The sequence below is a fragment of the Oncorhynchus masou genome, unplaced genomic scaffold, assembly GCF_036934945.1.
Source record: "Oncorhynchus masou masou isolate Uvic2021 unplaced genomic scaffold, UVic_Omas_1.1 unplaced_scaffold_1476, whole genome shotgun sequence".
NCBI lineage: Eukaryota > Metazoa > Chordata > Actinopteri > Salmoniformes > Salmonidae > Oncorhynchus > Oncorhynchus masou.
The window spans coordinates 33,147-89,372 of NW_027004755.1; the positions used below are offsets into that span (position 1 = coordinate 33,147).

At 45.1% G+C, this 56,226-nt stretch overlaps 1 protein-coding gene across 1 annotated transcript; it reads left to right on the forward strand.

Annotated features, from left to right (window-relative positions):
* Nucleotides 1-46,400: 46,400 nt before the first annotated feature.
* LOC135530982 (AP-5 complex subunit zeta-1-like) lies at nucleotides 46,401-51,635 on the forward strand. The gene is made up of 4 exons (XM_064959148.1): nucleotides 46,401-46,511; nucleotides 49,305-49,442; nucleotides 50,163-50,346; nucleotides 51,543-51,635. Exons 1-4 carry the CDS (start codon nucleotides 46,471-46,473, stop codon nucleotides 51,633-51,635), a joined length of 456 nt encoding a protein of 151 aa, XP_064815220.1. The 5' UTR covers nucleotides 46,401-46,470.
* The last annotated feature ends 4,591 nt before the right edge of the window (nucleotides 51,636-56,226 follow it).

Consider the following 56,226-nt stretch of genomic DNA (forward strand, 5'->3'; position numbering starts at 1 on the left):
TAGTAACAGATGGTGGTTATAGTAACAGATGGTGGTTATAGTAACAGATGATGGTTATAGTAACAGATGATGGTTATAGTAACAGAATGGTTATAGTAACAGATGATGGTTATAGTAACAGAATGGTTATAGTAACAGAATGGTTATAGTAACAGATGATGGTTATAGTAACAGATGATGGTTATAGTAACAGATGGTGGTTATAGTAACAGAATGGTTATAGTAACAGATGATGGTTATAGTAACAGATGATGGTTATAGTAACAGAATGGTTATAGTAACAGATGATGGTTATAGTAACAGAATGGTTATAGTAACAGATGATGGTTATAGTAACAGATGATGGTTATAGTAACAGAATGGTTATAGTAACAGATGATGGTTATAGTAACAGAATGGTTATAGTAACAGAATGGTTATAGTAACAGATGATGGTTATAGTAACAGATTATGGTTATAGTAACAGATGGTGGTTATAGTAACAGATGGTGGTGATAGTAACAGATGATGGTTATAGTAACAGATGATGGTTATAGTAACAAAATGGTTATAGTAACAGATGATGGTTATAGTAACAGAATGGTTATAGTAACAGAATGGTTATAGTAACAGATGGTGGTTATAGTAACAGATGATGGTTATATTAACAGATGATGGTTATAGTAACAGATGGTGGTTATAGTAACAGAATGGTAATAGTAACAGATGATGGTTATAGTAACAGATGGTGGTTATAGTAGCAGAATGATTATAGTAACAGATGATGGTTATATTAACAGATGATGGTTATAGTAACAGATGGTGGTTATAGTAACAGAATGGTAATAGTAACAGATGATGGTTATAGTAACAGATGGTGGTTATAGTAGCAGAATGATTATAGTAACAGATAATGGTTATAGTAACAGATGGTGGTTATAGTAACAGAATGGTTATAGTAACAGATGATGGTTATAGTAACAGATGGTGGTTATAGTAACAGATGATGGTTATAGTAACAGAATGGTTATAGTTACAGATGGTGGTTATAGTAACAGAATGGTTATAGTAACAGATGATGGTTATAGTAACAGATGGTGGTTATAGTAACAGATGATGGTTATAGTAACAGAATGGTTATAGTAACAGATGATGGTTATAGTAACAGAATGGTTATAGTAACAGATGATGGTTATAGTAACAGAATGGTTATAGTAACAGAATGGTTATAGTAACAGATGGTGGTTATAGTAACAGATGGTGGTTATAGTAACAGATGGTGGTTATAGTAACAGATGATGGTTATAGTAACAGATGATGGTTATAGTAACAGATGATGGTTATAGTAACAGAATGGTTATAGTAACAGATGATGGTTATAGTAACAGAATGGTTATAGTAACAGAATGGTTATAGTAACAGAATGGTTATAGTAACAGATGATGGTTATAGTAACAGAATGGTTATAGTAACAGATGATGGTTATAGTAACAGATGGTGGTTATAGTAACAGATGATGGTTATAGTAACAGATGATGGTTATAGTAACAGATGGTGTTTATAGTAACAGAATGGTGGTTATAGTAACAGATGATGGTTATAGTAACAGATGGTGGTTATAGTAACAGATGATGGTTATAGTAACAGATGGTGGTTATAGTAACAGAATGGTTATAGTAACAGATTGGTTATAGTAACAGATGGTGGTTATAGTAACAGATGATGGTTATAGTAACAGAATGGTTATAGTAACAGATGGTGGTTATAGTAACAGATGATTTATAGTAACAGAATGGTTATAGTAACAGAATGGTTATAGTAACAGATGGTGGTTATAGTAACAGATTGGTTATAGTAACAGATAATGGTTATAGTAACAGAATGGTTATAGTAACAGATGATGGTTATAGTAACAGATGATGGTTATAGTAACAGAATGGTTATAGTAACAGATGGTGGTTATAGTAACAGATGATGGTTATAGTAACAGAATGGTTATAGTAACAGATGATGGTTATAGTAACAGATGATGGTTATAGTAACAGATGATGGTTATAGTAACAGATGGTGGTTATAGTAACAGAATGGTTATAGTAACAGATGGTGGTTATAGTAACAGATGGTGGTTATAGTAACAGAATGGTTATAGTAACAGATGATGGTTATAGTAACAGATGATGGTTATAGTAACAGATGATGGTTATAGTAACAGAATGGTTATAGTAACAGATGATGGTTATAGTAACAGAATGGTTATAGTAACAGAATGGTTATAGTAACAGATGGTGGTTATAGTAACAGATGATGGTTATAGTAACAGATGATGGTTATAGTAACAGATGGTGGTTATAGTAACAGATGATGGTTATAGTAACAGAATGGTTATAGTAACAGATGATGGTTATAGTAACAGATGATGGTTATAGTAACAGATGATGGTTATAGTAACAGAATGGTTATAGTAACAGATGGTGGTTATAGTAACAGAATGGTTATAGTAACAGATGGTGGTTATAGTAACAGATGATGGTTATAGTAACAGATGATGGTTATAGTAACAGATGATGGTTATAGTAACAGATGATGGTTATAGTAACAGAATGGTTATAGTAACAGATGATGTTTATAGTAACAGATGATGGTTATAGTAACAGATGATGGTTATAGTAACAGATGATGGTTATAGTAACAGATGATGGTTATAGTAACAGATGATGGTTATAGTAACAGATGATGGTTATAGTAACAGATGATGGTTATAGTAACAGATGATGTTTATAGTAACAGAATGGTTATAGTAACAGAATGATTATAGTGACAGATGATTATATAACAGAATGGTTATAGTAACAGATGATGGTTATAGTAACAGAATGATTATAGTAACAGATGGTGGTTATAGTAACTGAATGGTTATAGTAACAGATGATGTGTTTACCAACAGATAGTGGAGATAGTAACTTGAATGGGCTTTAGTCACCAGCTTGTAAAGGTCAGGATAATAGAACTCAAGACTCTCCAGAAAAACCACATAACCTCGCTCTCCTTTACCATGAAGAATGTCTAACAGAACAGATGACACACATAGTAACAGAATGGTTATAGTGACAGACAGACAGACAGACAGACAGACAGACAGACACGACAGTGCAGACACACACAGCACACACACACATGTCTGTCACACACACACATATGCACGTCACACACACGCACACACACACACCCACACCCCCCCACACCAGCAGACAGACACACACACAACTCACACACACCAGACAAACACACAACCTGCACACACATGCACACACACGTCTAACACACGACACGCACACACACACACACACACACACACACACACACACACACACACGCACACACACGCGCACACACACACCCACGCACCGACACACACACGCGCACATACACACACACAGACACACACACACGCACATACAGATATACACGCACACACACACACCCTCACACACACACACACCCGCCCGCACACACAGATATACACACAGACACACGCACGCATGCACACACACACACACACATGCACACACACACACACACACACACACACACGTCCAGGAGAGAAAGTAGATTTAATTTATTGTTATGCCTTTTAATGTGTAATCTGATTGATAACACAGACACACCCTCTTCCTTTATAGACACACACCCCTGCTTTATAGACACAACCCCTGCTCCATAGACACACCCTCCTGCTTTATAGCCACACCTCCTGCTTCATATACACACCCTCCTGCTTTATAGCCCCACCTCCTGCTTTACAAACACACAAACACACCACGTGCCTACCTGCTTACCTGGTACTTCCTGTATATAGCCATGTTATTACCTGGTACTTCCTGTATATAGCCATGTTATTACCTGGTACTCCCTGACTATAGCCATGTTATTACCTGGTACTTCCTGTATATAGCCATGTTATTACCTGGTACTCCCTGTCTATAGCCATGTTATTACCTGGTACTTCCTGTATATAGCCATGTTATTACCTGGTACTTCCTGTCTATAGCCATGTTATTACCTGGTACTTCCTGTCTATAGCCATGTTATTACCTGGTACTACCTGGTACTTTATGGAATTTATTTATTAATTGTCACGGCTTTCATTGTGGGAAGGAGGAGCGGACCAAACTGCAGCGTAGTTTTGATTCATTTTATTAAATACGGAAACTATACACGATGAAACTAACAAAATAACAAACGTACGAAAACCCGAAAACAGCCCTATCTGGTGCAAAACACAGAGACAGGAACAATCACCCACAAACACACAGTGAAACCCAGGCTACCTAAATATGGTTCCCAGTCAGAGACAATGACTAACACCTGCCCCTGATTGAGAACCATATCAGGCCAAACACAGAAATAGACAAACAAGACATCCAACATAGAATGCCCACTCAGATCACACCCTGACCAATCAAAACATAGAAACATACAAAGTAAACTATGGCCAGGGCGTGACAGTACCCACCCCCCCAAGGTGCGGACTCCGACCGCAAAACCTGAACCTATCGGGGAGGGTCTGGGTGGGCATCTGTCCGCAGTGGCGGCTCTGGTGCTGGACGTGGCCCCCACTTCACAGCAGTCTTCCCCCACCTTGTCCTCTTCCGTGACCTCCCAGCCACGGCAACCCTACTTAACAACACGGGACAGAGGGGCAGCTCGGGACAGAGGGGCAACTCGGGACAGAGGGGCAACTCGGGACAGAGGGGCTCTTCAGACTCCGGCAACAGCGCCGGACAGGCGGGAGACTCCGGCAGCAGCACTGGACAGGCGGGAGACTCCGGCAGCAGCGCCGGACAGGCGGGAGACTCCGGCAGCAGCGCCGGACAGGCGGGGGACTCCGGCAGCAGCGCCGGACAGGCGGGAGACTCCAGCAGCAGCGCCGGACAGGCGGGAGACCCCGGCAGCAGCGCCGGACAGGCGGGAGACTCCGGCAGCGCAGGAGAGGAGAAAGGCTCTGGCAGATCCTGGCTGACTGGCGGATCTGGAAGAATCTGGCTGACTGGCGGATCTGGAAGAGTCTGGTAGACTGACGGTTCCGGCAGATCCTGGCTGACTGGCGGATCTTGAAGAGTCTGGCTGACTGGCAGATCTGGAAAAGTCTGGCTGACTGGCGGATCTGGAAGAGTCTGGCTGACTGGCGGATCTGGAAGTGTCTGGCTGACTGGCGGATCTGGAAGTGTCTGGCTGACTGGCAGATCTGGAAGAGTCTGGCTGACTGGCAGATCTGGAAGAGTCTGGTTGACTGGCAGATCTGGAAGAGTCTGGTTGACTGGCAGATCTGGAAGAGTCTGGTTGACTGGCAGATCTGGAAGAGTCTGGCTGACTGGCAGATCTGGAAGAGTCTGGTTGACTGGGGTATCTGGAAGAGGCTGGTTGACTGGCAGATCTGGAAGAGTCTGGCTGACTGGCAGATCTGGAAGAGTCTGGTTGACTGGCAGATCTGGAAGAGTCTGGTTGACTGGCAGATCTGGAAGAGTCTGGCTGACTGGCAGATCTGGAAGAGTCTGGTTGACTGGCAGATCTGGAAGAGTCTGGCGGATTTGGAAGAGTATGGTTGACTGGCAGATCTGGAAGAGTCTGGCTGACTGGCAGATCTGGAAGAGTCTGGTTGACTGGCAGATCTGGAAGAGTCTGGTTGACTGGCGGATCTGGAAGAGTCTGGTTGACTGGCGGATCTGGAAGAGTCTGGCTGACTGGCGGATCCTGGCAGACTGACGGCTCTGGCTGCTCCATGCTGACTGGCAGCTCTGGCTGCTTCATGCTGACTGCCGGCTCTGGCTGCTCCATGCAGATTGGCAGCTCTGGCTGCTTCTTGCAGACTGGCAGCTCTGGCTGCTCCATGCAGACTGGCAGCTCTGGCAGCTCCTTGCAGACTGACAGCTCCTTGCAGACTGACAGCTCCTTGCAGACTGGCAGCTCCTTGCAGACTGGAAGCTCCTTGCACACTGGCAGCTCCTTGCAGACTGGCAGCTCCTTGCAGACTGGCAGCTCCATGCAGACTGGCAGCTCCGGCTGCTAAATGCAGACTGGCAGCTCTGGCTGTTCCATGAAGACTGACATCTATGGCTGCTCCTTGCAGACTGACAGCGCTGGCTGCTCCATGCAGGCTGGCAGCTCTGGCTGCGCTAAACAGGCAGGAGACTCCGGCAACGATGTAGAGGCGGAAGGCTCTGGCAGCGCTAAACAGGCGGGAGACTCCAGCAGCGCAGGAGAGGAGGAAGGCTCTGACTGCGCTGAACAGGCGGGAGACTCCGGCAGCGCAGGAGAGGAGAAAGGCTCGGGCAGCGCTGAACAGGCGGGAGACTCCGGCAGCGCAGGAGAGGAGGATGGCTCCGGCAGCGCTGGAGAGGCGAGGCGCACTGTAGACCTGATGTGTGGTGCTGGCATTGGTGGTACTGGGCCGAGGACACGAACAGGAAGCCTGGTGCGGGGAGCTGCCATCGGATGGCTGGTGTGTGGAGGTGGCACAGGATGGGCTAGACCGTGAAGGCGTACTGGAGATCTTGAGAGCAGTGCTGGCACAGGACATGCAAGGCTAGGGAGGTGAGCCGACAGGCACGCACCTCAGGACGAGTATGGAGCGCTGACCCAGGTGCCATCAAATCCCCGACACGCTCCGTTGGGCGAATTCCATATTTAAAGCACCAACAAAGCAACTCCCTCATTACTCTCTCCTCCAATTTCCCCATTAACTCCTTCACAGTCTCTGTTTCGCTCACCTCCAACACCGGCTCTGGTTCTGGTCTCCTCCTTGGCTCCTCACAATAAACAGGGAGAGTGGGCTCAGGTCTGACTCCTGACTCTGCCACACTCTCCATGGGTTTCCATCCGCTTCGCCGTGCTGCCTCCTCATACCGGCGCCTCTCCGCTTTCCCCGCCTACAGTTCTTCCTTGGGACGGCGATATTCTCCAGGCTGAGCCCAGGGTCCTTCTCCGTCTAATTCGTCCTCCCATGTCCATTCCTTCTTTTGTTGCTCCTGCTGTTGCTTTTGCCTGTTACCACGCCGCTTGGTCCTGTTGTGGTGGGTGATTCTGTCACGGCTTTCGTTGTGGGAAGGAGGAGCGGACCAAAATGCAGCGTAGTTTTGATTCATTTTATTAAATACGGAAACTATACACGATAAACTAACAAAATAACAAACGTACGAAAACCGAAAACAGCCCTATCTGGTGCAAAACACAGAGACAGGAACAATCACCCACAAACACGCAGTGAAACCCAGGCTACCTAAATATGGTTCCCAATCAGAGACAATGACTAACACCTGCCACTGATTGAGAACCATATCAGGCCAAACACAGAAATAGACAAACAAGACATCCAACATAGAATGCCCACTCAGATCACACCCTGACCAATCAAAACATAGAAACATACAAAGTAAACTATTTAACCAGGTAGGCCAGTTGAGAACAAGTTCTCATTTGCAACTGCGACCTGGCCAAGATAAAGCATAGCAGTGTGAACAGACAACACAGAGTTGCACATGGAGTAAACAATTAACAAGTCAATAACACTGTAGAAAAAAAGAGAGTCTATATACATGTAGTGTGCAAAAGGCATGAGGAGGTAGGCGAATAATTACAATTTTGCAGATTAACACTGGAGTTATAAATGATCAGATGGTCATGTACAGGTAGAGATATTGGTGTGCAAAAGAGCAGAAAAGTAAATAAATAAAAACAGTATGGGGATGAGGTAGGTAAAAATGGGTGGGTTATTTACCGATAGACTATGTACAGCTGCAGTGATCGGTTAGCTGCTCAGATAGCAGATGTTTGAAGTTGGTGAGGGAGATAAAAGTCTCCATCTTCAGCGAAAGGTGGCCAAATGAGGTGTTGGCTTTAGGGATGATCAGTGAGATACACCTGCTGGAGCGCGTGCTACGGGTGGGTGTTGCCATCGTGACCAGTGAACTGAGATAAGGCGGAGCTTTAACTAGCATGGACTTGTAGATGACCTGGAGCCAGTGGGTCTGGCGACGAATATGTAGCGAGGGCCAGCCGACTAGAGCATACAGGTCGCAGTGGTGGGTGGTATAAGGTGCTTTAGTGACAAAACAGATGGCACTATGATAAACTGCATCCAGTTTGCTGAGTAGAGTGTTGGAATCTATTTTGTAGATGACATCGCCGAAGTCGAGGATCGGTAGGATAGTCAGTTTTACTAGGGTAAATTTGGCGGCGTGAGTGAAGGAGGCTTTGTTGTGGAATGGAAAGCCGACTCTAGATTTTATTTTCGATTGGGGATGTTTGATATGAGTCTGGAAGGAGAGTTTACAGTCTAGCCAGACACCTACGTACTTATAGATGTCCACATATTCAAGGTCGGAACCATCCAGGGTGGTGATGCTAGTCAGGCGTGCGGGTGCAGGCAGCGAACGGTTGAAAAGCATGCATTTGGTTTTACTAGCGTTTAAGAGCAGTTGGAGGCCACGGAAGGAGTGTTGTATGGCATTGAAGCTCGTTTGGAGGTTAGATAGCACAGTGTCCAAGGGCCAGAAGTATATAGAATGGTGTCGTCTGCGTAGAGGTGGATCAGGGAATCGCCCGCAGCAAGAGCAACATCCTTGATATATACAGAGAAAAGAGTCAGCCCGAGAATTGAACCCTGTGGCACCCCCATAGAGACTGTCAGAGGACAGGACAACATGCCCTCCGATTTGACACACTGAACTCTGTCTGCAAAGTAGTTGGTGAACCAGGCACTGCAGTCATCAGAAAAACCGAGGCTACTGAGTCTGCCGATAAGAATATGGTGACTGACAGAGTCGAAAGCCTTGGCAAGGTCGATGAAGACGGCTGCACAGTACTGTCTTTTATCGATGGCGGTTATGATATCGTTTAGTACCTTGAGCGTGGCTGAGGTGCACCCGTGACCGGCTCGGAAACCAGATTGCACAGCGGAGAGGGTACGGTGGGATTCGAGATGTTCAGTGACCTGTTTGTTGACTTGGCTTTTGAAGACCTTAGATAGGCAGGGCAGGATGGATATAGGTCTGTAACAGTTTGGGTCCAGGGTGTCTCCCCCTTTGAAGAGGGGGATGACTGCGGCAGCTTTCCAATCCTTGGGGATCTCAGGCGATATGAAAGAGAGGTTGAACAGGCTGGTAATAGGGGTTGCGACAATGGCGGCGGATAGTTTCAGAAATAGAGGGTCCAGATTGTCAAGCCCAGCTGATTTGTACGGGTCCAGGTTTGCAGCTCTTTCAGAACATCTGCTATCTGGATTTGGGTAAAGGAGAACCTGGAGAGGCTTGGGCGAGTAGCTGCGGGGGGGTGGAGTTGTTGGCCAAGGTTGGAGTAGCTAGGCGGAAGGCATGGCCAGCCGTTGAGAAATGCTTGTTGAAATGATTGTTGAAGTATAATTACAAGCATTTCATAAGTGTCAAAGGCTTTTATTGACAATTACATGAAGCTGATGCAAAGACTCAATATTTGCAGTGTTGACCCTTTTTTTTCAAGACCTCTGCAATCCGCCCTGGCACGTTGTCAATTAACTTCTGGGCCTGACTGATGGCAGCCCATTCTTGCATAATCAATGCTTGGAGTTTGTCAGAATTTGTGGGGTTTTGTTTGTCCACCCGCCTCTTGAAGATTGACCACAAGTTCTCAATGGGATTAAGGTCTGGGGAGTTTCCTGGCCATGGACCCAAAATATCGATGTTTTGTTCCCCGAGCCACTTAGTTATCACTTTTGCCTTATGGCAAGGTGCTCCATCATGCCGGAAAAGGCATTGTTCGTCACCAAACTGTTCCTGGATGGTTGGGAGAAGTTGCTCTCAGAGGATGTGTTGGTACCATTCTTTATTCATGGCTGTGTTCGTAGGCAAAATTGTGAGTGAGCCCACTTCCTTGGCTGAGAAGCAACCCCACCCATTACTGTTGGCATGACACAGGACTGATGGTAGCTCTCACCTTGTCTTCTCCAGGCAAGCTTTTTTCCGGATGCTCCAAACAATCGGAAAGGGAATTCATTAGAGAAAATGACTTTACCCCAGTCCTCAGCAGTCCAATCCCTGTAACTTTTGCAGAATATCAGTCTGTCCTTGATGTTTTTCCTGGAGAGAAGTGGCTTCTTTGCTGCCCTTCTTGACACCATGCCATCCTCCAAGAGTCTTCGCCTCACTGTGCGTGCAGATGCACTCACACCTGCCTGCTGCCATTCCTGAGCAGGCTCTGTTCTGGTGGTGCCCCGATCCCGCAGCTGAATCATCTTTAGGAGACGGTCCTGGCGCTTGCTGGACTTTCTTGGGCACCCTGAAACCTTCTTCACAACAATTGAACCGCTCTCCTTGAAGTTCTTGATGATCCGATAAATGGTGGGTTTAGGTGCAATCTTACTGGCGGCAATATCCTTGCCTGTGAAGCCCTTTTTGTGCAAAGCAATGAGGATGGTACGTGTTTCCTTGCAAGTAACAATGGTTTACAGAGGAAGAACAATGATTCCAAGCACCACCATTCTTTTAAAGCTTCCAGTCTGTTATTCGAACTCAATCAGCATGACAGAGTGATCTCCAGCCTTGTCCTCGTCAACACGTACACCTGTGTTAACGAGAGAATCACTGACATGATGTTTGCTGGTCCTTTTGTGGCAGGGCTGAAATGCAGTTGAAATGTTTTTGGGGGATTCGGTTCATTTGCATGGCAAAGAGGGACTTTGCAATTAATTGCAATTCATCTGATCAGTCTTCATAACATTCTGGAGTCTATGCAAATTGCCACCATACAAACTGAGGCAGCAGACTTTGTGAAAAATAATATTTGTGTCTTTCTCAAAACTTTTGTCCACGACTGTAGAGACCAGTAGTAGAGAGTTAACCTAGCTGTGAGGTTGACCTTAGAGACCAGTAGTAGAGAGTTAACCTAACTGTGCAGTTGACCTTAGAGACCAGCAGTAGAGAGTTAACCTAGCTGTGCGGTTGACCTTAGAGACCAGCAGTAGAGAGTTAACCTAGCTGTGCAGTTGACCTTAGAGACCAGCAGTAGAGAGTTAACCTAGCTGTGCGGTTGACCTTAGAGACCAGCAGTAGAGAGTTAACCTAGCTGTGCGGTTGACCTTAGAGACCAGTAGTAGAGAGATAACCTAGCTGTGCAGTTGACCTTAGAGACCAGCAGTAGAGAGATAACCTACCTGTGCGGTTGACCTTAGAGACCAGTAGTAGTGAGTTTAAGACCTCATCTTCGTCCTGTTCGTCTAGAACCTTACATTGGCGCAGGTAGGGAGTCAGTTTACCAGGCGAGATGTAGCGACTTAAGATGTAGCGGTTACTCTCCACTGACTCCCACAGAGACTCCGTGTCCTCACCTCCATTCTCCATCTCTACACACACACAGTGACAGATGTTTACTATACCCATCTCTACACACACACAGTGACAGATGTTTACTATACCCATCTCTACACACACACAGTGACAGATGTTTACTATACCCATCTCTACACACACACAGTGAAAGATGTTTACAATACCCATCTCTACACACACACAGTGACAGATGTTTACTATACCCATCTCTACACACACACAGTGACAGATGTTTACTATACCCATCTCTACACACACACAGTGACAGACTATACCCATCTCTACACACACACAGTGACAGATGTTTACTATATCCATCTCTACACACACACAGTGACAGATGTTTACTATATCCATCTCTACACACACACAGTGACAGATGTTTACTATACCCATCTCTACACACACACAGTGAAAGATGTAGGTCTACTATATCCATCTCTACACACACACAGTGGAAGATGTTTACTATACCCATCTCTACACACACACAGTGACAGATGTTTACTATACCCATCTCTACACACACACAGTGACAGGTGTTTACTATACCCATCTCTACACACACACAGTGACAGGTGTTTACTATACCCATCTCTACACACACACAGTGACAGGTGTTTACTATACCCATCTCTACACACACACAGTGACAGATGTTTACTATACCCATCTCTACACACACACAGTGACAGATGTTTACTATACCCATCTCTACACACACACAGTGACAGATGTTTACTATATCCATCTCTACACACACACAGTGACAGATGTTTACTATATCCATCTCTACACACACACAGTGACAGATGTTTACTATACCCATCTCTACACACACACAGTGACAGGTGTTTACTATACCCATCTCTACACACACACAGTGACAGATGTTTACTATACCCATCTCTACACACACACAGTGACAGATGTTTACGATACCCATCTCTACACACACACAGTGACACACAGTGAGGAGACCACGGTCGAGAGGGAATGGGAAGCGGTCGAGACGGCCGGCAGGAGGAGAGTGTTTACTATACCCATCTCTACACACACACAGTGACAGGTGTTTACTATACCCATCTCTACACACACACAGTGACAGGTGTTTACGATACCCATCTCTACACACACACAGTGACAGATGTTTACTATACCCATCTCTACACACACACAGTGACAGATGTTTACTATACCCATCTCTACACACACACAGTGACAGATGTTCACTATACCCATCTCTACACACACACAGTGACAGATGTTTACTATACCCATCTCTACACACACACAGTGACAGATGTTCACTATACCCATCTCTACACACACACAGTGACAGATGTTTACTATACCCATCTCTACACACACACAGTGACAGATGTTTACTATACCCATCTCTACACACACACAGTGACAGATGTTTACTATACCCATCTCTACACACACACAGTGACAGATGTTTATACCCATCTCTATGACAGGTGTTTACTATACCCATCTCTACACACAAGTGGCAGTGACAGGTGTTTACTATACCCATCTCTACACACACACAGTGACAGATACCCATCTCTACACACACACAGTGACAGATGTTTACTATACCCATCTCTACACACACACAGTGACAGATGTTTACTATACCCATCTCTACACACACACAGTGACAGATGTTCACTATACCCATCTCTACACACACACAGTGACAGATGTTTACTATACCCATCTCTACACACACACAGTGACAGATGTTTACTCTCTATGACAGATGTTCACTATCCCCATCTCTACACACACACAGTGAAAGATGTTTACTATACCCATCTCTACACACACACAGTGAAAGATGTTTACTATACCCATCTCTACACACACACAGTGACAGATGTTCACTATACCCATCTCTACACACACACAGTGACAGATGTTCACTATCCCCATCTCTACACACACACAGTGACAGATGTTTACTATACCCATCTCTACACACACACAGTGAAAGATGTTTACTATACCCATCTCTACACACACACACCCACACAGTGAAAGATGTAGGTTTACTATATCCATCTCTACACACACACACACACAGTGAAAGATTTAGGTTTACTATATCCATCTCTCTATATACAGAAGTAAAAATAAATAAAATATTCAAGTACTCTTGGTGTGTTTTCTATTTAGTTGCATTACAACCTGACCTCTAACCCTAACCCTTACAACCTGACCTCTAACCCTGACCTTTAAGTTGATTTATATTAGGATTTCATGTACCGGACATGCACACAATAGTCCAAATTGGTGATGTGAAATTTAAAAAATAACTTGTTTAAAAAAATTCACAAAAACAAAAAACTGAAAAGTGGTGTGTGCATATGTATTCACCCCCTTTGCTATGAATCCTCTAAATAAGATCTGGTGCAACCAATCACTTGGGGTATGTCTCTATCAGTTTTGCACATCGAGAGACTGAAATTTTTTCCCATTCCTCCTTGCAAAACAGCTCGAGCTCAGTGAAGTTGGATGGAGAGCATTTGTGAACAGCAGTTTTCAGTTCTTTCCACAGATTCTCGATTGGATTCAGGTCTGGAGTTTGACTTGGCCATTCTAACACCTGGATATGTTTATTTTTGAACCATTCCATTGTAGATTTTGCTTTATGTTTTGGATCATTGTCTTGTCGGAAGACAAATCTCCGTCCCAGTCTCAGGTCTTTTGCAGACTCCATCAGGTTTTCTTCCAGAATGGTCCTGTATTTGGCTCCATCCATCTTCCCATCAATTTTAACCATCTTCCCTGTCCCTGCTGAAGAAAAGCAGGCCCAAACCATGATGCTGCCACCATCATGTTTGACAGTGGGTATGGTGTGGTCAGGGTGAAGAGCTGTGTTGCTTTTACGCCAAACATAACGTTTTGCATTGTTGCCAAAAAGTTCAATTTTGGTTTCATCTGACCAGAGCACCTTCTTCACATGTTTGGTGTGTCTCCCAGGTGGCTTGTGGTAAACTTTAAACAACACTTTTTAAGGATATCTTTAAGAAATGGCTTTCTTCTTGCCACTCTTACACAAAGGCCAGATTTGTGCAATATACGACTGATTGTTGTCCTATGGACAGAGTCTCCCACCTCAGCTGTAGATCTCTGCAGTTCATCCAGAGTGATCATGGGCCTCTTGGCTGCATCTCTGATCAGTCTTCTCCTTGTATGAGCTGAAAGTTTAGAGGGACGGCCAGGTCTTGGTAGATTTGCAGTGGTCTGATACTCCTTCCATTTCAATATTATCACTTGCACAGTGATCCTTGGGATGTTTAAAGCTTGGGAAATATTTTTGTATCCAAATCCGGCTTTAAACTTCTTCACAACAGTATCTCGGACCTGCCTGGTGTTTTCCTTGTTCTTCATGATGCTCTCTGCGCTTTTAACGGACCTCTGAGACTATCACAGTGCAGGTGCATTTATACGGAGACTTGATTACACACAGGTGGATTGTATTTATCATCATTAGTCATTTAGGTCAACATTGGATCATTCAGAGATCCTCACTGAACTTCTGGAGAGAGTTTGCTGCACTGAAAGTAAAGGGGCTGAATAATTTTGCACGCCCAATTTTTCAGTTTTTGATTTGTTAAAAAAGTTTGAAATATCCAATAAATGTCGTTCCACTTCATGATTGTGTCCCCCTTGTTGTTGATTCTTCACAAAAAAATACAGTTTTATATCTTTATGTTTTAAGCCTGAAATGACCAGGCAAAGAGGGCATTAATCAGAGAGCCACCAAAGAGACCAAAGAAAATCCTGAAAGAGCTGCAAAGCTCCACAGCAGAGATTGGAGTATCAGTCCATAGTACCACTTTAAGCCGTACACTCCACAGAGCTGGGCTTTACAGAAGAGTGTCCAGAAAAAATAAGCAAACATGTTTGGTGTTCGCCAAAAGGCATGTGGGAGACTTCCCAAACATATGGAAGAAGGTACTTTGGTCAGATGAGACTAAAAGTTAACTTTTTGGCCATCAAGGAAAATGCTATGTCTGGCACAAACACAATTCTTCTCATCACCCCCAAGAACACCATCCCCACAGTGAAGCATGGTGGTGGCAGCATCACACTGTGGGGATGTTTTTCATCGGCAGAGAATGGGAAAATGGTCAGAATTGGTCAGTCGTACGGAGAGTTGAGACTGGGACGGAGGTTCACCTTCCAGCAGGACAATGGCCCTAAGCATACTGCTAAAGCAACACTCGAGTGGTTTAAGGGGAAATATTTAAATGTCTTGGAATGGCCTAGTCAAAGCCCAGACCTCTATCCAATTGAGAATCTGTGGTATATAGATATTAAAACAAAAGTGAAATAAACAATAAATAATAAACAATAACACAAAAGTTCCAAAAGAATAAAGACATTTCAAATGTCATATTATGTACAAATGGTTAAAGTACACAAGGGAAAATAAATAAGCATACATATGGGTTGTATATTTTCTTAATATTGGGTCAGTCACAGTGCTCAGTTATTCTGCCATTGTGTACTCTTTGTGTAGGGCCAAATAGCATTCCAGTTTGCTCTGTATTTTGGTCATTTCTTTCCAATGTGTCAAGTAATTATCTTTTTGTTTTCTCCTTATTTGGTTGGGTCTAATTGTGTTGCTGTCCTGGGGCTCTGTGGGGTATGTTTGTGTTTGTGAACAGAGCCCCAGGACCAGCTTGCATAGGGGAATCTCCTCTAGCTTTATCTCTCTGTAGGTGATGGCTTTGTTATGGAAGTTTTGGGAATCGCTTCCTTTTAGGTGGTTATGGAATTTAACGGCTCTTTTCTGGATTTTGATAATTAGTGGGTATCGGCCTAATTCTGCTCTGCATTATTTGGTGTTCTATGTTGTACACAGAGGATGTTTTTGCAGAATTCTGCATGCAGAGACTCAATTTAGTGTTTGTCCCATTTTGTGAAATCTTGGTTGGTGAGCGGACCCTCTCTCTCTCTCATCTCTCCCTCCCTCCCGCTGTCTGTCTCTCTTCCTCATGTCTCTCCCTCTGTCTGTCTCTCTTCCTCATCTTTCCCTCTGTCTGTCTCTCTTCCTCATCTTTCCCTCTGTCTGTCTCTCTTCCTCATGTCTCTCCCTCTGTCTGTCTCTCTTCCTCATGTCTCTCCCTCTGTCTGTCTCTCTTCCTCTTCTTTCCCTCTGTCTGTCTCTCTTCCTCATCTTTCCCTCTGTCTGTCTGTCTTCCTCATGTCTCCCTCTGTCTCTCTTCCTCATGTCCCTCTGTCTCTGTCTTCCTCATCTTTCCCTCTGTCTGTCTGTCTTCCTCATGTCTCTCCCTCTGTCTGTCTCTCTTCCTCATGTTTCCCTCTGTCTCTGTCTTCCTCATCTTTCCCTCTGTCTGTCTCTCTTCCTCATGTCTCTCCCTCTGTCTGTCTCTCTTCCTCATGTCTCTCCTCATCTCTTCCTCATCTGTCTGTCTCTCTTCCTCATGTCTCTCCCTCTGTCTGTCTCTCTTCCTCATGTCTCTCCCTCTGTCTGTCTCTCTTCCTCATCTTTCCCTCTGTCTGTCTATCTTCCTCATGTCTCTCCCTCTGTCTGTCTCTCTTCCTCATGTCTCTCCCTCTGTCTGTCTCTCTTCCTCATGTCTCTCCCTCTGTCTGTCTCTCTTCCTCATGTCTTCCCTCTGTCTGTCTCTCTTCCTCATGTCTCTCCCTCTGTCTGTCTCTCTTCCTCATCTTTCCCTCTGTCTGTCTCTCTTCCTCATCTTTCCCTCTGTCTGTCTCTCTTCCTCATCTTTCCCTCTGTCTGTCTCTCTTCCTCATGTCTCTCCCTCTGTCTGTCTCTCTTCCTCATCTTTCCCTCTGTCTGTCTCTCTTCCTCATGTCTCTCCCTCTGTCTGTCTCTCTTCCTCATGTCTCTCCCTCTGTCTGTCTCTCTTCCTCATCTTTCCCTCTGTCTGTCTCTCTTCCTCATCTCTCTCCCTCTGTCTGTCTCTCTTCCTCATCTTTCCCTCTGTCTGTCTCTCTTCCTCATCTTTCCCTCTGTCTGTCTCTCTTCCTCATGACTCACCCTCTGTTTGTCTCTCTTCCTCATCTCTCCTTCTGTCTGTCTGTCTGTCTGTCTGTCTGTCTGTCTGTCTGTCTGTCTGTCTGTCTGTCTGTCCGTCTGTCCGTCTGTCTGTCTGTCTGTCTGTCTGTCTCCCCCTCTCTCTCTCTCTCTCTCTCTCTCTATACCTCTACATATTTCTCGCTCTCTACCACTATATATATATTTCTCTCTCTCTCCCTCTCTACCTCTACATATTTATCTCTCTCTCTCTACCTCTACATATTTCTCTCTCTCTCTACCTCTACATATTTCTCTCTCTCTCTCTCTACCTCTACATATTTATCTCCCACTCTCTCTCTCTCTCTCTCTCTCTACCTCTACATATTTCTCTCTCTCTCTCTGTACCTCTACATATTTACCCTTTTCTCGTGGCAACAGGTCACAAATCTTGCTGCTGTGATGGCACACTGTGGAATTTCACCCATTAGATATGGGAGTTTATCAAAATTGGATTTGTTTTCGAATTCTTTGTGGATCTGTGTAATCTGAGGGAAATACTGTATGTATCTCTAATATGGTCATACATTGGGCAGGAGTTTAGGAAGTGCAGCTCAGTTTCCACCTCATTTTGTGGGCAGTGAGCACATAGCCTGTCTTCTCTTGAGAGCCATGTCTACCTACGGCGGCCTTTCTCAATAGCAAATCTATGCTCACTGAGTCTGTACATAGTCAAAGCTTTCCTTAATTTTGGGTCAGTCACAGTGGTCAGGTATTCTGCCGCTGTGTACTCTCTGTGTAGGGCCAAATAGCATTCTAGTTTGCTCTGTTTTTTTGTTAATTCTTCCCAAATTGTCAAGTAATTATCTTTTTGTTTTCTCATGATTTGGTTGGGTGTAATTGTGCTGCTGTCCTGGGGCTCTGTAGGGTGTATTTGTGTTTGTGAACAGAGCCCCAGGACCAGCTTGCTTTGGGGACTCTTCTCTTCTTATTCATATCTCTGTAGGTGATGGCTTTGTTATGGAAGGTTTTGGAATCGCTTCCTTTTAGGTGGTTATGGAATTTAACGGCTCTTTTCTGGATTTTGATAATTAGTGGGTATCAGCCTAATTCTGCTCTGCATGCATTATTTGGTGTTCTACGTTGTACGCGGAGGATATTTTTGCAGAATTCTGCGTGCAGAGTCTCAATTTGGTGTTTGTCCCATTTTGTGAAGTCTTGGTTGGTGAGCGGACCCCAGACCTCGCAACCATAAAGGGCAATGGGCTCTATGACTGATTCAAGTATTTTTAGCCAAATCCTAATTGGTATGTTGAAGTTTATGTTCCTTTTGATGGCATAGAATGCCCTTCTTACCTTGTCTCTCAAATTGTTCACAGCTTTGTGGAAGTTACCTGTGGCGCTGATGTTTAGGCCAAGGTATGTATAGTTTTTTGTGTGCTCTAGGGAAACAATGTCTAGATGGAATTTGTATTTGTGGTCCTGGTGACTGGACCTTTTTTCGAACACCATTATTTTGGTCTTACTGAGATTTACTGTCAGGGCCCAGGTCTGACAGAATCTGTGCATAAGATCTAGGTGCTGCTGTAGGCCCTCCTCGGTTGGTGACAGAAGCACCAGGTCATCAGCAAACCGCAGACAAATACAAAGCGAACCCCAGGCTACCTAAATACGGTTCCCAATCAGAGAGAACGAGAATCACCTGACTCTGATTGAGAACCGCCTCAGGCAGCCAAACCTATGCAACACACACCCCTAATCAGCTACAATCCCAATGACTAAAGAACCCCACTAAATACAACAAACAATAAACCCATGTCACACCCTGGCCTGACCAACTAATAAACTAAAACACAACATACTAAGACCAAGGCGTGACATGCTGTCTCTCTCTCTCTCTCTCTCTACCTCTACATATTTCTCTACCTTTCTCTACCTCTACATATTTCTCTCCCCCCCTCTCTCTCTCTCCCTCTCCCTCTACCTCTACATATTTCTCTACCTTTCTCTACCTCTACATATTTCTCTACCTCTCTCTACCTCTCCATATTTCTCTCTCTCTACCTCTACATATTTCTCTCCCTCTCTCTCTCTCTCTCTCTCTCTCTCTCTCTCTCTCTCTCTCTCTCTCTCTCTCTCCCTCTACATATTTCTCTCTCTCCCCCTGTACCTATCCATATTTCTCTCTCTCTCTCTCTACCACTACATATTTCTCTCTCTCTCTCTCGCTCTCATATTTCTCTCTCTCTCCTCTACCTCTACATATTTCTCTCTCTCTCCTGTACCTCTACTATTTCTCTCTCTCTCTCCCCCTGTACCTATCCATATTTCTCTCTCTCTCTCTCTCTCTCTCTCTACCACTACATATTTCTCTCTCTCTCCTCTCTCGCTCTCTCTACCTCTACATATTTCTCTCTCTCTCCTCTCTCGCTCTCTCTCTCTACCTCTACATATTTCTCTCTCTCTCCCTGTACCTCTACATATTTCTCTCTCTCTCTCTCTCTCTACCTCTAGATATGTCTCTCTCTCTCTACCTCACTCTCTACCTCTACATACTTCTCTCCCTCTCTACCTCTACATATTTCTCTCTCTCTCTCTCTACCTCTACATATTTCTCTCTCTACCTCTACATATTTCTCTCTATATCTCTCTCTCTCTCTCTCTCTCTACCTCACAAATATTTCTCTCTCTCTTTTCTCTCTCTACCTCTCTCCCTCTCTCTCTCTACCTCTACATATTTCTCTCTCTCTACCTCTCTCTCTATACTGTGTCTGGTTGGCACTGCTCTACCCTGAACTCTAACCCTAGTGGCTCTATAACCCTGCTTTGTGTCTTCAGCCAGGCAAATCAGCCCTATCTAACACACACACACCAGATAACAGCTCTATGCAAATGTCTGTATGAGTGAGTCAGGAAGGAAAGGAGACGGAAAGAACAGTTGTTTCTGCACACACACAGACTGAGGAGGAGATTTACACTACAACCTGTTACCTACCACACACACACACACTGAGGAGGAGATTTAAACTACAACCTGTTACCTACCACACACACAGACTGAGGAGGAGATTTAACTACAACCTGTTACCTACCACACACACACAGACTGAGGAGGAGATTTAAACTACAACCTGTTACCTACCACACACACACAGACTGAGGAGGAGATTTACACTACAACCTGTTACCTACCACACACACACAGACTGAGGAGGAGATTTACACTACAACCTGTTACCTACCACACACACACAGACTGAGGAGGAGATTTAAACTACAACCTGTTACCTACCACACACACACACACACACACACACACAGACTGAGGAGGAGATTTAAACTACAACCTGTTACCTACCACACACACACAGACTGAGGAGGAGATTTAAACTACAACCTGTTACCTACCACACACACACAGACTGAGGAGGAGATTTACACTACAACCTGTTACCTACCACACACACACAGACTGAGGAGGAGATTTAAACTACAAACTGTTACCTACCACACACACACACACACACACACACACAGACTGAGGAGGAGATTTAAACTACAACCTGTTACCTACCACACACACACAGAGTGAGGAGGAGATTTAAACTACAACTGTTACCTACCACACACACACAGACTGAGGAGGAGATTTAAACTACAACTGTTACCTACCACACACACAGACCTGTTACCTACCACACACACACAGACTGAGGAGGAGATTTAAACTACAACCTGTTACCTACCACACACACACAGACTGAGGAGGAGATTTACCTACCACTGAGGAGGAGATTTAAACTACAACCTGTTACCTACCACACACACACAGACTGAGGAGGAGATTTAAACTACAACCTGTTACCTACCACACACACACAGAGTGAGGAGGAGATTTAAACTACAACCTGTTACCTACCACACACACACAGACTGAGGAGGAGATTTAAACTACAACCTGTTACCTACCACACAACACCTAGACTGAGGAGGAGATTTACCTACTACACACACACAGACTGAGGAACCTGTTACCTACCACACACACACAGACTGAGGAGGAGATTTAAACTACAACCTGTTACCTACCACACACACAGACTGAGGAGGAGATTTACAACTGTTACCTACCACACACTGTTACCTACAACCTGTTACCTACCACACACACAGACTGAGGAGGAGATTTAAACTACAACCTGTTACCTACCACACACACAGACTGAGGAGGAGATTTAAACTACAACCTGTTACCTACCACACACACACAGACTGAGGAGGAGATTTAAACTACAACCTGTTACCTACCACACACACACAGACTGAGGAGGAGATTTAAACTACAACCTGTTAACCTGTTACCTACCACACACACACAGACTGAGGAGGAGATTTAAACTACAACCTGTTACCTACCACACACACACAGACTGAGGAGGAGATTTAAACTACAACCTGTTACCTACCACACACACACAGACTGAGGAGGAGATTTAAACTACAACCTGTTACCTACCACACACACACAGACTGAGGAGGAGATTTAAACTACAACCTGTTACCTACCACACACACACAGACTGAGGAGGAGATTTAAACTACAACCTGTTACCTACCCTACACACACAGACTGAGGAGGAGATTTACACACACACAGACTGAGGAGGAGATTTAAACTACAACCTGTTACCTACCACACACACACAGACTGAGGAGGAGATTTAAACTACAACCTGTTACCTACCACACACACACAGACTGAGGAGGAGATTTAAACTACAACCTGTTACCTACCACACACACACAGACTGAGGAGGAGATTTAAACTACAACCTGTTACCTACCACACACACACAGACTGAGGAGGAGATTTAAACTACAACCTGTTACCTACCACACACACACAGACTGAGGAGGAGATTTAAACTACAACCTGTTACCTACCACACACACAGACTGAGGAGGAGATTTAAACTACAACCTGTTACCTACCACACACACACAGACTGAGGAGGAGATTTAAACTACAACCTGTTACCTACCACACACACACAGACTGAGGAGGAGATTTAAACTACAACCTGTTACCTACCACACACACACAGACTGAGGAGGAGATTTACAACCTGTTACCTACTACAACTGTTACCTACCACACACACACAGACTGAGGAGGAGATTTAAACTACAACCTGTTACCTACCACACACACAGACTGAGGAGGAGATTTACACTACAACCTGTTACCTACCACACACACACAGACTGAGGAGGAGATTTAAACTACAACCTGTTACCTACCACACACACACAGACTGAGGAGGAGATTTAAACCTGTTACCTACCACACACACAGACTGAGGAGGAGATTTACCTACAACCTGTTACCTACCACACACACAGACTGAGGAGGAGATTTACACTACAACCTGTTACCTACCACACACACAGACTGAGGAGGAGATTTAAACAACCTGTTACTACAACCTGTTACCTACCACACACACACAGACTGAGGAGGAGATTTAAACTACAACCTGTTACCTACCACACACACACAGACTGAGGAGGAGATTTAAACTACAACCTGTTACCTACCACACACACACAGACTGAGGAGGAGATTTAAACAACCTACCTAACACACACAGACTGAGGAGGAGATTTACTGTTACTACAACCTGTTACCTACCACACACACACAGACTGAGGAGGAGATTTAAACTACAACCTGTTACCTACCACACACACACAGACTGAGGAGGAGATTTAAACTACAACCTGTTAACCACACACACAGACTGTTACCTACCACACACACACAGACTGAGGAGGAGATTTAAACTACAACCTGTTACCTACCACACACACACAGACTGAGGAGGAGATTTAAACTACGAACCTGTTACCTACCACACACACACAGACTGAGGAGGAGATTTAAACTACAACCTGTTACCTACCACACACACAGACTGAGAGGAGATTTAAACTGACCACACACACACAGACTGAGGAGGAGATTTAAACTACAACCTGTTACCTACCACACACACACAGACTGAGGAGGAGATTTAAACTACAACCTGTTACCTACCACACACACACACTGACTGAGGAGGAGATTTAAACTACAACCTGTTACCTACCACACACACACAGACTGAGGAGGAGATTTACACTACAACCTGTTACCTACCACACACACAGACTGAGGAGGAGATTTAAACTACAACCTGTTACCTACCACACACACAGACTGAGGAGGAGATTTAAACTACAACCTGTTACCTACCACACACACACAGACTGAGGAGGAGATTTAAACTACAACCTGTTACCTACCACACACACACACAGACTGAGGAGGAGATTTAAACTACAACCTGTTACCTACCACACACACACAGACTGAGGAGGAGATTTAAACTACGAACTGTTACCTACCACACACACACAGACTGAGGAGGAGATTTAAACTACAACCTGTTACCTACCACACACACACAGACTGAGGAGGAGATTTAAACTACAACCTGTTACCTACCACACACACACAGACTGAGGAGGAGATTTAAACTACAACCTGTTACCTACCTACACACACACAGACTGAGGAGGAGATTTAAACTACAACTGTTACCTACCACACACACACAGACTGAGGAGGAGATTTACACTACAACCTGTTACCTACACACACACAGACTGAGGAGGAGATTTAAACTACAACCTGTTACCTACCACACACACACAGACTGAGGAGGAGATTTACACTACAACCTGTTACCTACCACACACACACAGACTGAGGAGGAGATTTAAACTACAACCTGTTACCTACCACACACACACAGACTGAGGAGGAGATTTAAACTACAACCTGTTACCTACCACACACACACAGACTGAGGAGGAGATTTAAACTACAACCTGTTACCTACCACACACACACAGACTGAGGAGGAGATTTACACTACAACCTGTTACCTACCACACACACACAGACTGAGGAGGAGATTTAAACTACAACCTGTTACCTACCACACACACACAGACTGAGGAGGAGATTTAAACTACAACCTGTTACCTACCACACACACACAGACTGAGGAGGAGATTTAAACTACAACCTGTTACCTACCACACACACACAGACTGAGGAGGAGATTTACACTACAACCTGTTACCTACCACACACACAGACTGAGGAGGAGATTTAAACTACAACCTGTTACCTACCACACACACAGACTGAGGAGGAGATTTAAACTACAACCTGTTACCTACCACACACACAGACTGAGGAGGAGATTTAAACTACCTACCACACACACACAGAACTGTTACCTACCACACACACAGACTGAGGAGGAGATTTAAACTACAACCTGTTACCTACCACACACACACAGACTGAGGAGGAGATTTAAACTACAACCTGTTACCTACCACACACACACAGACTGAGGAGGAGATTTAAACTACAACCTGTTACCTGTTACCTACACACACACAGACTGAGGAGGAGATTTAAACTACAACCTGTTACCTACCACACACACACAGACTGAGGAGGAGATTTAAACTACAACCTGTTACCTACCACACACACAGACTGAGGAGGAGATTTAAACTACAACCTGTTACCTACCACACACACACAGACTGAGGAGGAGATTTAAACTACAAACTGTTACCTACCACACACACAGACTGAGGAGGAGATTTAAACTACGAACTGTTACCTACCACACACACACAGACTGAGGAGGAGATTTAAACTACAACCTGTTACCTACCACACACACACAGACTGAGGAGGAGATTTAAACTACAACCTGTTACCTACCACACACACACAGACTGAGGAGGAGATTTAACTACAACCTGTTACCTACCACACACACACAGACTGAGGAGGAGATTTAAACTACTGTTACCTAACCTGTTACCTACCACACACACACAGACTGAGGAGGAGATTTAAACTACAACCTGTTACCTACCACACACACACAGACTGAGGAGGAGATTTAAACTACAACCTGTTACCTACCACACACACACAGACTGAGGAGGAGATTTAAACTACAACCTGTTACCTACCACACACACAGACTGAGGAGGAGATTTAAACTACGAACTGTTACCTACCACACACACAGACTGAGGAGGAGATTTAAACTACAAACTGTTACCTACTGTTTACCTACCCTACCACACACACACAGACTGAGGAGGAGATTTAAACTACAACCTGTTACCTACCACACACAGACTGAGGAGGAGATTTAAACTACAACCTGTTACCTACCACACACACACAGACTGAGGAGGAGATTTAAACTACAACCTGTTACCTACCACACACACACAGACTGAGGAGGAGATTTAAACTACAACCTGTTACCTACCACACACACACAGACTGAGGAGGAGATTTAAACTACAACTGTTACCTACCACACACACAGACTGAGGAGGAGATTTAAACTACAAACTGTTACCTACCACCACACACAGACTGAGGAGGAGATTTAAACTACAACTGTTACCTACCACACACACAGGAGGAGATTTAAACTACAACCTGTTAGACTGAGGAGGAGATTTAAACTACAAACTGTTACCTACCACACACACACAGACTGAGGAGGAGATTTAAACTACAACCTGTTACCTACCACACACACACAGACTGAGGAGGAGATTTAAACTACAACCTGTTACCTACCACACACACACAGACTGAGGAGGAGATTTAAACTACAACCTGTTACCTACCACACACACAGACTGAGGAGGAGATTTAAACTACAACCTGTTACCTACCACACACACACAGACTGAGGAGGAGATTTAAACTACAACCTGTTACCTACCACACACACAGACTGAGGAGGAGATTTAAACTACAACCTGTTACCTACCACACACACACAGACTGAGGAGGAGATTTAAACTACAAACCTGTTACCTACCACACACACAGACTGAGGAGGAGATTTAAACTACAACTGTTACCTACCACACACACACAGACTGAGGAGGAGATTTAAACTACTACACACCTGTTACCTACCACCACACACACAGACTGAGGAGGAGATTTAAACTACAACCTGTTACCTACCACACACACACAGACTGAGGAGGAGATTTAAACTACAACCTGTTACCTACCACACACACACAGACTGAGGAGGAGATTTAAACTGTTACAACTGTTACCTACCACACACACAGGAGGAGATTTAAACAGACTGAGGAGGAGATTTAAACTACAAACTGTTACCTACCACTGAGGAGGAGATTACCTGTTACCTACCACACACACAGACTGAGGAGGAGATTTAAACTACAACCTGTTACCTACCACACACACAGACTGAGGAGGAGATTTAAACTACGAACTGTTACCTACCACACACACACAGACTGAGGAGGAGATTTAAACTACAACCTGTTACCTACCACACACAGACTGAGGAGGAGATTTAAACTACAACCTGTTACCTACCACACACACAGACTGAGGAGGAGATTTACACTACAACCTGTTACCTACCACACACACACAGACTGAGGAGGAGATTTAAACTACAACCTGTTACCTACCACACACACACAGACTGAGGAGGAGATTTAAACTACAACCTGTTACCTACCACACACACACAGACTGAGGAGGAGATTTACACTACAACCTGTTACCTACCACACACACAGACTGAGGAGGAGATTTAAACTACAACCTGTTACCTACCACACACACACAGACTGAGGAGGAGATTTAAACTACGAACTGTTACCTACCACACACACACAGACTGAGGAGGAGATTTAAACTACAAACTGTTACCTACCACACACACACAGACTGAGGAGGAGATTTAAACTACAACCTGACCTTTAGGAGATTTAAACTACAACCTGTTACCTACCACACACACAGACTGAGGAGGAGATTTAAACTACGAACTGTTACCTACCACACACACACAGACTGAGGAGGAGATTTAAACTACAACCTGTTACCTACCACACACACACAGACTGAGGAGGAGATTTAAACTACAACCTGTTACCTACCACACACACACAGACTGAGGAGGAGATTTAAACTACGAACTGTTACCTACCACACACACAGACTGAGGAGGAGATTTAAACTACAAACTGTTACCTACCACACACACACAGACTGAGGAGGAGATTTAAACTACAAACTGTTACCTACCACACACACACAGACTGAGGAGGAGATTTAAACTACCTAACCTGTTACCTACAACCTGTTACCTACACACACAGACTGAGGAGGAGATTTAAACTACAACCTGTTACCTACCACACACACACAGACTGAGGAGGAGATTTAAACTACAAACTGTTACCTACCACACACACACTGAGGAGGAGATTTAAACTACACACACACACACACAGACTGAGGAGGAGATTTAAACCTGTTACCTACCACACACACAGACTGAGGAGGAGATTTACTACAAACTGTTACCTACCACACACACACAGACTGAGGAGGAGATTTAAACTACAAACTGTTACCTACCACACACACACAGACTGAGGAGGAGATTTAAACTACAACCTGTTACCTACCACACACACACAGACTGAGGAGGAGATTTAAACTACAACCTGTTACCTACCACACACACAGACTGAGGAGACTGAGAGGAGATTTAAACTACAACCTGTTACCTACCACACACACACAGACTGAGGAGGAGATTTAAACTACAACCTGTTACCTACCACACACACACAGACTGAGGAGGAGATTTACCTACCACACACACAGACTACAACCTGTTACCTACCACACACACACAGACTGAGGAGGAGATTTAAACTACAAACCTGTTACCTACCACACACACACACACTGAGGAGGAGATTTAAACTACAAACTGTTACCTACCACACACACACAGACTGAGGAGGAGATTTAAACTACGTTAACTGTTACCTACCACACACACAGACTGAGGAGGAGATTTAAACTACAACTGTTACCTACCACACACACACAGACTGAGGAGGAGATTTAAACTACAAACTGTTACCTACCACACACACACAGACTGAGGAGGAGATTTAAACTACAAACTGTCACCTACCACACACACACACACACACACACACACACACACACACACACACACACACACACACACACACACACACACACACGGTTACCCACAGACGTTTCCTCTTCTCTTAATTTGTAGTGTGTGACTCAGAAAGTCGCTTCCCACTTCCTCCTTCTACTGCAGATGTCAAGACTCAGTTCAATGTAAAGGGCTTTATTGGCCGAGGAAACATATGTTAAACAAGCAAGTGAAATAAACAATAAAAATGTACAGACTATATACCATGTCTAAATATACAGTGTTGTAATGATATACAAATAGTTAAAGTACTAAAGGGAAAATAAATACGCATAAATATGGGTTGTATTTACAATGGTGTTTGTTCTTTTCTTGTGGCAACAGGTCACACATCTTACTGCTGTGATGGAACAATGGTATTTCACCCAGTAGATATGGGACTTTATCAAAATTGGATTTGTTTTCTAATTTCTCATTTGTGGGTCTGTTTAATCTGAGGGAAATACGTGTCTCTAATATGGCCATATATTTGGCAGGAGGTTAGTTAATGCAGCTGTTTCTATCTCCTTTTGTGGGCAGTGTGGACATAGCCTGTCTTCTCTTGAGACCCAATTCTGCCTTCGGCGGCCTTTCTCAATAGCAAGGCTCTCTCTCCCTCCTTAATTTTGGGTCAAGTTTTCTGCCACAGTGGTCAGGTATTCGGCAGCCTTTCTCAATAGCAGGGCTCTCTCTCTCCCTCTCCTTAATGTTGGGGAAGGTATTTGGCAGCCTTTCTCAATAGCAAGGCTCTATCTCCCTCTCTTTAATGTTGTTTTTTTGCCACTGTGAACTCTCTATTTAGGGCCAAATAGCATTTCAGTTTTTTGGTAAATTCTTTCCAATGTGTTTTCTCATGATTTGGTTGGGTCTAATTGTGATGCTATTGCTGTCCTGGGGCTCTGTAGGTTGTGTTTGTGAACAGAGCCCAAGGACCAGCTTGCTTAGGGGACTCTTCTCCAGGTTCATCTCTCTGTAGGTGATGGCTTTGTTATGGAAGGTTTTGGAATCGCTTCCTTTTAAGTGGTTGTAGAATTGAACGTCTCTTTTCTGGATTTTGATCATTAGCGGGTATCGGCCTAATTCTGCTCTGCATGCCTTGTTTGGTGTTTTACGTTGCATACTGAGGATATTTTGGTGTCAATTTGGTGTTTGTCCCATTTTGTGAATTCTTAGTTGGTGAGCGGACCCCAGACCTCACAACCATAAAGGACAATGGATTCTATAATTGATTCAAATATGTTTAGCCAGATCCAAATTGGGATGTTGAATTTTATGTTCCTTTTGATGGTGTAGAAGGCCCTTCTTGCCTTGTCTCTCAGATCGATCACAGCTTTGTGGAAGTTACCTGTGGCACTGATGTTTAGGCCAAGGTTCATGCAGTTTGTTTTTAGAGCAACGGTGTCTGATGGAATTTGTATTTGTGGTCCTGGACCTTTGTTGGAATACCATTATTATTATTTTACAGTCAGGGCCCAGGTCTGACAGAATCTGTGCAGAAGATCTAGTCAACAAAGCATGAAAAGCCTTTGCTTTGTTTTTGTTTGTTTGTCAATTAGGGTGTGCAGGGTGAATGCGTGGTCTGTTGTGCGGTAAATTGGTAAAAAGCCTATTTGACATTTGCTTAGTACATGGTTTTCACTGAGGAAATGTACGACTCTGCTGTTAATGATAATGCAGAGGATTTTCCTGAAAGGTTGCAGTTTACGCGTATCCATGTAGTTATCGGGGTCAAATTTGGGGTGATCAGTCCTTGGTTCCAAAAATTGAGGAAGATGTTAAAACGTTTAAGTCTCTCTCACCCTCTTGTTATCTCTCTCCCTTTCCCTGTATCTTTCCATCTCTCTCTCTCTCTCACCCTCTTGTTATCTCTCTCCCTTTCCCTGTATCTTTCCATCTCTCTCTCTTTCTCACCCTCTTGTTATCTCTCTCCCTTTCCCTGTATCTTTCATCTCTCTCTCTCTCTTTCTCACCCTCTTGTTATCTCTCTCCCTTTCCCTGTATCTTTCATCTCTCTCTCTCTTTCTCACCCTCTTGTTATCTCTCTCCCTTTCCCTGTATCTTTCCATCTCTCTCTCTCTCTCTCACCCTCTTGTTATCTCTCTCCGTTTCCCTGTATCTTTCCATCTCTCTCTCTCTCTCTCTCTCTCTCTCTCTCTTTCTCACCCTCTTGTTATCTCTCTCCCTTTCCCTGTATCTTTCATCTCTCTCTCTCTTTCTCACCCTCTTGTTATCTCTCTCCCTTTCCCTGTATCTTTCATCTCTCTCTCTCTTTCTCACCCTCTTGTTATCTCTTTCCCTGTATCTTTCCATCTCTCTCTCTCTCTCTCTCTCTCTCTCTTCTCTCTCACCCTCTTGTTATCTCTCTCCCTTTCCCTGTATCTTTCCATCTCTCTCTCTCTCATTCTCACCCTCTGGCTATCTCTCTTCGTTTCCCTGTATCTTTCCATCTCTCTCTCTCTCTCTCTCTCTCTCTCTCTTTCTCACCCTCTTGTTATCTCTCTCCCTTTCCCTGTATCTTTCATCTCTCTCTCTCTTTCTCACCCTCTTGTTATCTCTCTCCCTTTCCCTGTATCTTTCATCTCTCTCTCTCTTTCTCACCCTCTTGTTATCTCTCTCCCTTTCCCTGTATCTTTCATCTCTCTCTCTCTTTCTCACCCTCTTGTTATCTCTCTCCCTTTCCCTGTATCTTTCCATCTCTCTCTCTCTCTCTCTCTCTCTCTCTCTCTCTCTCTCTCTCTCTCTCTCTCTCTCTCTCTCTCTCTCTCACCCTCTTGTTATCTCTCTCCCTTTCCCTGTATCTTTCCATCTCTCTCTCCCTCTCTCTTTCCCTGTATCTTTCCATCTCTCTCTCTCTCTCTCTCTCTCTCTCTCTCTCACCCTCTTGTTATCTCTCTCCATTTCCCTGTATCTTTCCATCTCTCTCTCCCTCTCTCTTTCCCTGTATCTTTCATCTCTCTCTCTCTTTCTCACCCTCTTGTTATCTCTCTCTCTTTCCCTGTATCTTTCCATCTCTCTCTCTCTCTCTTTCTCACCCTCTTGTTATCTCTCTCCCTTTCCCTGTATCTTTCCATCTCTCTCTCTCTCTCTCTCACCCTCTTGTTATCTCTCTCCCTTTCCCTGTATCTTTCCATCTCCCTCTCACTTCTTCATTATGGGGTATTGTGTGTAGATTGATGACATTTGTATTTATTTAAGCAAACTAATGTCATGTCATTTTCACATAATCAATCTATGTACACAAATTAGAGATGATTACCTCCTAGTAGATCGTACTGGTTTTATGGATCTCATCTTCACTTGCTCATGTGGGAAGCTACTTCAGCCAGTAGCTGTGGTTTTGGCAGAGCGAAATGATTGGTCAGGAGTAAAAGTTCCTGCCCCCAGAGCTGCTCAAATCAAATTGTTACTTGCAAATCTCTTTTTACAAATTTACAAAACTTTAAATAACTTTATGAATCTCTTGATAACGTGTCAACAGTAACAGAGCTCAGAGCCCGCGCAGATTCACAATCTGCAAGTGTATTTTTGAGTGTGTGTGTGTGTGTGGTGTGTGTGTGTGTGTGTGTGTGTGTGTGTGTGTGTGTGTGTGTGTGTGTGTGTGTGTGTGTGTGTGTGTGTGTGTGTGTGTGTAGGTGCTCCATGAGGATGATAAAAGCTCTATTGTTCAGTGAAGCCTGGAGGAATATGATATCTGGGTTCTGCAAGTGTATTTTTGAGTGTGTGTGTGTGTGTGTGTGTGTGTGTGTGTGTGTGTGTGTGTGTGTGTGTGTGTGTGTGTGTGTGTGTGTGTGTAGGTGCTCCATGAGGATGATAAAAGCTCTATTGTTCAGTGAAGCCTGGAGGAATATGATATCTGGGTTAAACTGGGAGAGAAGAGAAGAGAGAGAGCGAGACCAGTTTACAGCATGGCTATGTAAGCACCATCTTAGAAGGGAGGAGAAGAGGAGAAGAGAGACAGAAACAGAGAGTACTGTACTCCACTCAGCTAGTACTGTACTCCACTCAGCTAATACTGTACTCCACTCAGCTAATACTGTACTCCACTCAGCTAATACTGTACTCCACTCAGCTAGTACTGTACTCCACTCAGCTAATACTGTACTCCACTCAGCTAATACTGTACTCCACTCAGCTAATACTGTACTCCACTCAGCTAATACTGTACTCCACTCAGCTAATACTGTACTCCACTCAGCTAGTACTGTACTCTCAGCTACTGTACTACTCAGCTACTGTACTCCACTCAGCTAGTACTGTACTCCACTCAGCTAATACTGTACTCTACTCAGCTAATACTGTACTCCACTCAGCTAGTACTGTACTCCACTCAGCTAATACTGTACTCTACTCAGCTAATACTGTACTCCACTCAGCTAGTAGTGTACTCTACTCAGCTAATACTGTACTCCACTCAGCTAGTACTGTACTCTACTCAGCTAATACTGTACTCCACTCAGCTAGTACTGTACTCCACTCAGCTAATACTGTACTCCACTCAGCTAGTACTGTACTCTACTCAGCTAATACTGTACTCTACTCAGCTAGTACAGTACTCTACTCAGCTAATACTGTACTCCACTCAGCTAGTACTGTACTCCACTCAGCTAATACTGTACTCCACTCAGCTAGTACTGTACACTACTCAGCTAATACTGTACTCTACTCAGCTAGTACAGTACTCCACTCAGCTAGTACTGTACTCCACTCAGCTAGTAGTGTACTCTACTCAGCTAATACTGTACTCCACTCAGCTAGTACTGTACTCCACTCAGCTAATACTGTACTCCACTCAGCTAGTAGTGTACTCTACTCAGCTAATACTGTACTCCACTCAGCTAGTACTGTACTCCACTCAGCTAGTACTGTACTCTACTCAGCTAATACTGTACTCTACTCAGCTAATACTGTACTCTACTCAGCTAATACAGTACTCCACTCAGCTAGTACTGTACTTCACTCAGCTAGTACTGTACTCTACTCAGCTAATACTGTACTCCACTCAGCTAGTACTGTACTCTACTCAGCTAATACTGTACTCTACTCAGCTAGTACTGTACTCTACTCAGCTAATACTGTACTCCACTCAGCTAGTACTGTACTCCACTCAGCTAGTACTGTGTTGGAGTGGGGGACACAACACATCCCTGAGGAGAGACTGTGTTGGTGGTGGAGTGGAGACATCCCTGAGGAGAGACTGTGTTGGTGGTGGAGTGGAGACAAAACACATCCCTGAGGAGAGACTGTGTTGGTGGTGGAGTGGAGACAAAACACATCCCTGAGGAGAGACTGTGTTGGTGGTGGAGTGGAGACACAACACATCCCTGAGGAGAGACTGTGTTGGTGGTGGAGTGGAGACAAAACACATCCCTGAGGAGAGACTGTGTTGGTGTTGGAGTGGAGACAAAACACATCCCTGAGGAGAGACTGTGTTGGTGGTGGAGGAGGACTAAACACATCCCTCAGGAGAGACTGTGTTGGTGTTGGAGTGGGGGACAAAACACATCCCTGAGGAGAGACTGTGTTGGTGGTGGAGTGGGGACAAAACACATCCCTGAGGAGAGACTGTGTTGGTGGTGGAGTGGGGACAAAACACATCCCTGAGGAGAGTGTGTGTTGGTGGTGGAGTGGGGACAGACACATCCCTATGTTGGTGGTGGAGTGGGGGACACAACACATCCCTGAGGAGAGACTGTGTTGGTGGTGGAGTGGAGACAAAACACATCCCTGAGGAGAGTGTGTGTTGGTGGTGGAGTGGGGACAGACACATCCCTATGTTGGTGGTGGAGTGGGGGACACAACACATCCCTGAGGAGAGTGTGTGTTGGTGGTGGAGTGGGGACAGACACATCCCTGAGGAGAGACTGTGTTGGTGGTGGAGTGGGGACAGACACATCCCTGAGGAGAGTGTGTGTTGGTGGTGGAGTGGGGACAGACACATCCCTGAGGAGACACTGTGTTGGTGGTGGAGTGGGGACAGACACATCCCTGAGGAGAGACTGTGTTGGTGGTGGAGTGGGGACAAAACACATCCCTGAGGAGAGACTGTGTTGGTGGTGGAGTGGGGGACACAACACATCCCTGAGGAGAGACTGTGTTGGTGGTGGAGTGGGGACAAAACACATCCCTGAGGAGAGTGTGTGTTGGTGGTGGAGTGGGGACAGACACATCCCTATGTTGGTGGTGGAGTGGGGACACAACACATCCCTGAGGAGAGTGTGTGTTGGTGGTGGAGTGGGGACAGACACATCCCTATGTTGGTGGTGGAGTGGGGGACACAACACATCCCTGAGGAGAGTGTGTGTTGGTGGTGCGTATATCCGACACGTGGGGACCTATTTTGACCCACTTTGACCGTTGGCTCAGGAAGTCCAACTGCCACAAAACCAGCCCCGAATGAGTCTCTGAGCCAGAATGTAAGGCTACTGTACTATACTGACTGTATGTACTATATGCTTGGTGGGTGAGGGGGACAAAACACATCCCTGAGGAGACTATACATCCCTATGTTGGTGGTATATACATATACATCCCTGTACTATACAATACTGTACTGTACTGGCTGTAGTGGGGACAGACATATCTTACTGTACTGTACTATACTGACTGTATGTCACATACACATCCTGAGGAGAGTGTGTGCTGGTGGTGCACTATATACTTTCTGGGGACTATACTATACCCACTTTATACCGTTGGCTCAGGAAGTCCAACTGCCATAAATATAGCCCCGAATGAGTCTCTGAGCCAGAATGTATATCCTTACTTTTCTGTACTATACTGACTGTATGTATTATATGCTATACCACATTATACTACTGTATATACTATATACTTACTGTACTATACTATACTGACTGTACTGTACTATGTACTTATACTTACTGTACTGTACAATACTGACTGTATATACTATATTCTTACTTACTGTACTATACTGACTGTATGTACTATATACTTACTGTACTATACTATACTGGCTGTACTGTACTATACTGACTGTATATACTATATGCTATACTACTATACTGACTGTATATACTATATACTTACTGTATACTGTACTATATACTTGCTGTATTATACTATATACTTACTATACTATACTGTATATATACTTACTTTGTACTGTACTATACTGACTGTATGTACTTTATATTACTATACTATACCACACTATACTGACTGTATATACTATATACTTACTGTACTGTACTATACTGACTGTATGTACTATATACTTCTGTACTGTACTATACTGACTGTATATACTATATCTATTCCTGTACTGTACTATACTATACTGACTGTACTATGTACTATATACTTATACTGTACTATACTATACTGACTGTATATACTATATACTTACTATACTACTGACTGTACTGACTGTATATACTAACTATGTACTATATACTACTGTACTATACTGACTGTATGTACTATATACTTCATGTACTATATACTATGTACTGTACTGTACTATATACTATACTGACTGCATGTACTATATACTTTCTGTACTATACTATACTGACTGTATGTACTATATACTTCATGTAATGTACTACACTGTACTGACTGTATGTACTATATACGTACTTTACTATACTGTACTATACTGACTGTATGTACTGTATACTTCCTGTACAATACTATGCTGACTGTATGTACTCTATACTTCCTGTACTGTGCTATACTATACTGGCTGTATGTACTCTATACTTCCTGTACTGTACTATACTGACTGTATGTCCTATATACTTCCCATACTATACTATACTGACTGTGTGTACTGTATGTACTATATACTGTACTATACTATACTATACTGACTGTATGTACTATATACGTACTGTACTATACTGACTGCATGTACTATATACTTCCTGTACTGTACTATATACTGACTGTATGTACTATATACTTCCTGTACTGTACTATACTGACTGTATGTCCTATATACTTCCTGTACTATATTGTACTATACTGACTGTATGTACTATATACTTACTGCACTATACTATACTATACTGACTGTATGTACTATATACTTCCTGTACTGTACTATATTGAACTATACTGATTGTATGTACTATATACTTCCCGTATATACTATACTATACTATACTATACTATACTGACTGTATGCAATATATACTTCCTGTACTATACTCTACTATACTGACTGTATGCAATATATACTTCCTGTACTATACTCTACTACACTGACTGTATGTACTATATACTTCCTATACTGTACTATACTATACTATACTGACTGTATGTACTATATACTTCCTGTACTGTACTATACTGACTGTATGTACTATATACTTCATGTACTATACTGACTGTATGTACTATATACTTCCTGTACTATACTATGCTGACTGTATGTACTATATACTTCCTGTACTATACTATACTGACTGTATGTACTATATACTTCCTGTACTATATTGTACTATACTGACTGTATGTACTGTATACTTCCTATACTATACTATACTGACTGTATGTACTGTATACTTCCTATACAGTACTATACTATACTATACTGACTGTATGTACTATATATTTCCTGTACTATACTATACTGACTGTATGTACTATATACTTCCTGTACTGTACTATACTGACTGTATGCGCTATATACTTCCTGTACTGTACTATACTGACTGTATGTACTATATACTTCCTGTACTGTACTATATACTGACTGTATGTACTGTATACTTCCTGTACTGTACTATACTGACTGGATGTACTATATACTTCCTGTACTATATTGTACTATACTGACTGTATGTACTATATACTTCCTGTACTGTACGACACTGACTGTATGTACTATATACTTCCTGTACTATATTGTACTATACTGACTGTATGTACTATATACTTCCTGTACTGTACTACACTGACTGTATGTACTATATACTTCCTGTACTATATTGTACTATACTGACTGTATGTACTATATACTTCCTGTACTGTACTATACTGACTGTATGTACTATATACTTACTGCACTATACTATACTATACTGACTGTATGTACTATATACTTCCTGTACTATATTGTACTATACTGACTGTATGTACTATATACTTCCTGTACTGTACTACACTGACTGTATGTACTATATACTTCCTGTACTATACTATACTGACTGTATGTACTATATACTTCCTGTACTATATTGTACTATACTGACTGTATGTACTATATACTTCCTGTACTATATTGTACTATACTGACTGTATGTACTATATACATCCTGTACTGTACTACACTGACTGTATGTACTATATACTTCCTGTACTATACTATACTGACTGTATGTACTATATACTTCCTGTACTATATTGTACTATACTGACTGTATGTACTATATACTTCCTGTACTGTACTACACTGACTGTATGTACTATATACTTCCTGTACTATACTATACTGACTGTATGTACTATATACTTCCTGTACTATATTGTACTATACTGACTGTATGTACTATATACTTCCTGTACTGTACTACACTGACTGTATGTACTATATACTTCCTGTACTATACTGTACTATACTGACTGTATGTACTATATACTGTTTCTCTCCTCCAGTTCTCTCTCTCTCTACGGCAGATTGGCATTCACTCTATCTTTCTGTTTCCCTGTAGTCTCTGTTTCTCTCCCCCAGTTCTCTCCTCTCCATAATTTTGGTTTAAACTGAGACACATCACTATTAGATAATTAAACTATTTAAATCTTTACATCTTCACCCAGCTGTTGCTTAGCAGTTGAAAACATAATTGAATGAAAGTTATTTACCTGACAAAGACGACGAACTGACAGTAGAGAGTCGCTGACACCCAGGCATCTAATGCTGCTCTGAGAGAGAGAAAGAGAGAGAGAGAGAGAGAGAGAGAGAGAGAGAGGTTTACTCCATTCTTAACAAACTGATGTTTATCTGAGGACAGATCAGCTGGACTGAGAAGTAAATTTATACTACCAAAATGTCACCTGCCACACACACACACACAGACACAGAAAGAGCGGGGGCGGGGTGAGGGTGAAAATAACAAGTGCATCGTGCTGAGCAGTGGGGTGTGAAAGAGCCAATAACACCCCTTTGAATTGAATTGAGATAGAGATAGAGAGAGAGATATAGAGATATATATATATAGAGAGAGAGAGACAGAGAGAGACAGAGAGACAGAGAGACAGAGGCTCAGTGAGCACAGCCTTGCCATTGAGAAGGGTAGACACAGGAAAACCTGGCTCCCTGTAGAGGAAAGGCTGTGCAACTACTGCACAATAGCAGAACCTGAGATCGAGCTGCATTTCCTGACAAAATGTTTAAAAAATATATATAAAACAATTAGAGTGTCATTTTCCCAAATTTGAAACCCTTATTTAAGGTTTCAAAGACCTCTCTGATGAGGATAGGCTACCCGTCCTGTTGGGGGAGGACGCAGAGAGCTGTGGGTTAGCAGCGCACTACATTGCTGCCTGCCATAAGATGAGGGACAATGTCTGACAGACCAACCAACCTGCACATGTCCTCTACTGTATGCTTATTGTTATTGTTGAATGTAGGGTTATTTTGACCCTTGGTTATTGTTGTTACTGTTGTCCCGTTGACAATTTTGATTCTCATTTTTATTTATTTTCATATTGTAAATATCCGAAATAAGCTTTGACAATATGTACATTGTTACGTCATGCCAATAAAGCGAATTGAATTGAGCGAGAGATAGAGAAATAGAGGGAGGGGGAGAGACAGAGAGAGAGAGAGGGAGGGAGAGAGAATCAATTGTTCTTAAATTTTATTTCCCATATTTGTCACCATTTCCATTTGACAATAAGTTTGTTTTAGTTACAGCTCTCCAAAAAACTCTCCACAGTCTATACAATGGATCTGGAAGGGTCCCGGCGGAGGCTTGTTTGCAGAGCACTCTACCGAGTTCCGTTTTGCATAGACTGTGAAGCCACTGTGGAGAGCCCATAGAGGTAGATAGAGGACTCATCTTTGTATATGAGCCATTATAGAGCACTACAGTGGAGGTGTCAGAATTTACGAAACTCAGTGGAGGCACACTACACCCTGGCGTGACGTTGTGGTAACCATGGAGACTCACCCTGGCCTGATGTTGTGATAACCATGGAGGCCCACCCTGGCCTGATGTTGTGATAACCATGGAGGCTCACCCTGGCGTGACGTTGTGGTAACCATGGAGGCTCACCCTGGCCTGATGTTGTGATAACCATGGAGGCTCACCCTGGCCTGATGTTGTGATAACCATGGAGGCTCACCCTGGCGTGACGTTGTGGTAACCATGGAGGCTCACCCTGGCGTGACGTTGTGGTAACCATGGAGGCTCACCCTGGCCTGATGTTGTGATAACCATGGAGGCCCACCCTGGCCTGATGTTGTGATAACCATGGAGACTCACCCTGGCCTGGCAATTAGATGAACAAAAATTTAAGCTTTCAACCTATATAAGACACTTATATCTACCTAAATGTTTAATATCCATAACGTGTATGATGATTTATTTGAATTGCGCGCCCTCCAGTTTCACAGGACGTTTTTAAATGTATTGCGTATTAAAACTTGCCAAAAGACTCCAGGATTCAGGTATCCATTTCAATAGAACATCACTGCAACAACAACTGTCCAGAGTGCAGAATTACTGAGGAATTGACCAATGCTCAACACCGGTTGATTGTGGCCGGTGTCAAAAAGCTTAATTGAATTGTTCTCAGCAGCACAGTTAGAGTCACCAACGGTCTGGATAACATGAAAACAGCCTAACCAGCTCTACTAAGGAGAGTAAAATGGTCAGAGTTTGGTTGGGGGCTGAAGCCTAAGATGATTCTTATGGCATTGTACACGGTCAGAGTGAACCAGAGTGTCTTGACACAACGAGGGGCCAAACAAGCTGTACAAACTAAACGGAAACAGGACGTCTTATTTAATGAAATGGGCTGCAGTCTGCCGTGAGCCATTCATTCATGTAACGTTATACGGGTAAGAGTCCAGCTACAGGTTCAGATACTATATGTTTCTAATGTTGTCAGAAAGTTGTTTTCATTGCAAGTTAAAGCTTATTGTTAGCTTGCTAGCTGACGTTAGATGGCTGGCTAGCTGACGTTAGATAGCTGGCTGGCTAGGCGTTAGATGGCTGGCTGGCTAGCGTTAGATGGCTGGCTGGCTAGCTGACGTTAGATGGCTGGCTGGCTAGCTGACATTAGATGGCTGGCTGGCTAGCTGACGTTAGATGGCTGGCTTGCTAGCTGATGTTAGATGGCTGGCTGGCTAGCTGATGTTAGATGGCTGGCTGGCTAGCTGACGTTAGATGGCTGGCTGGCTGACGTTAGATGGCTGGCTGGCTAGCTGACGGCTGGCTGGCTAGCTGAGATGTTAGATGGCTGGCTGGCTAGCTGACGTTAGATGGCTGGCTGGCTAGCTGACGTTAGATGGCTGGCTGGCTAGCTGACGTTAGATGGCTGGCTGGCTAGCTGACGTTAGATGGCTGGCTTGCTAGCTGACGTTAGATGGCTGGCTGGCTAGCTGACGTTAGATGGCTGGCTGGCTAGCTGACGTTAGATGGCTGGCTGGCTAGCTGACGTTAGATGGCTGGCTGGCTAGCTGATGTTAGATGGCTGGCTGGCTAGCTGACGTTAGATGGCTGGCTGGCTAGCTGACGTTAGATGGCTGGCTGGCTAGCTGACGTTAGATGGCTGGCTGGCTAGCTGACGTTAGATGGCTGGCTGGCTAGCTGACGTTAGATGGCTGGCTGGCTAGCTGACGTTAGATGGCTGGCTGGCTAGCTGTCGTTAGATGGCTGGCTGGCTAGCTGACGTTAGATGGCTGGCTGGCTAGCTGACGTTAGATGGCTGGCTGGCTAGCTGACGTTAGATGGCTGGCTGGCTAGCTGACGTTAGATGGCTGGCTGGCTGGCTGACGTTACATGGCTGGCTGACGTTAGATGGCTGGCTGGCTAGCTGACGTTAGATGGCTGGCTGGCTAGCTGACTGGCTGGCTAGCTGACGTTAGATGGCTGGCTGGCTAGCTGGCGTTAGATGGCTGGCTGGATGGCTGGCTGGCTAGCTGGCGTTAGATGGCTGGCTGGCGTTAGATGGCTGGCTGGCTACGTTAGATGGCTGGCTGGCTAGCTGACGTTAGATGGCTGGCTGGCTGGCTGTTAGATGGCTGGCTGGCTAGCTGTTAGATGGCTGGCTGGCTAGCTGACGTTAGATGGCTGGCTGGCTAGCTGACGTTAGATGGCTGGCTGGCTAGCTGACGTTAGATGGCTGGCTGGCTAGCTGACGTTAGATGGCTGGCTGGCTAGCTGACGTTAGATGGCTGGCTGGCTAGCTGATGGCTGGCTGGCTAGATGGATGGCTGGCTGGCTGCTGACGTTAGATGGCTGGCTGGCTAGCTGGCGTTAGATGGCTGGCTGGCTAGCTGACGTTAGATGGCTGGCTGGCTAGCTGACGTTAGATGGCTGGCTGGCTAGCTGACGTTAGATGGCTGGCTGGCTAGCTGACGTTACATGGCTGGCTGGCTAGCTGACGTTAGATGGCTGGCTGGCTAGCTGACTGGCTGGCTAGCTGACGTTAGATGGCTGGCTGGCTAGCTGACGTTAGATGGCTGGCTAGCTAGCTGACGTTAGATGGCTGGCTGGCTAGCTGACGTTAGATGGCTGGCTGGCTAGCTGACGTTAGATGGCTGGCTGGCTAGCTGACGTTAGATGGCTGGCTGGCTAGCTGACGTTAGATGGCTGGCTGGCTAGCTGACGTTAGATGGCTGGCTGGCTAGCTGGCGTTAGATGGCTGGCTGGCTAGCTGACGTTAGATGGCTGGCTGGCTAGCTGACGTTAGATGGCTGGCTGGCTAGCTGGCGTTAGATGGCTGGCTGGCTAGCTGACGTTAGATGGCTGGCTGGCTAGCTGACGTTAGATGGCTGGCTGGCTAGCTGACGTTAGATGGCTGGCTGGCTGACGTTAGATGGCTGGCTGGCTAGCTGACGTTAGATGGCTGGCTGGCTAGCTGACGTTAGATGGCTGGCTGGCTAGCTGACGTTAGATGGCTGGCTGGCTAGCTGACGTTAGATGGCTGGCTGGCTAGCTGACGTTAGATGGCTGGCTGGCTAGCTGACGTTAGATGGCTGGCTGGCTGGCTAGCTGACGTTAGATGGCTGGCTTGCTAGCTGACGTTAGATGGCTGGCTGGCTAGCTGACGTTAGATGGCTGGCTTGCTAGCTGACGTTAGATGGCTGGCTGGCTAGCTGACGTTAGATGGCTGGCTGATGTTACATGGCTGGCTGGCTAGCTGACGTTAGATGGCTGGCTGGCTAGCTGACGTTAGATGGCTGGCTGGCTAGCTGACGTTAGATGGCTGGCTAGCTGACGTTAGATGGCTGGCTGGCTGACGTTACATGGCTGGCTGACATTAGATGGCTGGCTGGCTGACGTTAGATGGCTGGCTGGCTAGCTGACGTTACATGGCTGGCTGACGTTAGATGGCTGGCTAGCTGACATTAGATGGCTGGCTGGCTGACGTTAGATGGCTGGCTGGCTAGCTGACGTTAGATGGCTGGCTGGCTAGCTGACGTTAGATGGCTGGCTGGCTAGCTGACGTTAGATGGCTGGCTGGCTAGCTGACGTTAGATGGCTGGCTGGCTGGCGTTAGATGGCTGGCTGGCTGACGTTAGATGGCTGGCTGGCTGACGTTAGATGGCTGGCTGGCTGGCTGACGTTAGATGGCTGGCTGGCTGGCTAGCTGACGTTAGATGGCTGGCTGGCTGGCTGACGTTACATGGCTGGCTGGCTAGCTGACGTTAGATGGCTGGCTGGTGTTAGAGTTGCGTAAATTCTAATCTGGTATCAGGATAAATATAACAATGAGTCACCAATTGTATACTATGTATTTTTTATTAGCTAAGCAATAAATGGCAAATGCAACTTTCGTATATACGGGCTCACTGTAATACCACGCAGGGCAGAACAGGGAGCTGACAGGATGTATGTAAACAGCTGTTCTTAAACTGTGATAGACATAGTTCCAACCCGTCTGTTGGCCTATCACAGTAGAGGCTGAGCGTGGTTTAGACGTCCCCGCCTCTTGGCGCTTCTTGGAGTCCTCCCACCGTCGATGTATAGATCCTTACTGTTCTGGTATCGCAGCCTAGTTATAACAGTTGCTCAGTTCCTGCTATTGTGTTGTTCAGTATTTTTCCATCTCTGTTAAACCTCGTGATGACCACCCCTCCCTATACCTGATTAACCACAACTTTGTAAGATACAGCAAGTCACACCATGTGCTCAATATTGTTACATACAAACACAAGGACAAAGCATATGCTTATCTACAATTTTGCAACATGCAGGTCACACCATGTTACTCAGTTCTTGTCACACACACAAACAGGCAAGTAGATGTAGCAAGCAGTTGTTTAATCTCATGATGATGCTCAAGTGTAGTCTCTGAATGTCCTTGGGTGGCCCAGCCAGAGCCCAGACTTGAACCCGATCGAACATCTCTGGAGAGAAAATAGCTGTGCAGCAATGCTCCCCATCCAACCTGACAGAGCTTGAGAGGATCTGCAGAGAAGAATGGGAGAAAACTCCCCAAATACAGGTGTGCCAAGCTTGTAGCACCATACCCAAGAAGACTAGAGGCTGCAATCGCTGCCAAAGGTGCTTCAACAAATTACTGAGTAAAGGGTCTGAATACTTATGTAAATGTAAATGGGATATTTCAGTTGTTTTTTATACATTTTCCAAAATTCAACAACAAAAAAATCTGTTTTTGCTTTCTCATTTTAGGGTGTAGGGTAATTATATGGTGATGTCATTATGGGGTATTGTGATGTAATTATGGGGTATTGTGTGTAGATTGATAATCAAAAACCCTATTTAATCCATTTTAGAATAAGGTTGTAACGTAACAAAATGTGGAAAAGTAAAGGGGTCTGAATACTTTCCGAAGGCTCTGTATATCAGTACACTCGTAACAACCTAAGCATTATGAAACTTCTATTCAATCAAATAAACCTCACGTAGCAAATAAGCCATACATTTTTGTTGTTGACCAAATTCAACACTCTCTCATTGTCCTCCGTACAGAAACTAGGTAGGCAGCCGCCTCTCTGTGCTGGTGGTGGCTGTCTAACAATCTGATGGCCTTGTCTATATAAGATCCCACAGTTGACAGCGCATGTCAAAGCAAAAAGCCATGACCAAATTCAACGCTCTCTCATCGACCTCCATGCAGAAACTCCTTGCTTGATGGGTGGAAAAACTGAAAAAAACACCACCTGCTGGAGATAGATTTTCCACCGAGTCGGGCCTCTCTCTTTACCTCTTCCTCTCTGCTATGACTGAGACAAAGATATTTAACCCCTTCTGTCTGTGACTGAGGCTAAAGCCTTGTTTACATGATCCATAAGCACTCCGTTACATTGTGCCGGATTTCATGCCATTTAAACGTCCAAACGGAGTGGAAACGGTTGAAGGCTCCGTTGAACAGGAAGTTATCCAAACTTTTTTTTGGTGTTGGTTTTATGGGATAGCTGGCAACTTGTAAACAATTACCCATTCCTTTAAGTGAGTACTATTTTAATAGCAATATTGACTATCCTACCGATTCTTGACTTCAGCGATGTCATTTACAAAATAGTCTCCAACACTCTACTCAGCGAATTGGATGCAGTCTATCACAGTGCCATCCGTTTTGTCACCAAAGCACCATATACCACCTACCACTGTGACCTGTACACTCTCAAAACTGTCGGCTGGCCCTCGCTACATATTCGTTGCCTAACCCACTGGCTCCAGGTCATCTATAAGTCTTTGCTAGGTAAAGCTCCGCCTTGAGGCTCACTGGTCACCATAACACCCACCTGTAGCACACGCTCCAGCGGGTATATCTCACTGGTCATCCCCAAAGCCAACACCCCTTTGGCTGCCTTTCCTTCCAGTTCTCTGCTGCCAATGACTGGAACAAATTGCAAAAATCACTGAAGTTGGAGACTTATATCTCCCTCACTAACTTTAAGCATCAGCTGTCAGAGCAGCTTAAGAAACAGTGTTGCATCTTTTTTGGCATTGAATTCATGTAAGGAATCTGACATCAGTAGATGTATAATCAAGCACATTTATAAAGATTTTACACTATTATGGAGAGATGTACTGTTTGGATTCTTTACTGAGGATAGAAAGAAGTTGAAACTATTTTATGTAATTCATTTCATTATTCTTTTGACCAAATTTCATATTCACAAATGTACATTTACAAACAAAACATTTTATTACCTTGCAAAAATAAATTGAACATTATTTTAAGACAATTAAATACTCTTGACAAAAAAGCTGTTAGATGATAAACGTTTGTACGCCCCTTAAGGTCATTGTGTAATGTGATATTCTACCCCTTAGCCCCAGCCCCGCCCCTTAGCCCAAATATCCTTTGTATATTCTTTATATATACTTGTTTTCCCCATGTACTTGTTGTATTGATTTGATGTTAATAAAATAATAATACAAAATAATATATATATTTTTGTAATTCGTTGGCAGCCATATTGGATGTTCTTATCGCTGATGTCCCTGGAACAGTGATCAAGTCCGTGAAGATGTCCGAGTGGCGCAGCAGTCTAAGCCACTGCATCTCAGTACAAGAAGCATCACTACAGTCCCTGAATCAAATCCAGGTTTTATCACATCCGGCCATGATTGGGAGTCCCCATAGGGCATTAGGGCATTGTAAATAAGTATTTGTTCTGACTTAAAAAATAAAGCGTAATGAAATACGTCACGTAAACGGGGCAGGCTCGCTGACAACGCGGAACTAGTAGAGGATTCACGTGATTGTCAGTCGGACATGTTTCCCCAGCGGACAACCTGTCTGGACTGCGACGATGTATTCAGCAGGAACAGAGAGTTTGATCAAACAAGCCAGGTAAGACCCGGCAGTTAGCGGTGTTCAGAACAGAGTCAAGCCGGGGAAAGGACACTGTTCTTCGCCTGCTTCTGTCCGTCGTACCCCGCTGCTGTCATGTTGTTTGGTGTTAACTTGCTCTTGTCACTGCGCAACTAACAAACCGAGTTGCAAGGTACACTGAACAAAAATATAAACGCAACCATTTCAAAGATTTTAGTGAGTTACTAGAAGGAAATCAGTCAATTTAAGTAAAACATTTTAGGCCCTAATCAATAGATGTCACATGACTGAGTATACAGATATGGATCTGTTGGTAACAGATACTTGAAAAAAAGGGGTAGTGGCGTGGTTAAGAAAACCCGTCAGTATCTGTTGTGACCACAATTGTCCTCATGCAGCGCATCTCCTTCGTATAGAGTTGATCAGGCTGTTGATTGTGGAATGTTGTCCCACTCTTCAATATTACATAAAACAAATAAAATAAAAATGGCTGTTTATTTATTTGATTTATTTAACCAGGTAGGCTAGTTGAGAACAAGTTCTCATTTACAACTGCGACCTGGCCAAGATAAAGCAAAGCAGTGAGACACAAACAACAACACAGAGTTACACATGGAATAAACAAAACATACAGTCAATAATACAGTAGAACAAAAGAAAACAAAAAGTCTATATACAGTGAATGCAAATGAGGTAAGTTAAGGAAATAAATAGGCCATGGTGGCGAAGTAATTACAACATAGCAATTAAACACTGGAATGGTAGATCGGCAGAGGATGAATGTGCAGGTAGAGATACTGGGGTGCAAAGGAGCAAAATAAATAAATACCAGTATGGGGATGAGGTAGGTAGATAGATGGGCTGTTTACAGATAGGCTAAGTGCAGGTGCAGTGATCTGTAAAATGCTCTGGCAGCTGGTGCTTAAAGCTAGTGAGAGAGATGTGAGTCTCCAGCTTCAGAGATTTTTGCAATTCGTTCCAGTCATGGGCAGCAGAGAACTGGAAGGAAAGACGACCAAAGGAGGAATTGGCTTTGGGGGTGACAGGTGAGGTATACCTGCTGGAGCGCGTGCTACGAGTGGGTGCTGCTATGGTGACCAGTGAGGTATACCAGCTGGAGCGCATGCTACGAGTGGGTGCTGCTATGGTGACCAGTGAGGTATACCTGCTGGAGCGCATGCTGCGAGTGGGTGCTGCTATGGTGACCAGTGAGGTATACCTGCTGGAGCGCGTGCTACGAGTGGGTGCTGCTATGGTGACCAGTGAGATATACCTGCTGGAGCGCGTGCTACGAGTGGGTGCTGCTATGGTGACCAGTGAGGTATACCTGCTGGAGCGCATGCTACGAGTGGGTGCTGCTATGGTGACCAGTGAGATATACGCTGGGTGCTGCTATGGAGACCAGTGAGGTATACCTGCTGGAGCGCAGTGGGTGGGTGCTGCTATGGTGACCAGTGAGATATACCTGCTGGAGCGTGTGCTACGAGTGGGTGCTGCTATGGTGACCAGTGAGATATACCTGCTGGAGCGCGTGCTACGAGTGGGTGCTGCTATGGTGACCAGTGAGGTATATCTGCTGGAGCGCGTGCTACGAGTGAGTGCTGCTATGGTGACCAGTGAGGTATATCTGCTGGAGCGCGTGCTACGAGTGAGTGCTGCTATGGTGACCAGTGAGCTGAAATAAGGCGGGGATTTACCTAGTAGAGACTTGTAGATAACCTGTAGCCAGTGGGTTTGGCGACGAGTATGAAGCGAGGGCCAACCAACGAGAGCGTACAGGTCGCAATGGTGGGTAGTGTATGGGGCTTTGGTGACAAAACGGATGGCACTGTGATAGACTGCATCCAGTTTGTTGAGTAGAGTGGTGGAGGCTATTTTATAGATGACATGTAGCTAGCATCTGTAAACAGGTATATAACACCAGACTAGCCTGACATGTAGCTATCATCTGTAAACAGGCATATAACACCAGACTAGCCTGACATGTAGCTATCATCTGAAACAGGTGTAGCCTGACATGTAGCTATCATCTGTAAACAGGATATAACACCAGACTAGCCTGACATGTAGCTAGCATCTGTAAACAGGCATATAACACCAGACTGACATGTAGCTCTCTGTAAACAGGTATATAACACCAGACTAGCCTGACAAAATCAAACAGGCATATATGTGCAGTTACCAGATAACCTAGCCTGACATGTAGCTATCATCTGTAAACAGGTTATAACACCAGACTAGCCTGACATGTAGCTATTCTGTAAACAGGCATATAACACCAGACTAGCCTGACATGTAGCTAGCATCTGTAAACGATATAACACCGGATCCAGAAGTTCAAACGTCGTCGTGAGAGTCAAAAAGCCTCGGCGACTCTGGTTTCCCCTAGTGGATATCCACTACACAAGGCCTCTTGCAGTCTGGCTCCCCCTAGTGGATATCCTAGACACTGACTTCCTCTCTGGGTGGGACGCAACAAAAAGATTCCCCTGCCCTCAAAACAACGACTCCACCCATGTGCAGTTACGCACGTAGATAACCAGAGAGTAGCTTGTAGGTGCCTTTACACAGCTAACTTGCCAAATTATTCTGAAATTATTTTTTTTAAAGATAAGCTTGAAATGGGCGTGGTCTAATTGATTTAACAACCAACAGGTTTAGGTTTCATAATAAATCAGAAAATCAACAGTTATTTCTGATAACAAAGTTAGCTGGCTAACTCATCGACCCTGCCTTGTAGTACACCTCTCTGGAGTCGTTCACCACTGACCCGTAGCTGCATGAAGGTGACGGCTGTGATGTTGTTTCCAGGGAGATCGGGGAGGAGGAGCTACAGAAGTTCTACTGCAGGATCACCAAGCAGCTGATGGGTAAAGAACACGGCCATGATGTCATCGACTCACTCCAGAGACTACACCTGATCATGGCCTCCACCAAGTACACTAGGAGGTACCCTACACCCTAAACCCTAACTGACTACACCTGATCATGGCCTCAACCAAGTACACTAGGAGGTACCCTACACCCTAAACCCTAACTGACTACACCTGATCATGGCCTCCACCTAGTACACTAGGAGGTACCCTACACCCTAAAACCTACACCCTAAACCCTAACTGACTACACCTGATCATGGCCTCCACCTACTACACTAGGAGGTACCCTACACCCTAAACCCTAACTGACTACACCTGATCATGGCCTCCACCTAGTACACTAGGAGGTACCCTACACCCTAAACCCTAACTGACTACACCTGATCATGGCCTCCACCTAGTACACTAGGAGGTACCCTACACCCTAAAACCTACACCCTAAACCCTAACTGACTACACCTGATCATGGCCTCCACCTAGTACACTAGGAGGTACCCTACACCCTAAACCCTAACTGACTACACCTGATCATGGCCTCCACCTACTACACTAGGAGGTACCCTACACCCTAAACCCTTGCACCTAGTACAGTAAGACTGTGTGTCTCTCTGGTCCTGAAGAGGGTTGCAGGTGTTGGGCTGTCATATCTGTAAAGAATGGAAGACCATAGTTGAATTTTCATGTGTTTTATAGCTGGGCTGAAACAAAAACTTGCACGCTTGCCTTCCCCATGGTACTGGGTGGTTGCGTTACCGTGTTGTCATGGTAACCTGTGTATATGTGTTGTCCACAGGCTGCCAGTGGAGCTGCATCAGCGTCTGCTGTCGCTTTGTGTGTCTTCCTCTGTGGAGCAGCTGACTGTGTTGACCTCGGCAGTACTCAGAGAAACACTGCCCCCCTCTGGTCCGGGGCAGATCTACACCATACATGACCACAGCCCTTTACCCAGTCATACAGCTGCTTTAATGCTGTCACAGGTACACATCCATACTGAATAGGCTCGTGGCAAGTCCCCCAAAATGTTGTTACCCGAGGTTTAACAAACCCCAACCATGTTTTTCCATATGTCTAACATCTCCCATATATGAAATGGATGTGTCAAAATATTTTACTGTAATGGTGGTTAAATTGATAAATATTGTGACACACCCCCTTAACTCATTCTTTTCGGTCGGCGTTCAATACACAACAGGTGATACTGTATGTCAGGACCATACAGGAATGACTGAGAGAACATTTGACTCAGAAAGTTGTGTATTGAACAGCTACCATAAAGTGAAGTTTACATTCATCATAAATATTCATATTTGATATTTTAGCATATTGTATCTGTGTGTTTACAGGTTCAAAATGCGTTAAGATATTCTAATGCTGTTTGTTTGTGTATGTAGTGTAGACGACTGACTGCTTGTATTCCTAATTTGAGCAATATCAGAGCTTTTTACACAGCTATCCATTTCATATAAGGTTGGGCTTTGTTATACCTCGGGTAGAGGTCTCTCAAAACATAAAGCCCTTTTGAAGGATTGGCCACTAGCCTGTGAAACTCTGTCTCTGTCTCTCTGTCTGTCGCTTTCTCTCTGCCGCTTTCTCTCTGTCTCTGTCTCTCTGTCTCTTTCTCTCTGTCTCTTTCTCTCTGTCTCTTTCTCTCTGTCTCTTTCTCTCTGTCTCTTTCTCTCTGTCTCTTTCTCTTTCTCTCTGTCTCTTTCTCTCTCTCTTTCTCTCTGGCTCTTTCTCTCTGGCTCTTTCTCTCTGGCTCTTTCTCTCTGGCTCTTTCTCTCTGGCTCTTTCTCTCTGGCTCTTTCTCTCTGGCTCTTTCTCTCTTTCTGTCTGGCTCTTTCTCTCTTTCTCTCTGGCTCTTTCTCTCTTTCTCTCTGGCTCTTTCTCTCTTTCTCTCTGGCTCTTTCTCTCTGGCTCTTTCTCTCTGGCTCTTTCTCTCTGGCTCTTTCTCTCTGGCTCTTTCTCTCTGGCTCTTTCTCTCTTTCTCTCTGGAAGAGCTTTCTCTCTGGCTTCTCTTGTCTCTGGCTCTTTCTCTCTTTCTCTCTGGCTCTGTGATATGTAAGCTTTTCTCTCTGGCTCTTTCTCTCTGGCTCTTTCTCTCTGGCTCTTTCTCTCTGTCTCAGGCAGAGTCTAAAGAAGACCTGTCAGCTCTCTCCTCTCTCCTCCTTCGAAGTTTGGAGGGACGACCAGCAGGCATACTCTCTCACCTTCACACTCTGCCTCTTCTCAACACCATCATCACCTACTGCCCAGAGAGCCTTACTGAAGGTAAAACGGACACAGGCGTGTATCTGTGCTTGAGAAGAGCTTGCGATTATGTGATTCTCTCTTGTTGTGTGTGTCTGTCGTTCTCTGCAAACATCAAAGGGGAATGATTTAGACCTGGGACACCAGGTGGGTTATTCCCCTCTAATCAGGGACTGATTTAGACCTGGGACAACAGGGACTGACTTTAGACCTGGGACACCAGGTGGGTTATTCCCTCTAATATGATTCCTGTGATATGTGGTTGTCTCATCAGGGACTGATTTAGACCTGGGACACCAGGTGGGTTATTCCCCTCTAATCAGGGACTGATTTAGACCTGGGACAATAGGTGGGTTGTTACCTCTAATCAGGGACTGATTTAGACCTGGGACACCAGGTGGGTTGTCTCACCTAGCTATCTGAATATACTAACTACTGTAATATGTGGTTGTCTCACCTAATCAGGGACTGATTTAGACCTGGGACACCAGGTGGGTTATTCCCCTCTAATCAGGGACTGATTTACTAACTACAATAGGTGGGTTATTCACCCTATCTAATCAGGGACTGATTTAGACCTGGGACACCAGGTGGGTTATTCCCTAGCTATCTGAATAATCAGGGACTGATTTACCTAGACCTGGGACTGAATATGTAACTACTGTAATATGTGGTTGTCTCACCTAGCTATCTGAATATACTAACTACTGTAATATGTGGTTGTCCACCTAGCTATCTGAATATACTAACTACTGTAATATGTGGTTGTCTCACCTAGCTATCTGAATATACTAACTACTGTAATATGTGGTTGTCTCACCTAGCTATCTGAATATACTAACTACTGTAATATGTGGTTGTCTCACCTAGCTATCTGAATATACTAACTACTGTAATATGTGGTTGTCTCACCTCGCTATCTGAATATACTAACTACTGTAATATGTGGTTGTCTCACCTAGCTATCTGAATATACTAACTACTGTAATATGTGATTGTCTCACCTAGCTATCTGAATATACTAACTACTGTAATATGTGGTTGTCTCACCTAGCTATCTGAATATACTAACTACTGTAATATGTGGTTGTCTCACCTAGCTATCTGAATATACTAACTACTGTAATATGTGGTTGTCTCACCTAGCTATCTGAATATACTAACTACTGTAATATGTGGTTGTCTCACCTAGCTATCTGAATATACTAACTACTGTAATATGTGGTTGTCCACCTAGCTATCTGAATATACTAACTACTGTAATATGTGGTTGTCTCACCTAGCTATCTGAATATGAATATTCTAAATGGTGTGTGTGTGTGTGTAGATCATGTGACCCTGCTCAGTAAGAGGCTTGTCGATTGGCTGCGCTACGCCAGTGTTCAACAGGGAGGTGTGGCTTCGTCAGGAGGGTTTTTCACTGGCCCTCGAATACGTCAGGTGACCTCTAATAAACCAATCAAATCACTGCATATGTTTACATGCAGAACTGTAATGAAACATCTGGACGTTCTGAATGTCTTTTCTAAATGGTGTGTGTGTGTGTGTGTAGCCGGGGCCAGTGGTGGAGCTGGACGGCTGTGTGTGTGGTGATTTCTTCACGGTGCTGTGTGTCAGCCAAGCCTTCTCAGACGACCAATGGATGAACCTCTACAGTTTCTCTCTGCTACGCCATTGGCTGATCACATACCACAATGTAACGGATGGCAACAACAGCACAGACGCAGGTGTGTGGGGCGGAGGTTCCATTGAGATGTGAATGGGGGGTTATATTTGGTTGTATCTCTGGTCTGCCAGCTCAGTCTCTCCTTCTTCCATGGTAAGGTGTCTAGCTGACTGACTGGCTGGCTAGCTGGCTGGCCAGCTGACTGACTCACATGCTGACTGACTGTTTACTGGCTGACTGACTGACTACAGGCTGGCTGGCTTGCTGACTGGCTGACTACTGACTGGCTGACTACTGGCTGGCTGACTACTGGCTGGCTGACTACTGGCTGGCTGACTGACTGACTGACTGACTGGCTGACTACTGGCTGACTGACTGGCTGACTACAGGCTGACTGACTGGCTGACTACAGGCTGGCTGGCTGGCTGACTACAGACTGGCTGGCTGGCTGACTACAGGCTGGCTGACTGACTGGCTGACTACAGGCTGGCTGACTGACTGGCTGACTACAGGCTGGCTGACTGACTGGCTGACTACAGGCTGGCTGACTGACTGGCTGACTACAGGCTGGCTGACTGACTGGCTGACTACTGGCTGACTGGCTGGCTGACTACTGGCTGACTGACTACTGGCTGGCTGGCTGACTGACTGGCTGGCTGGCTGACTACAGGCTGGCTGGCTGACAGACTACAGGCTGGCTGACTGACTCACATGCTGGCTGTCTAGCTGACTGACTGTTTACTGGCTGACTGACTGACTACAGGCTGGCTGGCTGACTACTGGCTTGCTGACTGGCTGACTGACTGGCTGACTACTGGCTGGCTGACTGGCTGACTACTGGCTGGCTGGCTGACTACTGACTGGCTGACTACTGGCTGACTACTGGCTGGCTGACTACTGGCTGACTACTGACTGACTGACTGGCTGGCTGACTACAGGCTGGCTGGCTGGCTGACTACAGGCTGGCTGGCTGGCTGACTACAGGCTGGCTGGCTGGCTGACTACAGGCTGGCTGACTGACTCACATGCTGGCTGTCTAGCTGACTGACTGTTTACTGACTGACTGACTACAGGCTGGCTGGCTGACTACTGGCTGACTACTGGCTGGACTGGCTGACTACTGACTGGCTGACTACTGGCTGGCTGACTGGCTGACTGACTGACTGACTGACTACTGGCTGACTGACTGGCTGACTACAGGCTGGCTGGCTGGCTGACTACAGGCTGGCTGGCTGGCTGACTACAGGCTGGCTGACTGACTCACATGCTGGCTGTCTAGCTGACTGACTGTTTACTGACTGACTGACTACAGGCTGGCTGGCTGACTACTGGCTGACTACTGGCTTGCTGACTGGCTGACTACTGACTGGCTGACTACTGGCTGGCTGACTACTGGCTGGCTGGCTGACTACTGGCTGACTACTGGCTGGCTGACTGGCTGACTACTGACTGACTGGCTGACTACTGGCTGGCTGACTGGCTGACTACAGGCTGGCTGGCTGGCTGACTACTGGCTGGCTGGCTGACAGACTACAGTCTGGCTGACTGACTCACATGCTGGCTGTCTAGCTGACTGTTTACTGGCTGACTGACTGACTACAGGCTGGCTGGCTGACTGACTGGCTTGCTGACTGACTGGCTGACTACTGACTGGCTGACTACTGGCTGACTACTGGCTGGCTGACTACTGGCTGGCTGGCTGGCTGGCTGGCTGGCTACTGGCTGACTACTGGCTGGCTGACTACTGGCTGGCTGACTACTGGCTGGCTGACTACTGACTGGCTGACTACTGACTGGCTGACTACTGACTGGCTGGCTGGCTGACTGGCTGGCTGACTACAGGCTGGCTGGCTGACTACTGGCTGGCTGGCTGACTACTGGCTGGCTGGCTGACTGCTGGCTGGCTGGCTGACTACTGGCTGGCTGGCTGGCTGACTACAGGCTGGCTGGCTGACTTACTGGCTGACTGGCTGACTGACTGACTACTGGCTGGCTGGCTGACTGACTGACTACTGGCTGGCTGGCTGACTACTGGCTGGCTGACTTGCTGACTACTGACTGGCTGACTACTGGCTGACTACTGGCTGGCTGGCTGACTACAGGCTGGCTGGCTGGCTGACTGCTGGCTGGCTGGCTGGCTGACTACTGGCTGGCTGGCTGACAGACTACAGTCTGGCTGACTGACTCACATGCTGGCTGTCTGGCTGACTGTGGCTGACTACTGGCTGACTGGCTGACTGACAGGCTGGCTGGCTGACTACTGGCTGACTACTGGCTGGCTGACTGGCTGAATACTACTGACTGGCTGACTACTGGCTGGCTGACTACTGGCTGGCTGGCTGGCTGACAACTGGCTGGCTGACTACTGGCTGGCTGACTACTGGCTGGCTGACTGCTGACTGGCTGGCTGACTGGCTGACTGACTACTGGCTGACTGACTGACTACAGGCTGGCTGGCTGACTGGCTGACTGACTGGCTTGCTGACTGACTGGCTGACTACTGACTGGCTGACTACTGGCTGACTACTGGCTGGCTGACTACTGGCTGGCTGGCTGGCTGACTACTGGCTGGCTGACTACTGGCTGGCTGACTACTGGCTGGCTGACTACTGGCTGGCTGGCTGACTGGCTGGCTGACTGGCTGGCTGACTGCTGGCTGGCTGGCTGACTACTGGCTGGCTGGCTGACTACTGGCTGGCTGGCTGGCTACAGGCTGGCTGGCTGGCTGACTACAGGCTGGCTGGCTGACTTACTGGCTGACTGACTGACTACTGGCTGACTGACTGACTGACTACTGGCTGGCTGGCTGGCTGACTACTGGCTGGCTGGCTGACTACTGGCTGGCTGACTGGCTGGCTGACTGGCTGGCTGACTGACTACAGGCTGGTTGGCTGGCTGGCTACTGGCTGGCTGGCTGGCTGACTGACTACAGGCTGGCTGACTG

Excerpts from the sequence above, each read along its gene's own strand:
- LOC135530982 (XM_064959148.1), top strand. The coding sequence starts at position 46,471 with ATGTATTCAGCAGGAACAGAGAGTTTGATCAAACAAGCCAG. Across the intron at positions 46,512-49,304 it reads AGTTTGATCAAACAAGCCAG|GGAGATCGGGGAGGAGGAGC; the intron begins GTAAGACCCGGC and ends TGTTGTTTCCAG. Across the intron at positions 50,347-51,542 it reads CTGCTTTAATGCTGTCACAG|TTTGGAGGGACGACCAGCAG; the intron begins GTACACATCCAT and ends CCTCCTTCGAAG.